The sequence below is a fragment of the Hordeum vulgare genome, chromosome 4H (assembly GCF_904849725.1).
Source record: "Hordeum vulgare subsp. vulgare chromosome 4H, MorexV3_pseudomolecules_assembly, whole genome shotgun sequence".
Lineage (NCBI taxonomy): Eukaryota > Viridiplantae > Streptophyta > Magnoliopsida > Poales > Poaceae > Hordeum > Hordeum vulgare.
This window is the reverse complement of record NC_058521.1, coordinates 518,684,852-518,756,940: the sequence shown is the minus strand read 5'-3', so window position 1 is coordinate 518,756,940 and position 72,089 is coordinate 518,684,852. Positions and strand designations below refer to the sequence as shown.

At 43.6% G+C, this 72,089-nt stretch overlaps 1 protein-coding gene and 1 long non-coding RNA gene across 2 annotated transcripts; one reads left to right on the top strand and one right to left on the bottom strand.

The window, feature by feature from the left end:
- The first annotated feature begins 35,541 nt into the window (after positions 1-35,541).
- On the top strand, positions 35,542-36,782 carry LOC123446750 (transcription factor bHLH18-like). Its single transcript, XM_045123295.1, has 4 exons — positions 35,542-35,586; positions 35,688-35,722; positions 35,819-36,286; positions 36,375-36,782. The coding sequence occupies exons 2-4, from the start codon at positions 35,690-35,692 to the stop codon at positions 36,780-36,782; spliced, it is 909 nt and encodes a 302-aa protein (XP_044979230.1). The 5' UTR covers positions 35,542-35,586; positions 35,688-35,689.
- Positions 36,783-42,872: 6,090 nt separating this feature from the next.
- On the bottom strand, positions 42,873-46,172 carry LOC123446748. The gene is made up of 2 exons (XR_006631436.1): positions 45,898-46,172; positions 42,873-43,154 (listed from the first exon to the last, which is right to left on the bottom strand). It is a non-coding gene; the product is annotated as an uncharacterized LOC123446748 (long non-coding RNA).
- Positions 46,173-72,089: the final 25,917 nt, after the last annotated feature.

The window sequence follows — 72,089 nt, the reverse complement described above, 5'->3', positions numbered from 1 at the left end:
ACCTTTACGCCACGTCGCCACACAAGCTCGCTCCACGTTCCGCCCGTTGCGTCTTCCTCGGTTACCCCCTCGAGCACAAGGGCTACCGATGCTACGACCTATCCTCCTGCAGAATTATCATCTCCCGTCACGTTGTTTTCGACGAGCAAGTTTTTCCATACGATAACACACCCACACCTTCGGTTGGTCCCTCCCCTGCCACAAACAATCCCGCCAGAATCTCTCCTGCGCACCCACCTACCTCGTACCCGGTTTTCCCGCCCCTGCCCGGTGCTACACCCCCATGCACGTCAATCACGGGTCGCCAGCCCGCCCTGGCCCCGCCTTCCCCTCGATCGCCTCCCCACGCGCGCCTACCCACCGAATCTCCCTCGCCTTCTGCGCTGACCCCACTCCCCTCGGATCGCCCCCATCCCACCGAATCTGCCGCCACCAACCAGCCAACCCCGCCCACGCGCCAGCCGTCCGCCCCTGTCGCCTCTACCAGCGGATCCCCCTCGGATCCCGGACATTCCTCTGCCGCCCCTGGCCCCACGCAATCTCCCTTGCATCCTGCGCCATCCACTCCTCGTGTGCCACGTCTACCTGCTAATGCCCAGCCGGTTCCACCGCCACAGAATTCCCACAAAATGTGCACTCGCGCTAAATCTGGTTTTTGCCAACCACGTCGCCTCTTTCTGTCCCACACGACCAGCACCATCTCGCCCATTCCTCCCACTTACCGCTCCGCCCTCAAGGACCCCCATTGGCAACACGCAATGTGTGAAGAATATGATGCTTTAATCAAAAACTCGACTTGGTCTTTGGTGCCGAAACCTGCAGGTGTCAACGTGGTTACTGGCAAGTGGATATTCCGTCATAAATTTAACACCGACGGCTCCTTGGCGCGCTACAAGGCACGATGGGTGGTCCGTGGCTTCACTCTAAAGGAAGGGGTCGACTACGACGAAACGTTCAGCCCGGTTGTCAAACCGGCCACCATTCGGGTTGTGCTCAGCATCGCCACCTCCAGCTCCTGGCCGATACACCAACTCGACGTGCAAAACGCCTTCCTCCACGGCGATCTCAAGGAAACGGTATATTGCACTCAACCTTCTGGTTTTGTCGACCCAGCCAAACCAGATCACGTCTGCCTTCTGCATAAGTCTCTCTATGGCTTAAAGCAGGCCCCGCGCACTTGGTTTCATCGCTTTCGGTCCTTCTTGCTCTCTCTTGGGTTTCACTCTTCCAAATGTGACTCCTCTCTTTTCATACTCACCCACGGCAGCTCCATCGCTTACCTATTGGTTTATGTCGATGATATCATCCTCACCGCCAGCACACCTCAGGCTCTCCACCATGTCATCAACTCCCTCAAACGGGAGTTCTCCATGACTGATCTCGGCGAGCTCCACCACTTTCTCGGCATTAACGTCACCCCCAACTCCTCCGGCCTCTTCCTCTGCCAACAACAGTACGCCCTCGAGATCCTTGAGTGTGCTAAGATGCTCAATTGCAAACCCGTCTCCACCCCTGTCGACTCACAATCCAAAGCCTCCGCCCATGCTGGTCAACTCCTCGACAACCCAACCCTCTACCGCAGCCTTGTCGGTGCCCTGCAATACCTAACTCTCACACACCCTGACATCTCTTATGCCGTTCAGCAAGCATGTCTCTTCATGCATGCGCCGCGCGATTCTCACACGCAACTCGTCAAACGAATCCTACGGTACATTCGCGGCACTACTCACTTCGGGTTGCAACTCTACAAATCATCATCGCATGATCTCCTCGCCTACAGACGCCGATTGGGCTGGCTGCCCGGACACACGTCGTTCCACTTCGGGGTTTTGCGTTTTCCTCGGACATAACTTGCTCTCTTGGTCCTCCAAACGGCAAAACACGATTTCTCGCTCCAGCGCCGAAGCGGAGTATCGCGGCGTTGCTAACTGTGTTGCCGAATCATGTTGGCTCCGCCAACTCCTACATGAGCTACACCGTCCTCCTACACGTTCCATGCTGGTCTATTGTGACAATGTGAGCGCGTCCTACATTGCCACAAACCCAGTGCAACATCAACGTACGAAGCACATTGAGATAGATCTTCATTTTGTGCGTGACCGTGTCAACCTTGGTGAAGTTCGCATCCTCCATGTCCCCTCAAGCTCCCAACATGCTGATGTCTTCACGAAAGGGCTTCCATCACAGCTATTCCAGGAGTTTCGTACCAGCCTAAACATTCATCCACATAGAGTTCCGGCTGAGGGGGGTGTTAACACATGATGTAACACCACGTGTTGTGACTACACTCCATGTATATAGCATCCACTACTCCCATGCCTTGACCTGCGTGCCACCTAGATAGGGCCATGTAACCTAACTCATGTGTATATAAGAGAGAGGTGAGGAAGGATCAATACACAAGAGATAATTCTCCTTCCTACTGGCAATCACGCATGCATGGCGTGAAAAGGAGCTTTATTTGCACGACTAGATGTGCCGTCAATGTTCAGAAACTAACGGGCATTATGATCTGCGTGTGCATGGTCAATTCTGCACACTCATCGGATAGTAACAAACACCCGACAAATGTAGAGCTCGGATCTATTGAGCATGCTCCAGGTATTTGACTGGTCACAAGACAACGAGCAGACGAGCAGCGCACGTACATTCCCGATGTGTTTTGCATTGCACAATGCACTTTACGTTCTCTTATGGCAAGAGGTTGGTCAAACCCAAATGCAGAAAGGTGAGAGCAGGAGGGGACGGTGGTCGATCGATGGCATAGTAGTACTAGGTGACCGAGTCCCGCAAGCTAGACCATGCATGCACCGGCAATGAGAGAAAAGAATCTCTCCTTGGATGAGGTAGCCAATGGAGCGACCGACCCGACCAATGGTGCAAGCAATAGTGGCCGTTTCAAACTAGTCCTTGGACCAGTCCACTCACCGGGAGGAGTAGACCGATCGAGATGGCAATGGCGAACCGGTGACAGGATGCGGACGCAAAAGCGCGAGGGTACGACGTAGTCTGCTCGCTTTTCCGTCGAGGTGTGGATCGGCCAACCACGTCGTTGCTGACCGGCCGCCGGGTTTGGGTGCGCGCGAGTCGGCCGGCCGACAGTGGCTCGACGTACGCGGCCCCGGACGACACTGCGACGGTTGCTCGGGCCGGGGGTCAAGACGTGCCGCACTGTTCTCCTCGGCTTAGACCATGCGTCCGAGGAGACATGCTCCGAAGGCGACCGCCCGTCGCCCGTTCTGATGTCACTGAAGAGACCCATCCAGATTTCGGAGATCGCGGCGATCGCCGGCGAGACAGCGCGACGCTGACAGAGATGCCGCTCGTGAGGCGGCGTTGGTATTTGACCGGGTCCAGGCGGGCGCGAGACGTACGGAGAAGAAGATCTCGCCAGGCGCATGCATGGTGCGCGGGCGTGCAACGTCGCGCGGCCGAGGGCGAGGCGGGGAGAACCGTGCGGGAACAGCACGGCAGCGCACCGCCCCGGCAAGCAACGCAACCAGCAGCATCTTGACCGATCCACCCAGCCGCGGCGGGGTTGGATGGGAGGGCGACTGCCCCTTGGTCAGTCATGCATGAGAGATGAGACCGACGCACGCACATGGCGCGAGCGCGGCGTCACATACGGCCCGGCGATGTTATGTTACCGGCCGTGGCTGTCACGCAGGCCGGACGCCGAAGCACGTTGGGGTTGGCGAGAAAGAGACAGAGAGAGAGGGAGAGAGAGCCGGGTCGCCGGCCGGCGGCGCCGTCGTTGCCTACGTCGCGCGGCGCGCACTCGATCCCGTGGTCATATCAGCCGAGCTGAGCTGTGCGCCGACTCTGGGCGCAACCGTACGTCGTCTCGTCCGGATCTTGTGTGTACACACACACGCGCTGACGCGCGCACCTCCGATGCACCACACTGACCCACTCATCTTCGAGACAGTGCTTGAACGCTCCCGGCTAGCTTTGGTGTCACACGACACGAGTGTGAACGTCTTATCGTGCGTTGGTCGTGTGGCTTGCGTCGTCTGGTCTTCCTTTGCAGGCTGCAGCACCCCTGAACCGACCGCATTACATGTACACATATCTTCTTCTTTTTTGAGACGGTACAGGTACAAATACACATATCTTTCACGTCACCAGTGATGACGATGACGACGTGTATCTATCACGTGTAAGCGTGCAGTTCGTTTGTACGGGCCGACGGCAGGGGTATGAACGAGACGCACTGGGAAACGAAGCAACCAGCTGGGATCTTTTTTGTACAACCATCGACGCACGCTGGTGGCGTCTTTGCTACGTACCTATTTCCTTAAGCGAAACGCACACGACCTAGAAACAGAAGGCAGATGACAATATCGAAATACGAGGGAGCGGTTTTTTTTTGTTTTTTTTCTTGTTAGCACGTCTTGGTTCCTTGGTCCATATCGAAATACGAGGGAGCGGCTTTTTTTCCTTTTTTGAGAAACTCATACGAGGGACCAGTTATACATCGCTTCTAGCAATTTGTACGTACTGTGGCATCTCCCGCTTTTACCACCAGCCAGCGCATAAATGCTTTGTTCTTTTCTCTTCAATTTTCTATTTACATTTTTTCATTTACCGTTTTCTTCTGGTTTGAATCTTTTTTTATTATTTTGTTTCTGTTTTATTCCCATTTAATTTTTATTTTTATTTTTCCCTTTCATTTTTTGAAGTGTTTATCACATATTTTAAAAATATTAATTATATATTTTAAAAACATTACACGTACATACAAAATGATCCTCATTTACAAGTAAAAATTACAACGCATAACAAAACAAGTATTCATCAAAACATGTATTTACATAACAAATAGTCAGGTACTTCAAAATTATTAACGTGTTTAAAAATGTTTAAGGTGTATATAGAAAAGGTACAATGAAAAAAATAGAAATCAAAACACATTTTTAAAATATATATTAAACAAATCATAAGCATACCAAAAATGTACACTATTTATGTTAAAAATAGACATGAAAACATAGGTTTCAAAAAATGTTAATCATGTATTTAATAAAGTTAAAGATGTATAAAAATATTTGCAATATATAAATAATTCAAAAAATATATTAGTACACATGTTAAAGATTTACTAGAAAATATTTAACATGTATACAGAAAGTATGCCATGTGTATACATGAAAGTGGACAAGTGCTGAAAAGCAAAAAAGGAAATGCGAAATAAAATTTAAAAAACAGAAGAACATTGAAATAATGATGAAAACCAATGAAATCTAGATAAACTATAAAAAGAAAAGAAAAAGCAGAAAATAAGTAAAACAAAACAAAACCAATAGAGAAAGAAATGAAGAAATATGTTGAAACCCAAGAGAAAAAAAATGAAAATATGGAAACAATAAAAAAAAACTTACAGAGAAACATAAAATACAATGAAAATAAGGAAAAGTAAAAAAAGTAAAAAAGAAATGGAAAACCAATGAAGATACATAAAACCATTGAATACCGAAGAAAATTGTAAGAAAGATAAGATAAAGACGGAAGAAAACATGCATGAAAGAAAGAAAGAAAAAACAAATGAAAATCATGAAACAAAGACAGAAAAGAAAGGAAAACAAAACAAATGAAAACTATACAATGCAAGCAATGTACAGAACGAAGAAATAAGCATCTAAACTATTGATCGAGCGATCAAAACCCAGCTAACAAACCGAATTACTCCCTCCGTTTCTAAATATAAGTCTTTTTAGAGGTTCAACTAATGGACTACATACAGATGTATATAGATATATTTTAGAGTATAGATTCATTCATTTTGCTTCGTATGTAGACATCTAGTAAAATATCTTAAAAGACTAATATTTAGGTACGGAGGGAGTAAGCGAGTAGCAAACATAAAAAAAAAAGCATTGAAAGAGGCTGGCCCCATAAGTACGAGAAGGGGAAAACCTTCACGTGAGCCCGGCGTACATTTCGCACTAAGCGACAAGAGCTTCGAAATCATTAATTGATGAGTATTTTTTTAAAGATCATTTTTATTATTTTAGATTGACATAAGTGACATACTGCATATATGTCACATGTCGTAACCTTTTTTTTTTTTTGTAAATTTGTATCTTAAAAATATTTTATTTCTTAAAGCGTGCGTTTAAATCTTGAACCGTTACATCGCTTTGCTGCTCACATCAAGATCTTCAAAACTAGACCACATGTTGATACGTTTTTGAAAAAAATCACGAAAAACCAGACGGAAAACCGTGTCTCTCGTGATAGAAAAAACAAAAAACACATATTTTCCATTTTTGAGAGGCATGGTCGTGCCTCTCGCGGAAGCAAAATCATGTCTCTCGTGATAAAATAGAAAATACATTTTTTCATTTCTGAAAGGCATAGTCGTGCCTCTCGCTAAGGAAAAACCGTGTCTCTCGCGGAAAAAAAACCGTGCAAGCCACGATAAAAAGAAAAAGAGAAAACTTGTTTTTTTCGTTTCAAGAGACATAGTCGTGCCTCTCTTAAAAGCAAAATTGAGCCCTCGCGAAAACAAAACCGTACCTCTCGTGATAAAAAAACAAAAAACATTTTCTGTTTTCATTTTTGAGAGGTACGGTCGTGCCTCTCACGAAGGCAAAATCGTGTCTTTCGTGAAAGCAAAACCGTCCCCCTCACAAAAAAAGTGAAAAAAAAAATTCTCTCGCAAAAATTAAAAAACACATTTTTTTTCATGCATTTTTCTCAAAAAGCTAGGAAAGACCTGTCGAAAACCGAAACACAGAAAGAAAACAGGAAAAAACCAAACTCAAAAACCAAAAACGCGTGCGAAAAAAAAATGAAGTGCCAAGTAACGGTGTGAGGGAGTGCTTTCTGGAAGATTTCCGAAGAAGTGGGGATTACCTATTTAGCGCTGCAGGCGCCCGTTTGTGTGCAATTTCACACCTCTTGCTGGGCCGGCCCGTCAATTTACAGTTTTAATCCGCAAAAACATCAGTCTTCCTGGGATTCGAACCATACACCTAGAGATTGACGGTTCGTTCGTAACACCACCCGACCACAGACAAAGATCTCGCGGAAATAAAACCGTGTCTCTCGCGGAAATAAAACCGTGTCTCTCGCGAAAATAAAACTGTGCAAGCCACGATAAAAAGAAAAAGAGAAAACTTGTTTTTTTCGTTTCAAGAGACATAGTCGTGCCTCTCTTAAAAGCAAAATTGAGCCCTCGCGAAAACAAAACCGTACCTCTCGTGATAAAAAAACAAAAAACATTTTCTGTTTTCATTTCTGAGAGGCACGGTCGTGCCTCTCATGAAGGCAAAATCGTGTCTCTCGTGAAAGCAAAACCGTCCCTCTCACAAAAAAAGTGAAAAAAAACGTTTTTTTTCTCTCGCAAAAATTAAAAAACACATTTTTTTCATGCATTTTTCTCAAAAAGCTAGGAAAGACCTGTCGAAAACCGAAACACAGAAAGAAAACAGGAAAAAACCAAACTCAAAAACCAAAAACGCGTGCGAAAAAAAATGAAGTGCCAAGTAACGATGTGAGGGAGTGCTTTCTGGAAGATTTCCGAAGAAGTGGGGATTACCTATTTAGCGCTGCAGGCGCCCGTTTGTGTGCAATTTCACACCTCTTGCTGGGCCGGCCCGTCAATTTACAGTTTTAATCCGCAAAAACATCAGTCTTCCTGGGATTCGAACCATACACCTAGAGATTGACGGTTCGTTCGTAACACCACCCGACCACAGACAAAGATCTCGCGGAAATAAAACCGTGTCTCTCGCGGAAATAAAACCGTGTCTCTCGCGAAAATAAAACTGTGCAAGCCACGATAAAAAGAAAAAGAGAAAGCTTGTTTTTTTCGTTTCAAGAGACATAGTCGTGCCTCTCTTAAAAGCAAAATTGAGCCCTCGCGAAAACAAAACCGTACCTCTCATGATAAAAAAACAAAAAACATTTTCTGTTTTCATTTCTGAGAGGTACGGTCGTGCCTCTCATGAAGGCAAAATCATGTCTCTCGTGAAAGCAAAACCGTCCCTCTCACAAAAAAAGTGAAAAAAAAACGTTTTTTTTCTCTCACAAAAAATTAAAAAACACATTTTTTTTCATGCATTTTTTTCAAAAAGCTAGGAAAGACCTGTCGAAAACCGAAACACAGAAAGAAAACAGGAAAAAACCAAACTCAAAAACCAAAAACGCGTGCGAAAAAAAAATGAAGTGCCAAGTAACGGTGTGAGGGAGTGCTTTCTGGAAGATTTCCGAAAAGTGGGGATTACCTATTTAGCGCTGCAGGCGCCCGTTTGTGTGCAATTTCACACCACTTGCTGGGCCGGCCCGTCAATTTACAGTTTTAATCCGCAAAAACATCAGTCTTCCTGGGATTCGAACCATACACCTAGAGATTGACGGTTCGTTCGTAACACCACCCATCCACAGACCAAGATCTGCTTTCTTTAGACTTTTTACACCTTTTATTTCTATTCTTCGTTTTCCTTTTTCCATCTTTGTTTTCTGTTGTTTTTCTTTTTCTTTTTTTCTTTACCCTTTACTATTTTATTCGAAATTCCTAATTGTTTTATTCAAATAGAGGAAGTTCTTTTCTAAATCCATGAATAGAACTTTTCAAAACCCGTGAACTTTTTTTCAAATTGAAGAACCTATCTATAAATGGAGGAACTTGTTTTAAAAAATTTATGAACTTTTCACATTTATTCGAACTTTTTATCAAAATCTATGAACTGTTTTTTTAAAAATGAACGTTTTCCAAATTTAAGAAGTTTTTTGAAAATGATGATTTTGTTTTCAAAATCGATGAACTTTTTTTGAAAATGATGAATTTGTTTACAAAATCGATGAACTTTTTTCAAATCGATGAACTTCTTAAAAATGATGAACTTTTTTCAACATCAATGAACTATTTTTGAAATCAAAGAAATGTTTTCAAAATCAATGCACATTTTTCAAATAGATGAACTTTTTTCGAAAATTGATGAACTTTTTTCTCAAAATCGATGAACTTGATTCAAAATCAATGAAACTTTTCAAAATAAATGATTTTTTAAGTCAATGAGCTTTTTTATAAATTGATGAACTTTTTTTCGAAGTTGTGTGCTTTTCTTAAAAAATAACATTTTTTTTTCTAAATTGATGAAACTATTCAAATCCTTGAGCTTTTTAAAAATAATTCAGGAAACTGTGTGATACAGTACACATGTTATAAATAGCGCCACAAGCTTTTCTTGTACTTTTGGCGCTTTTATAATTCAAGGAAGTAGTGTTGTTCTAGTGGTGATGCACACTCGTATGTAAAGACCTTGGCTCAAGTTTGAATTCTCGAAAAGGCCGCTTTTTTGCTGGTTTTTACGCTCTTACAGTGTCTCGAGCGGTCTCACCAAACGCGTAAATCAACCTTATTGGGCCAGGCCCAGTCGGGCAATGCGTGGGCGCCACTAAGCTGTAGCGGCGCTGAAGGCACGGCTTTGGAGTTCTCGAAGGAGTGCTCGCTAATTAGTTGCTCTCGGAGAGAGCTCCTATGTTCCACCCGCCTAAAGACTGGCGCTAATGGGCCGGCCCATTTCGAGCTATTGAACTGCAGGCACACAAAAAAAACTACAAAGTGTTTGCTCGAGAGACTCGAAATCACCACTTTATTCTCATATGCTTGTGGTACTAGCCAACCGAACCGGTGAGTTCAAGTGATATATTCACGGGCGATGACTTAAGTAGCAAACATTAACTGATTTTTTTTGAAAAATCGGCATTGAAGATTTTGTATTATTTGTTGAACATTCCCTTAGTATATGATGAACATTTTAAATTATACACGATAAATTAATATAAAATGAACATTTTCCAAAAATATATAAATGTATACATTGAACAACTTTTGAATATGGATTGAACAATTGTAATATATGTTGAAAACTTTTCAAATACAGATTGGACATTTGTAATATATGTTGAAAACTTTTCAAAAACAGATTGAACATTTGTGTAATATACCACTGAACAAATTTTAGAAAAACAGGAAATACTTCATATACATTAAACATTTTTCTAATATACAATTAACTTTTTATAATGCATGATGAACTTTTTTAATATACCGTTAATATTTCCTAAATATACGATGAACATTTTGACAACACACAATGAGTTTTGATTAATATAGGAAAAGGGAAACAGTAAAAATAAGAAAAAGTAAATCATAAAAATAAACAGGAATAAAATAATGGAAATATAAACAGAAACAGAAAGGGAAAAACGAAATTAAAAAAACAAAAAAAAACAATGGACAAAAAAAACCTGAAGCAGGAACGTGCAGCACCCGCTCGTGTGAACTGGGTCAGCCCACCAGCGCACGGTGCGAGCGGTTCCTCCTCGATGATTCGCTGCGCATTGGCGGGAAATAGGGATTGCCACGGGCGAACTCTATTTAGAGCATCTCCAACAGACGCGTTATACAAGCGCCGCGTCGTAAAAAAGACAGTTTTAACGCGTGCGTAACGCGGCTGGCAGCTCCAGTGGGCGCATGAAAATGGCGCGCGCGTCATTTCCAGTTCAGCGCGCTGGCCGAAACGCAATCTCGCGCCCCTTATTTGCTGCGCCGGCTCCCGCGCGCGCGACTCTCCCGCGCTCGCTCCTGCTCTCTCCCGCGCCCCCGCGCTCGCTCCTCCACTCTCGCGCCGCCCCCATCCGACCGCGCCGCCGCCGCCGCTCGCGCCCCCGGCGACCGTTCAACGCTTCCCCGGCCTATCCCCGCGCCGCCGTCGCCGCCCGCACGAGTGCGAGTGCGACGGAGGGCTGAAAGGGTAGCCCGTTTTGTTGCCTCCTATCATGTCATTCGGCGCCCCGCAACGCACAATGATCTTCAAAAGGATCTGATTGAAGAATGGTGGGCATGGCATGGACGACAAAGAGCATGATTTGATTGCATTATTTGTATTGTATTGTTCATGAACTATTGGTTGTGTTTATTGCATTATTTGTTGTACTGAACGATAAACTATTTGTTTGAGTTGTAATAACTATTTATTGTTGATTTATTTTGTTTGTTTAATCGTTTTTCTCCTATTTTTTAAAATGTATATGTGGTTTATACGTGCTGCTGCATTTTTGGGCACTGCTGAAACGACGCGCGCTGCATTATAGCGCGGCTGTTGGAGCCAGCGCTTATCGCCGTGCTAAATCAGCCGAAGCGCGCGCGGTAAATACATTTTTTAAACGCAGCACGAAGCGCGGCTGTTAGAGATGCTCTTAGCTTCTCACACGCCGGTTAATATCTATTTAGATTCAGTCGTTTCAACCAGCACTAAGAGAAGTTCGTCATTCTCTAGTGCCCACACGCATCTAACCACTGTGCATTCCAGCAACGGTTTTGTTAAAAATCAGTCGACTCAGACTTCACGTTAATTCTACATTAAGATTTATGTAAATTAGTTTTTTTTTACATACTATATTACTTGACTGAGATTTCGCGAAGTCTCAGTCGATTGAGACCTAGACTCTCCCTTCCAGCAAAGAGTGTCCCCAAGAATCCCCGTTCCCACAGATCGCACACGAACTTGACGTGACCATATTTTGATGGTGGACCAAATCAGCAGGCGGTATGGACTGTTGTGCAAGCCGCCAAAGGAAGATTTGAATTTTGGACGGCTCTTGAACCTTCCAAAGTTGACACCACGGTTGTTCTTCTCGTTTAGAAACCGAAGAATCGCCTCGCCCCTCCCTCATGCCAAGACTCTCACCGGAGCTTTGTGGTCACAAGCATCCGGTAGGCAGAACGGACGGAGAAAACACCCCTCGGGTCATGGTTCCATGCCCAAAAGTTCTCTATTTGTCTGGTGGATATCGGGATAGATAAGCTTGCGTCAGTACCAAATTGAATGAAGGTATTTCTTGCCAAGGCCCTATTACAGTCACTTGCGTTGTGCAGCATCAGCTCACTCACAAGCTGAGTTTTTTTTAGTACGACTAGTAATGGGTCTCATGTTATGCTCGTGGGGTAGCCATTTGTCCTGCCAGATGTGTGTTGTTGCTCTGTTACCTACTCTCCTAGCCTAGGCGCCGCCGCCCTTTCTTCCTTCCCTCATCGCCGTCGCCGGGTGACGCTGCCGGGTGAAACCCGCGTGGCAGACGGCGGCGGCGGGGGGACTCCCTCTCTCGGCTCCCCTTCCTCCGCGGGCGGCGGATCTAGGCGGTTGACGGCGGTGTCCTGTGGCGACCGGGGTCGGGCGCGAGAGGCCAGGCCTCGACGAGCGGTGGTGGGGAGCGGGGCGCTCGGCGGCGGCCCTCGGCAGGCGGTGGCGGGCGCTGGGCTAGCGACGGTGCTCCGACGTGTGCAGGCGGTGGTGGCCCGTGTGCGCGGTTGGCGGCTCCCTCTTTGACCCGGACGGCGCCGGGGGTGGCGGCGCCTGCGGCGGCGGTCCTCGCTGGATGCTGGTGGCCATGGTGTTGCTTGTCCTCGACCCCGATCTACTCCGATCTGCAGCGGTTCCGGCCCCTGATGGCTTCTTGTTGGTCTTGGGTGCTCGCCTTGCAGATCCGGTGGTTGGAAAGGTTCTGCGGGAGTCCCTTGGCCGGTGCGGCGGCCATTCCGAAGGCAGCGCCTTTGGGTGTTGTTCCCCTTGTTGGAGGCTTCGGAGAGGATCCCCTTGTTGGGGAACGTCGCATGGGAAACAAAAATTTTCCTACGCGCACGAAGACCTATCATGGTGATGTCCATCTACGAGAGGGGATGAGTGATCTACGTACCCTTGTAGATCGTACAGCAGAAGCGTTTAGAGAACGCGGTTGATGTAGTGGAATGTCCTCACGTCCCTCGATCCGCCCCGCGAACAATCCCGCGATCAGTCCCACGATCTAGTACCGAACGGACGGCACCTCCGCGTTCAGCACACGTACAGCTCGACGATGATCTCGGCCTTCTTGATCCAGCAAGAGAGACGGAGAGGTAGAAGAGTTCTCCGGCAGCGTGACGGCGCTTCGGAGGTTGGTGATGATCTTGTCTCAGCAGGGCTCCGCCCGAGCTCCGCAGAAACACGATCTAGAGGAAAAACTATGGAGGTATGTGGTCGGGCAGCCGTGAGAAAGTCGTCTCAAATCTGCCCTAAAAGCCCCATATATATAGGAGGAGGGAGGGGGACCTTGCCTTGGGGTCCAAGGGATCCCCAAGGGGTCGGCCGAGCCAGGGGGAGGACTCTCCCCCCCCAAACCGAGTCCTACTTGGTTTGGTGGGAGGGAGTCCTTCCCCCTTCCCACTTCTTCCTTTTTTTTCTCTTTCCTTTGATTTTTTCTTTCTTGGCGCATAGGGGATTGGTGGGCTGTCCCACCAGCCCACTAAGGGCTGGTGTGAACCCCCCAAATGCCTATGGGCTTCCCCGGAGTGGGTTGCCCCCCTCCGGTGAACTCCCGGAACCCATTCGTCATTCCCGGTACATTCCCGGTAACTCCGAAAACCTTCCGGTAATCAAATGAGGTCATCCTATATATCAATCTTCGTTTCCGGACTATTCCGGAAACCCTCGTGACGTCCGTGATCTCATACGGGACTCCGAACAACATTCGGTAACCAACCATATAACTCAAATACGCATAAAACAACGTCGAACCTTAAGTGTGCAGACCCTGCGGGTTCGAGAACTATGTAGACATGACCCGAGAGACTCCTCGGTCAATATACAATAGCGGGACCTGGATGCCCATATTGGATCCTACATATTCTACGAAGATCTTATCGTTTGAACCTTAGTGCCAAGGATTCGTATAATCTCGTATGTTATTCCCTTTGTCCTTTCGGTATGTTACTTGCCCGAGATTCGATCGTCAGTATCCGCATACCTATTTCAATCTCGTTTACCGGCAAGTCTCTTTACTCGTTCCGTAATACAAGATCCCGCAACTTACACTAAGTTACATTGCTTGCAAGGCTTATGTGTGATGTTGTATTACCGAGTGGGCCCCGAGATACCTCTCCGTCACACGGAGTGACAAATCCCAGTCTTGATCCATACCAACTCAACTAACACCTTCGGAGATACCTGTAGAGCATCTTTATAGTCACCCAGTTACGTTGCGACGTTTGATACACACAAAGCATTCCTCCGGTGTCAGCGAGTTATATGATCTCATGGTCATAGGAATAAATACTTGACACGCAGAAAACAGTAGCAACAAAATGACACGATCAACATGCTACGTCTATTAGTTTGGGTCTAGTCCATCACGTGATTCTCCCAATGACGTGATCCAGTTATCAAGCAACAACACCTTGTTCATAATCAGAAGACACTGACTATCATTGATCAACTGGCTAGCCAACTAGAGGCATGCTAGGGACGGTGTTTTGTCTATGTATCCACACATGTAAATGAGTCTTCATTCAATACAATTATAGCATGGATAATAAACTATTATCTTGATATAGGAATTATAATAATAACTATACATTTATTATTGCCTCTAGGGCATAATTCCAACAGTCTCCCACTTGCACTAGAGTCAATAATCTAGCCCTCACATCACCATGTGAATTACATTGTAATAAATCTAACACCCATACAGTTCTGGTGTCGATCATGTTTTGGCCGTGGAAGAGGCTTAGTCAGCGGGTCTGCTACATTCAGATCCGTGTGCACTTTGCATATATTTACGTCCTCCTCCTCGACGTAGTCGCGGATGAGGTTGAAGCGTCGTTTGATGTGTCTGGTCTTCTTGTGAAACCTTGGTTCCTTTGCTAAGGCAATGGCACCAGTGTTGTCACAGAACAAGGTTATTGGATCCAGTGCACTTGGCACCACTCCAAGATCCGTCATGAATTGCTTCATCCAGACACCCTCCTTAGCCGCCTCCGAGGCAGCCATGTATTCCGCTTCACATGTAGAATCTGCTACGACGCTTTGCTTGGAACTGCACCAGCTTACTGCACCCCCATTAAGAATAAATACGTATCCGGTTTGGGACTTAGAGTCGTCCGGATCTGTGTCAAAGCTTGCATCGACGTAACCTTTTACGGCGAGCTCTTCGTCACCTCCATACACGAGAAACATCTCCTTAGTCCTTTTCAGGTACTTTAGGATATTCTTGACCGCTGTCCAGTGATCCACTCCTGGATTACTCTGGAACCTGCCTGCCATACTTATGGCTAGGCTAACATCCGGTCTAGTGCACAACATCGCATACATGATAGAGCCTATGGCTGAAGCATAGGGGACGGAGCGCATATGCTCTCTATCTTCATCAGTTGCTGGGCACTGAGTCTTACTCAATCTCGTACCTTGTAACACTGGCAAGAACCCTTTCTTGGACTGTTCCATTTTGAACCTCTTCAAAACTTTATCAAGGTATGTGCTTTGTGAAAGTCCTATCAGGCGTTTTGATCTATCCCTATAGATCTTAATGCCTAGAATGTAAGCAGCTTCTCCTAGGTCCTTCATAGAGAAACTTTTATTCAAGTAACCTTTTATGCTCTCCAAAAGCTCTACGTTGTTTCCAATCAGTAATATGTCATCCACATATAATATCAGAAACGCCACAGAGCTCCCACTCACTTTCTTGTAAATACAAGATTCTCCAACCACTTGTATAAACCCAAATGCTTTGATCACCTCATCAAAGCGTTTGTTCCAACTCCGAGATGCTTGCACCAGTCCATAAATGGATCGCTGGAGTTTGCACACCTTGTTAGCATTTTTAGGATCGACAAAACCTTCGGGTTGCATCATATACAACTCTTCCTTAAGGAAACCGTTAAGGAACGCCGTTTTGACATCCATCTGCCAAATTTCATAATCGAAAAATGCAGCTATTGCTAACATGATTCTGACGGACTTAAGCATCGCTACGGGAGAGAAAGTCTCATCGTAGTCAATTCCTGGAACTTGTGAAAAACCCTTTGCCACAAGTCGAGCTTTATAAACGGTCACATTACCGTCAGCGTCCGTCTTCTTCTTAAAGATCCATTTGTTCTGAATAGCCTTGCGGCCCTCAGGCAGCATCTCCAAAGTCCATACTTTGTTCTCATACATGGATCCTATCTCGGATTTCATGGCTTCTAGCCATTTGTTGGAATCTGGGCCCACCATTGCTTCTTCATAATTTGCAGGTTCATTGTTGTCTAACAACATGATTGATAAGACAGGATTACCGTACCACTCTGGAGCAGCGTGTGATCTCGTCGACCTGCGTGGTTCAACAGAAACTTGAACTGGAGTTCCATGATCATCATCATTAACTTCCTCCTCAACCGGCGTTGCAATCACAGAGGTTTCCCCTTGCCCTGCGCCACCATCCAGAGGGATGAGAGGTTCGACAACCTCGTCAAGTTCTATCTTCCTCCCACTCAATTCTCTCGAGAGAAACTCCTTCTCGAGAAAAGTTCCGTTCTTAGCAACAAACACTTTGCCCTCGGATTTGAGATAGAAGGTGTACCCAACTGTCTCTTTTGGGTAACCTATGAAGACGCACTTTTCCGCTTTGGGTTCCAGCTTTTCAGGCTGAAGCTTTTTGACATAAGCATCACATCCCCAAACTTTAAGAAACGACAACTTTGGCCTTTTGCCATACCACAGTTCGTATGGTGTCGTCTCAACGGATTTCGATGGTGCCCTATTTAAAGTGAATGCAGCTGTTTCTAATGCATAACCCCAAAACGATAACGGCAAATCAGTAAGAGACATCATAGATCGCACCATTTCTAACAAAGTACGATTACGACGTTCGGACACACCATTACGCTGTGGTGTTCCAGGCGGTGTTAACTGCGAAATAATTCCACATTGTCTTAAGTGAGTACCAAACTCGAAACTCAGATATTCACCCCCACGATCAGACCGTAGGAACTTGATCTTCTTGTTACGATGATTTTCTACTTCACTCTGAAATTGCTTGAACTTTTCAAATGTTTCAGACTTGTGCTTCATTAAGTAGACATAACCATATCTACTCAAATCGTCAGTGAAGGTGAGAAAATAACGATATCCGCCGCGTGCCTCCACGCTCATCGGACCACACACATCGGTATGTATGATTTCCAATAAGTCACTTGCACGCTCCATTGTTCCGGAGAACGGAGTTTTAGTCATCTTGCCCATGAGGCATGGTTCGCACGTGTCAAGTGAATCAAAGTCAAGTGACTCCAAAAGTCCATTAGCATGGAGTTTCTTCATGCGCTTTACACCAATATGACCCAAGCGGCAGTGCCACAAAAATATGGCGCTATCATTGTTTACTCTAACTCTTTTGGTCTCAATGTTATGTATATGCGTATTGCTATCGAGATTCAATATGAACAATTCTCTCACATTCGGTGCATGACCATAAAAGATGTTACTCATAGAAATAGAACAACCATTATTCTCAGACTTAAAAGAGTAACCGTCTCGCAATAAACAAGATCCAGATATAATGTTCATGCTCAACGCAGGCACTAAATAACAATGATTTAAGTTCATCACTAATCCCGATGGTAGTTGAAGTGACACGGTGCCGACGGCGATTGCATCAACCTTGGAACCGTTTCCTACGCGCATCGTCACTTCGTCTTTCGCCAGCCTCCGTCTATTTCGCAGTTCCTGTTTCGAGTTGCAAATGTGAGCAACAGAACCGGTATCGAATACCCAGGCACTACTACGAGAGCTGGTTAAGTACACATCAATAACATGTATATCAAATATACCTGATTTTTCTTTGCCCGCCTTCTTATCTGCCAGATACTTGGGGCAATTGCGCTTCCAGTGACCCATACCCTTGCAATAGAAGCACTCTGTTTCAGGCTTAGGTCCAGCTTTGGGTTTCTTCGGTGGATTGGCAACAGGCTTGCCGCTCTTCTTCGAATTGCCCTTCTTGCCTTTGCCGTTTCTCTTGAAACTAGTGGTCTTGCTCACCATCAACACTTGATGTTCTTTACGGAGTTCAGACTCTGCGACTTTCAGCATCGCAAACAACTCGCCGGGAGACTTGTTCATCCCTTGCATGTTGTAGTTCAACACAAAGCTTTTATAGCTTGGCGGCAGTGATTGGAGGATCCTGTCAGTGATAGCTTCTTGCGGGAGTTCAATCCCCAGTTCAGCTAGACGGTTTGAGTACCCAGACATTTTGAGCACATGTTCACTGACAGACGAGTTTTCCTCCATCTTGCAAGCATAGAATTTATCGGAGGTCTCATACCTCTCGATCCGGGCGTTCTTCTGAAAGATGAACTTCAACTCCTGGAACATCTCAAATGCTCCATGACGCTCAAAGCGACGTTGAAGTCCCGGTTCTAAGCCATACAAGACTGCACATTGAACTATTGAGTAGTCCTCCTTACGCGCTAACCAAGCGTTCTTAACATCCTGATCAGCCGTAGCGGGTGGTTCATCTCCTAGCGCAGCATTAAGGACATAATCCTTCTTTCCAGCTTGTAAGATTAGCTTAAGATTACGAGCCCAGTATACAAAGTTGCTTCCATCATCTTTCAACTTAGCTTTCTCTAGGAACGTATTAAAATTGAGGATGACACTTGCGTGAGCCATGATCTACAACACAAATATATTCAAAGTGGACTTAGACTATGTTCAAGATAATTAGAGTTCAACTTAATCAAATTACATGCTAAACTCCCACTCAAAAAGTACATCTCTCTAGTCATTTGAGTGGTTCATGATCCACCTACACTATCCCAAGTCCGATCATCACGTGAGTCGGGAGTAGTTTCAGTGGTAAGCATCCCTATGCTAATCATATCATCTATATGATTCATGATCGACCTTTCGGTCTCATGTGTTCCGAGGCCATGTTTGCACATGCTAGGCTCGTCAAGCTTAACCCGAGTGTTCCGCGTGCGCAACTGTTTTGCACCCGTTGTATGTGAACTTGAGTCTATCACACCCGATCATCACGTGGTGTTTCGAAACGACGAACTGTAGCAACGGTGCACAGTCGGGGAGAACACAATTTCGTCTTGAAATTTTAGTGAGAGATCACCTCATAATGCTACCGTCGTTCTAAGCAAAATAAGGTGCATAAAAGGATTAATATCACATGCAATTCATAAGTGACATGATATGGCCATCATCACGTGCTTCTTGATCTCCATCACCAAAGCACCGGCACGATCTTCTTGTCACCGGCGCCACACCATGATCATCCATCAACGTGTTGCCATCGGGGTTGTCGTGCTACTTATGCTATTACTACTAAAGCTACATCCTAGCAAAATAGTAAACGCATCTGCAAGCACATATGTTAGTATAAAGACAACCCTATGGCTCCTGCCGGTTGCCGTACCATCGACGTGCAAGTCGATATTTCTATTACAACATGATCATCTCATACATCCAATATATCACATCACATCATTGGCCATATCACATCACAATCATACCCTGCAAAAACAAGTTAGACGTCCTCTAATTTTGTTGTTGCATGTTTTACGTGGTGACCAAGGGTATCTAGTAGGATCGCATCTTACTTACGCAAACACCACAACGGAGATGTATGAGTTGCTATTTAACCTCATCCAAGGACCTCCTCGGTCAAATCCGATTCAACTAAAGTTGGAGAAACCGTCACTTGCCAGTCATCTTTGAGCAAATGGGGTTACTCGTTACGATGAAACCAGTCTCTCGTAAGCGTACGAGTAATGTCGGTCCAAGCCGCTTCAATCCAACAATACCGCGGAATCAAGAAAAGACTAAGGAGGGCAGCAAAACGCACATCACCTCCCACAAAACTTTTTGTGTTCTACTCGAGAAGACATCTACGCATGAACCTAGCTCATGATGACACTGTTGGGGAACGTCGCATGGGAAACAAAAATTTTCCTACGCGCACGAAGACCTATCATGGTGATGTCCATCTACGAGAGGGGATAAGTGATCTACGTACCCTTGTAGATCGTACAGCAGAAGCGTTTAGAGAACGCGGTTGATGTAGTGGAACGTCCTCACGTCCCTCGATCCGCCCCGCGAACAATCCCGCGATCAGTCCCACGATCTAGTACCGAACGGACGGCACCTCCGCGTTCAGCACACGTACAGCTCGACGATGATCTCGGCCTTCTTGATCCAGCAAGAGAGACGGAGAGGTAGAAGAGTTCTCCGGCAGCGTGACGGCGCTCCGGAGGTTGGTGATGATCTTGTCTCAGCAGGGCTCCGCCCGAGCTCCGCAGAAACACGATCTAGAGGAAAAACTATGGAGGTATGTGGTCGGGCAGCCGTGAGAAAGTCGTCTCAAATCTGCCCTAAAAGCCCCATATATATAGGAGGAGGGAGGGGGACCTTGCCTTGGGGTCCAAGGGATCCCCAAGGGGTCGGCCGAGCCAGGGGGAGGACTCTCCCCCCCCAAACCGAGTCCTACTTGGTTTGGTGGGAGGGAGTCCTTCCCCCTTCCCACTTCTTCCTTTTTTTTCTCTTTCCTTTGATTTTTTCTTTCTTGGCGCATAGGGGATTGGTGGGCTGTCCCACCAGCCCACTAAGGGCTGGTGTGAACCCCCCAAATGCCTATGGGCTTCCCCGGAGTGGGTTGCCCCCCTCCGGTGAACTCCCGGAACCCATTCGTCATTCCCGGTACATTCCCGGTAACTCCGAAAACCTTCCGGTAATCAAATGAGGTCATCCTATATATCAATCTTCGTTTCCGGACTATTCCGGAAACCCTCGTGACGTCCGTGATCTCATACGGGACTCCGAACAACATTCGGTAACCAACCATATAACTCAAATACGCATAAAACAACGTCGAACCTTAAGTGTGCAGACCCTGCGGGTTCGAGAACTATGTAGACATGACCCGAGAGACTCCTCGGTCAATATACAATAGCGGGACCTGGATGCCCATATTGGATCCTACATATTCTACGAAGATCTTATCGTTTGAACCTTAGTGCCAAGGATTCGTATAATCTCGTATGTTATTCCCTTTGTCCTTTCGGTATGTTACTTGCCCGAGATTCGATCGTCAGTATCCGCATACCTATTTCAATCTCGTTTACCGGCAAGTCTCTTTACTCGTTCCGTAATACAAGATCCCGCAACTTACACTAAGTTACATTGCTTGCAAGGCTTATGTGTGATGTTGTATTACCGAGTGGGCCCCGAGATACCTCTCCGTCACACGGAGTGACAAATCCCAGTCTTGATCCATACCAACTCAACTAACACCTTCGGAGATACCTGTAGAGCATCTTTATAGTCACCCAGTTACGTTGCGACGTTTGATACACACAAAGCATTCCTCCGGTGTCAGCGAGTTATATGATCTCATGGTCATAGGAATAAATACTTGACACGCAGAAAACAGTAGCAACAAAATGACACGATCAACATGCTACGTCTATTAGTTTGGGTCTAGTCCATCACGTGATTCTCCCAATGACGTGATCCAGTTATCAAGCAACAACACCTTGTTCATAATCAGAAGACACTGACTATCATTGATCAACTGGCTAGCCAACTAGAGGCATGCTAGGGACGGTGTTTTGTCTATGTATCCACACATGTAAATGAGTCTTCATTCAATACAATTATAGCATGGATAATAAACTATTATCTTGATACAGGAATTATAATAATAACTATACATTTATTATTGCCTCTAGGGCATAATTCCAACACCCCTTCCTTCCACCCCTCCTAGGAGCTCAGGTGAAAACCTCAGATCCCCTTTTCCAAGCGACGACGACACCGCGATGGCGTTTTCCTTCTTGAAGGCGTTGCTCGGGGGTGGCTCAAGTGGCGGTGGAGGTGGCGGCGGTTCGATGTCGGCGCATTGCTGTTTGCGTCATCAGGCTCGGGATGCTCCGGGGGAAACCCTAGATCTGGGTCTTCCTGGATCAGACGATGATGGCGTTTTATCGCCTTCCCTCCTGGGGGCATTGTTTTGGAGCAAGTGCTGGCTGGAGGAATGGTGGAGCGGTGCTTCATCTCAAACATTGATGGCGGCGGATATCGACGGCATTGCGCTGTGGGGACTCGGCGACCGATGCGTGGAGATGGACTCACGCAGGAGGAGGTAGCTGTCTGACATCATGGTGACGTCGATGGCAGAGTGGCTACACAAGGTAGAAGCCTCAATATCTGCTCTGAAGACGGACCGGTGGAAGATGGCGGCGACAGCACACGAGTGCGTCAGATCGGTTTTGTGCCCTACACCCGGTATGTGGCATATGGCTCGACCGGCTCTGCTGGGCTCCCGGTTTTTGATGTTAGGATTAGGTAACTGGTCTGGGTATGTGGCCCAGCTAGCTCCCTTTATCATATGGATAGGAGTAGCGACAGTTGTTGCGAAGTTGGCGGATTCAGATATATTGTTGTAATACTTTATAAGGCCCTCGAGAATAATCAATAAAATGGCCGCATGCATCTCCTAGATGCAGAGGCCGGGGGACATCCTCCTTTTCTAAAAAAAACTACTCTCCTCATTAGGCCATGTTTTAGTATACCTTTTCCTTCGACAATAGCACGACATATATGAGACGGTGAGCTTCCAAGTTCAGCATGTAGGAAGTCTGACTCAGGGTAATACTTTGCTTTTAGGATTCTAGCACTCAGAGAGTTTGGGTCGTGCAATATGCGCCATGCGTGTCTCGCACACAGTGCAAGATTAAACAACTCAATATCTTAAAATCCGAGTCTCCCATGTACTTGGGTCTCGTCATTACTTCCCAAGACACCCAACTCACTTTCCTTTTCCCTTTCTTGCTTCCCCACCAAAACTTCCGGATAAAAGAATTGATATACAGACAAATACCTCTAGGAAGAATAAAGCAATACATTAAGTACACTCGAACTGCTTGAGCAAAACTTTAGTTTTGGACAAAATGCAAGTAGATGAGAACGAGTGAAGGGAGAAGTGGGACGAGGCCCAATAGGATTACTAGTGTGCGTCTAGTCGGTTTTCTCGTGCTGAAGGCACCATATGGAGCGACGTTTCCTATATAGCGCTACACGCGCCCGTTTGTATGCATTTCGCAAACTGGAGCATCTTGTTCTCGGCGGTGGGCTGGCCCATGTGCTTGTATTTTGTTTTGTTCAAAAGACCCTAGAATATGAATTTGCATGTTCCAAGACAACAACATTATAAAACACTTGATGTTTAGTTGTACGAGAGCGAGACAGGTGTGGAGCTCGATGGGGTTACTCGATGTTATTGATTCAGTGCTATGGATAGATAGATCGGGCTTGGTTGTTCTTGAGGAAATTCTGCGTCATCTCAATCCAAGTGTGCCCTTCCTGGGAAGCCTAGGGTTCAAAGAGACGATCGTGATTGGCTCTTGGTACATTTGGTGGCAAAGACGTGAAGCGGTGAAAGGCTGAAAGGACGTGGATGTCACCTAGAGGGGGTGAATAGGCGCTTTAAAATAATTACGGTTTAGGCTTGAACAAATGTGGAATAAAACTAATGGTTAATTTGTCAAGAACAAAACCTAAAACAAGTAGGCTCACCTATGTGCACCAACAACTTATACTAAGAAAGATAAACAACTAAGTGATAACAAGATATACAGCAAGAAACAATAGGGCTATCACAAAGTAAAGTGCATAAGTAAAAAAGCTCGGGTGAGAGATAACCAAGGCACGCGGAGACGACGATCTATCCCAAGTTCACACCCTTGCAGATGCTAATCGGCGTTTGGAGGAGTGTGGACGCATAATGCTCCCCAAGATGGCACTAAGGCCACCGTAATCTCCTCACGCCCTCGCACAATGCAAGATGTCGTGATACCACCGAACCCATACAAACAAGGTTGGGGCAATCTCCACAACTTAATTGGAGGCTCCCAACAACACCATGAAGCTTCGCCACAATGGCATATGGCTTCGAGGTGACCACAAATGCTCTCGACAATCTCCATAACTTAATTGGAGACCCTGCCGCTTTCCCGGAGCTTTACACCACAGTGATTGAGCTCCGAGGCACCACCAAGCTTCTAGGACGCTAAAGGATCCATGAAGAACAATCTCTAGGGTACCAAGTACTAAAGGGTAATAAGCTTCTCAAACTTCATTCCACGTATCACCGTGGAGAACTCAAACCTATGAACCAAATGCAGTGGCAAGGGCACATGGAGTGCCCAAGTCCTTCACTCCCAAATCCCACCACAACTAATGCTATGGTGGAAATGAGAGGAAGAACAAAGAAGAACACCAAGAACTCCAAGAACTAGATCCAAGGGGTTCCCTTCACTTAGAGAAGTGATTGGTGGAAATGTGGATCTAGATCTCCTCTCTCTTTTCCCTCAAAAAGGAGCAAGAATCATTGGAGAGAATGAGAGTTAGCAAGCTCGAAGAAAGTCAACAATGGGGGGAGAACACGAGCTCGATGGATAAGAACCATTGAGGAAGAAGACCCCCTTTATATAGTGGGGGAAAGAATCCAACTGTTACCCCCACTTACAGCCCGAGCAAAGCGGTACTACCGCTGCCCGGTGCGGTACTACCGCACGCACGATAGTGGTAGAGGGAGGAACTATTGCACGGGCAACGAGTGGTAGAACCGCCGGAGAGGTACTAGCGCATAGTAGTATCCAACTGCCACACGAGGTACACAAAAGTAAAAAAATACTTTTGTGTCTACCTCCGTTGAGGCTATGGCTGTGCAAAAATCCGGCACAGTAGTATCGGACACGGTTTTGCAGTACTACCACCCGAGGGCGGTAGTAAAAAACTATGTCCTCTCTTTACACAGCGGAAGTACCGCCCCAAGCGGTACTACCTCGTACCGAGCGGTACTACCGCGTGTTTAGAGAAAAACAGATCTCGTACTAAAACTGCCATAATTTTTGCATACGAGCTCCGAATCGAGCAAACTCAAGTTTGTTGGATTCACGACGACAAGAGCTATCCAAATAGACAATGATATAGAGATGTGAGACCTCTATGAATAAAGAACCGACAAAAACTTCCAACATCAAAAACATCATAGAAGATGCATGTGGACTCCGTTTTCGATGAACTCAAGCTTGTCATGACGATGACCATAAGCTCTAAAACTCACAAAGAGAAACACCAAACAAGAACCAAGAAATATGATGGAAGGATGCAAATGGTTTGATCTCTCAACGAATGATACGATCAAGATACTCACTTGAGAGCCCCCCTAGACGGTACGACAATCTATCCTAAAATAGAAAAACCTATCAAGGGCAAACCTATCCCTTGCACCTAGTCCTCTTGAGCTAGATGACGATGATCTTGGCTTCCTCAAGATGGACCACCTTTCTTGACTGCGTTGGTTTGATGAAGACTAGTTGATTGCTCCCCCATACTCACTATGGGTGAGCCACTCTTCAGAACTTCTTCACCAGTCCATTGCCACCAAATGGACGTCAAGCGTCAAGCATGATATCTTCATGATGCTCCACTTGAACTTGCACACGCAATCTTGATGACGATCACCACTTGATGTCATCCTTCATAGGTTGAATGATATCTTCCTCTTGACGCAAACCCATGGAAACAGACCTAACCCCACACAGAACTCTCATGAAGTCCATGGGTCAGTAAACAAAAGCGTTATGGACAATGCTTACCATACCATGGGATCACTTGATCCCTCTCGGTACATCTTGTACACTTTGTGTGTTGATCATCTTGATTTACTCTTTTCTTAGTCTTGAACAACCTTGTGTCTTTATGACCAATCTTTGGATAATACTTTGAATATCACCTTGGTCATCATATAAACTCCTTGAAACCAACAGATGGACTTCAAGAAGTGCCTACGGAAAAATACTTCAAATATAACTTAATGCAACCATTAGTCCATATGGATTGTCATCAATTACCAAAACCACATACGGAGAAATACGCCCTAACAAAGGCGTTTCTGTTCAAACTCCGGACCGATCTGCCTTTGCAATTTTGGGCCTGGCAATTAACTTTCAAGGTGCAGCGGGGCGGGAAACTCCACATGAAATCACATGGACAAAGCCGGCTTTCAATTCATACAAGCTCAATATTGATGCAACCTTCTTTCTGAATAGATCTGGTGCGACGACTGTTGTCCTTCTTGACCACCGTGGCGCTACGGTGGCAGGTGGGGGTTGGCCGTTTACTCATATCCTTGATTCAGCTACAACATAGGCTCTTGCATTATAGAAGGGTTTGGTTTTTATTCAGCAAATTGGGTGTTCCCCCGTGATGATTGAAACAGATTCCCTTGAACTTGTCCAAGCTTACAATGGGGTGGTAGAAGTGTGGAGTCATTTTTCAGCGATCCTTGTGGATTGCTTCATGATGGCACATAGCATTGGCTCGGTTTCTGTTCAACACTGCCGACGAGAAGCAAATATTTCGGCTCACAATCTAGCTAGGCATACATATGACTCTCATTCTGCATTTTTTTGGGATTTAGATCCACATGGTTTTATTAGATAAGATGTAATAAACGATGTATCTTTATTTGTTTGAAGCAGCAGGTTTGTTTTTCATGCACTCTTTTCCTTCCAGGGTACCTAAGGGGACTGGAAGGTTTTTAATGAGGCGACACGTTTGCTTAATAAAATGGATTTGTATTTTAAAAAACACCAAGCTAGCTACCCGCTTTGTGTATAAGTATTTTTTTCTACCTTTTATCCATTCTCGAGTTTCCTCGTTTCACGTTTTAATTTTTTTTATTATTTTTCTTATTTCTTGTTCCTTTTATTTTTATTTTATATCCTTTTCTTGCAAAATCGCCGATTTGTTTTTTGAAAATCATGAACTTTTTCAAACTTTCCGAATTTTCTTTCAAAATGATGAACTTTTTTCTACAACTTGATGAACTATTATCAAAATCAATATTTTTTCAGGGTTGTTGAACTTTTTATAAAACCCGGTGAACTTTTTTTTTCAAAATTAATGAACTTTTTTGAACATTTAATGAGCCTTAAAAAATTGATGAACTTTCTTCATTTTTGCTGAACTTGTTTCAAGTTCAATGAATCTTGTTTTTAAAGTGCACGAACTTTTTTCATTTTTGATAAACTTTATTCAAATCCTTTGAACTTACTTTAGTTTATGAACTTTTTAGAAAAAGCATGAACATTTTTTTAAAATCCATGAACATTTTTTAATTTGAGTTTTTTTTATTTTTTTGTTCTATTTTTCTAATGAAGCCAAAGGAATATATCCATTCAAAGCCTATTAGGCCTGTCATTTCTACTTAGGATGTGTTGGGTAAAAGAGAGAGCAAATAGTTAGCGAGCACTTCTTTGAAAGCCTCCCAACGATTACTCTCATGTGTCACCATTTGTCGCGTTTTTAGTCACCGTCACGTGTCACGTTCTGAGGTTTTTTTATTTTTTATTTTTATTTTTCCGCACGATTTTCTGTTTTTAGGTGAGTTTTGTTGCTGTTTTTTCGGTGTTCCGGTTTTTGACCAGTCTTCCTAAGCTGTTGAACAAAAAAATTTAACTTTATCTTTTTGCATGAAAAAACACAATTTCTTTTTTTCTGAAAAGCATGAGTTTTCTTGCATCACATGCATGGATTTGCTTCGCGAGAGGCACATCGGAAACAAAAAAATATGCTTTTTTGTTTTCTCTTCGCAAGAGGCACGGTTTTCCTTCTGCGAGAGACACGGATTTGTTTTCGCGAGAGACACGGGCGTGCCTGTTGGAAATATAAAAGAAGTGTTTTGTGTTTTTTTGCGAGTGACACGGTTTTGGTTCCATGAAGGGCACAAATTTTCCTTTGTAGCAGGCATGGCTGTGCGTGTGAGAAACGAAAAAACGAGTTTTCTATTTATTTTTTCTTTCGCAAGAGGCACGGTTATTGCTTTCACGAGAGACACAGGTTTGCTTCCGCAAGAGACACGACCGTGCCTCTCGGAAACGAAAAAAACATGTTTTCTTTTTTTCCCTTTCACGATAGACACGTTTTTTCGTCCTGTTTTTTCATGGAAAAATGGTTTGTGAAAATCTATCAACACGGGATCTATTTTTGAAGATCTCGATCGAGGAATCCAACAATAAAAACGGTTTGACATTTGAACGCACAATTTAGGAGATAACACGTTTTGAAAATACGGTCCTATAAAAAAAACTCTCAGGTTGTGACAAGTGACACACATACAGTGCACCATTTATCACAACCTGAAAAGGTGAGAGTGATTTTTGAAAAAAGTACTCCTCAATGATTTGGGGTAAAAGGCAAATGAAGCGAAACACTATTTGCCACTTAAAGGGCCAGCCCAGTTATAGCCGTTTTTGCAAGTAGGGTTCACGAGGGAATCTTTGTTAGTTTCAATGGACCAGCCCAAGTTTTACGTTTGTTTCCTCACTGGTATTGGCATATTTCTATAAGATTCTCTTTGGTTAATCGGGTTCGTTTTCTTTGTTTTTTCTACTTTTTACTATTTTTATCAGTATATTCTTTCATATCTTCTCTGGTATTTTACGTCCATTTTTTATTTTCCTACTTCAATCTTATTTTTCCTTTTTTAGTTTTAATAACTTGATTTTTTTTCAAATTCATAATCTTTTTGGAAATCGCTCACAATTAAAAATCCATGAGCCCTTTCAAATTTTTGAAAAATTTCTAAATCCCCAAACTTCTTTCCAATTTGTGGATGTTTTCCATATTTGGGAACTTGTTTTCAGTATTGCGAACTTTTTAAAATCTTTCAGAAAATAAAATCAAAACCGTGAATATTATATTAAGTCATGAGTTTTTCCAGATTTGTGAGATCTTTTTCAGATTTATGAACTTTTATTACAGGTATGTTTTATCAAATATTTGTATTTTGAATTTATCTCCTTTTTTAGTTCATGGTCATATTCCAAGTTCATGAAAATTTCATATCTATTTTTTTAATCAATGAATTGTTTCAAATTGGCGAACAATTTCAAAAGTCATGAACTGTTCAAATTTTTGAAGAATCTTTGGTTCAAGAACAATTCTGGTTATTCAATTTTTTCCCAATTCATTTGTGTGGATGTTTTTAAAATTTGGGAACTTTTTATTTTTTATTTTTTAAACCCTCGATTTGTTATTGTTGCTTGGAGTTTTAAATGATTTCTTGTTGTTGGTTTTATTTGTTATTTGAGTTTTAGTGATTTATTTGTTGTTTTATTTGAAACATATAGATTGTCCGGAGTGGAACACAAACTATTGTCACGAATGTGACCTCTCGAACCAGAACTAAGACAAGTTATATTTGGATCATACTTTACCTATTATTTTCCTATGCATGTAGTTCTTTATTACCATATTATATATGCATGTACAGGAATACTATTATATTAATATCTTCTCATCGATGAAGATTGTAGTAGTTGTAGTTTTGCTATGCCATGCTATGTTGATGAGTTGGTTCTCATATGCATTAAGAATATGTGAGGATTAAATAATAATTTGGGTAGTAACTTAAATAGAATTCACCTCTTGGCGGAAGTGGTATTGCTTGGTGTTGAGGGAAGGCATCATGGGATCTTGTACTTTTTCTAAGGCCATGCGCCCATGAGTGTGCACCCTAAGTGGAATGCCTCCTATGTTCAAAAAGATCACACAGGCTTAGTGACTAGTAGCTTTCATGCGCAATCACTAGCTATATGGGCTCTGGCTTAGTTGATTAGGTTGTGGGAGTCGCACCAAGGAAAAGCTAACAGATGTAGATATGAGTAGGTGTACCGGCTGCCAGTGGGTGCAAAGGACTACTTATGAAAGACCTTGTCTCAATCTTTGGGTTGAGTCTACTGGGTAAAGTGTGCAAAACTTTGTAGATATTAAAACTAATTGATTAGTCATGTCCCTAAGGAAAACTTGAGCAGCTATGTCATTATAGTTATCGAATACCTAAACTGATGTTACACTTAATAAAATTTGATAGCAAACTTAATAATGGTATTACGTTGGAGTTGGAGATGCCAATTCAACCATATGTATTATTTGTAGGAAACAATTTAAAATTTGACTATTAGGTAGCTATGAGGACAAAATTAGCTTTTTTTAAAATTAACCATTGAGCCTTTCTTTTATGTCTGTTTTAGCATTACTCAAGTGTAACTTGCAAATACATTGAATATATTGATCTATACAGTTGCAACGTCTCATGTTCCAGGATATTCACACGAAGAGTAAGGTACCATTAGGGTCGCAAGTCTTCACTCAGCATCTGAGTGGGCTATGATCGTTATTTTTTATGTAAATTTCTTGGTATTTGATTTAATAAAGGTATCTATGTGCTATGCAGATTGTTATAATATATATATTTTGGATCATACGTTGTAATAGATGATGCACTTGTTATTCTGATATTCATCTATAATCTGTGTGCTAGCGAATCGATCCAAGGACGAGCACAACAAGCACAAAGACTCAAACCCTTCGAGGTTTGGTCGTTACAGAGCTCACTAGCTTCCCCTTATATACTCGAAGGATGCCAAGGTTTTAGAGATATATCCAATCTAGGGTTGCTACTGCAATAGCTTGGAGGTTAAGTTGGTCGCACGGCATTTATCTTCTTCTCCAGGATCCTCTTCGTCGCTAGGCCTTGTGGGTCTTTTGGTAGGCTTTCTGCCAGGATCCCCTTGGTGAGACATCCCCGGTGTATGACACCATCAACATATCATGTTGTAGAGATCTTTTATGAAGAGTGATTGTACGTAGGGCATCATGCCTCCACTCGACATGTTTCCCCATGGTGTTGATGGAGCCTTATCAAGAACTGTTATCTTAGGATTTTCTTCCATTTCTGCCATTATGAACTTTGTTTGATAGTAAGACTTTATTTGACTAGCCTCTCCATAGAAGTTTGCAAGGCTAACTTACATTTTGGATCATGTGATGTAATGAAATGATGCATTTGTGTTTGTTATTACATATGTACTGTATATACTCATGATTCGGTCCAGGTGCTAGCATAGAACACATGGAGACCATAACTTGGAAAGGTTGGTCATTACATCCACCTTCCTCAACCCTAAATACTTGGGTTTTTGAGGGTTCATGAGAGAGTTGGGAGAGGGTTTCACCCAAGCATAGATCTACTCCTCCCTTTTTTGACCGACTCGTTCGTGATTTTGAGAAGGTTAAAAGCTTTCCCTTCGACCTTATTACTCCTGGAGGTTGGAGAATCCTAGGAGGTAGGAGTTCTCGGTGATTTTCCCCAAAAAATTTAAAGGTGTGGAGGGCGCCTCAAGGTCTACCACGAGTTCTTATGGTGATATGTCTAGGAGAAGAGGGTGAGACTTTGTGGTGTTAGTTTACCTTTTGGAATTTCAATGTCTCCAGCGGTGACTAGCTCCCCTCCAAGGGATTGTACATCGTTGTACATGTCTCGGTGTGTCTTTGGTTTTCCCTAGCCCTAACACATTTAATTATGTATTGCCTTGGTCCCTTGACTTTGCAAGCATCATATAGGATGGTTATCTTACATAGCATTGTTAGGCACACTTTCATATTCTGTGAAGCCTAAATTGCTAATAAAATAAGTAAAAAAAATACTTGACCTATTAACCCCAAGGTCTATTTCGATCCTTTCAACTCTTTCTTATATGGTATTATACCAAGACAAGGTACAACAAGAGATTACAATGATGGTGTGGATGATTATATTTATGGGCGACTTGTTAAGAACGTGGTGGGAGATCCAGATGGGGTGTCTATATCAACATATTTATTATTTCTAAATTACGTCCCCCATCTCCCATCATGGGTGTGTTTGTAGAAGTTGTCCATCGTCGATTGGTCTTGGCTCCTTATATAGTGGTAGAGAGGTTGAATGCTTGCGTCTATCCTATTCTTCTCTAAGTAGGATTGGCATGCCATGTTGGATACATGTTCCTTCTTTGAGAGATATGGGGTGGCTCGTTTTGCTAGGTTGTTCGTCTGGAGTGGGTCTTCCATTCCATTGAGATAAGGTCCATTACGACCTATCAAGGGTGGTACATGTGGCACAATGTGGAATCAAAACCCACTTGCCATTGACATATAGGAAGTGATTGAATGGAGCATGGTTAAGGCAAACCATGCTACACCATGTTTTCGATTGTGATGAAAATTATGTTACACCATGTTTTCGGTTGTGATGAAGATATTGCTCGCTGTTTTGTTCTCTCGAGTAGCGGTAACACAAACAAGAGAAGCAACCAAACGGATGAAAAAATGCACTACTATTTCGGTCCACCGCATGATTCTCCTGTTTCATAGGGATACCACAAGTAATGGACACCAAGAGCTAAGAGGAGGTCGCATGGTTTTAGGAGAGATTAGCGATTGCGAAGATGCCAATGGAGGAAATGACGCATGCAAAGACTCTGAGGCCCATATTGTAGCGCCCCACTCCGGTGGGACCCAATACTGCTCGACGGGAGAGTGTCATGTCCAAGTAGTCATCACTATGATGGAGATGTTGAGCGAGAAGGGAAAGATAGCGAGAGCATGAAGAAAAGGAATGGGACGGGATTGCTTTACGGTCAGGGGTGGCTGTAATTGGGTGTGTATAACATTGCAACTCAATTATACGATATTTATTTCAAGCCTAACTCAACAAAACATGACGAACAGTTATGTAACCAAATCTTTCCCTAATAATAAATCACGGAGTGCTTCTCCCATCCGTCGTCGGTCATTTTGCAGAAAAGCCCTCATAGTTTTAGGTAATCAACCCACATTCCAATTTTAAGTCACAACGAACCGTTTTCTGCATTTTTACATAAACCCCCTAATATTTGCATTAAATAACCCGCAGTCCATGTGAAATAGATTTTCTAAAACAATCATATCTTTTAAACCTTAACTTCAATTTCAACATATTATATATGAAATTTGATTAAAAAATGCGTAGAATCTGAATATGATGTATTTTCTATCTATTAACTATTTAAAAAATAATATATTTAAGGTGCAACCTAAATCAATGATGCATGATTCGTCATTTCTTCCACATGGGCCGGCATGCATCACTCAAATCATGCAAAAATAAATAAATGCATGGTGCAGGGAATCGAATCCGCGGTTCCGCTTTATTATATTGGTATAAGGGAACTAGCTAGCGTGTGATTTCATTGTGCCAAAAGTTAGTGTTCGCTCCTATTAACTAATAGTACCACATCGCTTCTTTACACGAAACTACATCAGCTTATATAAGTCTGCAAGTACAGAAGGAACAAGCCTGACAAGAAATAAGGAGATGCCCGAATAAAGATGAAACATGTTGCGCTATAACAGGAGAAAAGATGCAACTTTGTGGTAAGGAGATCCGCCTAACCACCCACGATGCATGTACCGCAGTATGCAAATGTATAGACTAAGAACATCTTTGTTTTGGCTGCAACTACATATTATCGAATTCTAAACCATCAATTGTAAACTATAAAAGCGTGTGATATTTTTTCTCCCGTTACAACGCACGGACCTTTTTGCTATACTGTCTAAAAACGTGACACAAGCATATCCTTCTGGTTTTTCCCATTATATATATGTTTTGCACTTTACTTTTATGTTTTAATTATTAATTAATGGATGAACCTTTTTTTTTTCTGACAAATGTATGCTCCTTAGATTTATTGCATATACCAAGAGTAAACTGGGACTTCATCTTGATACAGCTTATTACTTTACCAGATCATATTGACATGTTGATGACAGAAAAATTTCCAGTGGAACAAGTTGCATGATTTAGCAAATTGCAAGGGAAGTCCGTTTTGATTCCTTCGCCAGTGAGTAAAACTAATTGTAAACTCACAAGTCTTACTTTTATATATGTGTGATAACAGTATCGTTTTCCAAGATTCGTTTATGATATCCAGACAACTCGAAGGACCAGTCTTCTCGATTGTTTACATCCATTGGAGCAGGAAAAAAAAATGTGAGGACCATTTGGAGCCATTGGAGCCATTTGGTTTAGTTGTACATTTGATAAAATATTCAGATACGATCCGAATGCAATGTGCCAACAAGATGATCCTACGGGTCGTAGGTGCTTAGTTGGTAGCTCAAGTTGACGCAAGCATGAGTTCTCAAGCACGAATACCTCGTCAATTAAGCCGAAAAGGTCCTTAATCACTTGCATGTGGTTGCACTTTGTGTAGCTAATCCAAGTTGCCCAGTGGAGTAACTTGTTGATGCTGGCAATCCAGTGGTGCAATAGACCTGCTAGAAACGCCATGAAAAACGATGGAGTAGTACATACTAGTAGTGTTTTATGTTATACTGTCCATCAAGTTGGCCACGTTAGTCTATAAATGTAGTCAACTGAATGCCTAATTAGTGATTGAGCCATGTGGTTTCGGGAGATGAGCAACTTAGAATTACAAGAAGCCACTAAATCTAGGTAAACAAATTGCATCATAATGGCATAAGCAACCAAGTTGCTCCGGGCAGCAATGTTAGCCAGCCGAAAGGGGGCACCAAAGCTTAAGCTTGCTGTTTCTTTTAGAAGTAGTATTGTCAGATGTTTAATATCGAGTTATATATATAATAGGAGCATGATGACGTGATTCCTAATTACCACATGATTGTGGTTTCAAGAAGATCGGTTTGACCATGAAGATGATGCACCCTATAGGCTATACCAGTGAAAATGAGAATGACACCTGAATGAAAAATACACAGTTCATGGACCCTGGTGCCATTTACCAAAACTCCAAAATGTAAGCGTGCAGGTGAAACATTTTACATTTACAAGGTTAGGTACCCACTGTCCAACATCAATTTTATTGCCTCACCTGAGATGGCACCTGGGTCAGATTTGCTGGCTTTTGCATGTGGATCAGACCAAATATTCCAAGTTGCGCAAGCAAACACATGCTGTGTAATCTAGTGGCTTAACGCCTTAACCTCGTTGATAGGATCAAGGCAGTACAGGTGAGCCATCTGTCCTCTTCTCGGGCCCTCTTCAGGCTTGGACTTTCCAGCCAGTTGGTCAGGAACAGTTGTCTTCTATTTGCACTTTGATTTGAAGCTACTTTCTTGGGATTTGCTCCTGTAATCTAAAAAGCTTGCAGGTTCAGCATAAAGAAGGCAGCGCCATTATCGCGTGGATCTCCTAACCAATTGACAAAACGATACGACATTAGCATATATATCATTATCATATGCACACTAGTGGAGTTTCATAAACTGTACTTGCCCTCCAACACCAAATGAACAGGTCCCTCCAGAACTGTCGCCATCGCTTCAACCTACTGTGCACATCCTTCACAAAAGTGTCCCGATCACTCCAACAACAAATCAAATCACCCGATCATTCCACAAACAAACACGCACACGCACGCACTGATTCGGTAGAACTACCAATCCATGCAGCAATGTAACAATTGCTAAACTTATTTGCAGTTGTGGTGTACTTTCTAGTGATGAAACTGACCTCGTCAGGCAAGCATGCATGCACGCTTTCTATCCGACTGTCACTGTCGTCGAACCTACTGAATCTTCAGACAGGTCTTGTTTACAAACCAATTTCAGATAACAAATCCTCTGGGTGGAATTAAGATAGCAACAGATCTTGAGAGATCGGAGCTGTGATGTCAACACTAACGCGTACGGTGGAGCAGACCAAACGTGCAAGTACCTTGACCTTATCTGCGAGTGCATGGAGCACGTGAACGAGCGCCTTCTTCCCAACAGCACCGGCGGGAAGTTCACACCACTATATATGCCTGTTTCTGTTTGTACACACGACAGCAAAGTCAAGAAAGAAGAGCAGAGAAGAGAACAGAGGTTTCAGGTATGTCTTCACCACAAATTCTACTTCTCTATAAGCTTGGTGCTCCTCTGCGCTTTGTGAGGAGTATATGTTTAACTATCAAGCTCTTCTTGTGTGGGCAGTGATGGAGCAACCAAACCAATGGCTCACGCAGACGGTAAGCGCATTTGGTCCTAATTACCTGTGGCATCTGAAAGTTAACATGCTGTGAATTTGAGGTAGTATAAGCTCTTCTTGCAATGGCTGGTTTCAGGAACAGGAGGAGCTCGCGTACATGTACCAGCAAGAAGGGGTTCCCGTGCCCGGCATGGACCAGCAGTTCGCAGAGCCACCGCTACCTGGCCATCAAGAGCAGTACTACACGTCGCCGATGGCGACCCCGTCGTTCCATACATCTCGCAGCTCCAATTTCGCGAGCTTTGGAGGCTCGTCGTCATTGCCGAACCTGCCGTTCGGTTCGGCGACGGTGAAGAACGAACTGGGGCAGCCGCCATCGTCGAACTTCCTCTCCTTCGGCGCCGGCCAGGCTGGCACCCTGAACTTCTCCGGAGGCGCCTGGCAGCACGACGGCGTCGAAGGGACGATGCAGCTGCAGGCGCCGGAGAGGCGGAGCAGGGCGCCGGCGAACGCGCAAGAGCACGTCATCGCCGAGCGCAAGCGGCGGGAGAAGCTGCAGCAGCAGTTCGTGTCCTTGGCCACCATCGTCCCCGGCCTCAAGAAGGTGCGTGACAAGGAAACGTGGCTGCATTCATGCGGTCACCAACTACCCGCGGCACGATTAATTAGTTACCCTTCGCCATTGTTTTCAGACGGACAAGATCTCTCTGCTGGGGAGCACCATCGAGTACGTGAAGGAGCTGGAAGACAAGGTGAGGGCCCTGGAGGAGCAAGGCTCGCGGAGGTCGTCGGAGTCCACCACCGTCTTCGAGAGCAAGTGCCGCATATCCGCCGCCGACAACGACGCAGCAGGACCCAGCGGATCCGGGGACGCCGAGGAGTCGAGCCCGGCCGTCGAGGCCAGCATCCGGGGGCACACGGCGCTCCTGAAAATCTGCTGCAAGGAGAGGAGAGGGGTGCTGGTGATGGTCCTCTCCGAGCTCGAGAACCAGGGCCTCTCCATCATAAACACCAACGTCGTCCCGTTCACCGACTCCTGCCTCAACATCACCATCACGGCCAAGGCAAGGCATCTCTCCGTTGTGCAAATGCGGCTGTAACTTGCAAGAAAATAAGCTGCCGTTCTCACTATAATTCTAATGCATGATCAGAAGATTGACGTGTTCAGTTTTGTGCAGATCGAAGAGGGATTTTCGTCCGCGGCTGAGCTCGTGAGGAACCTGACCGTGGCACTCAGAAGTTTCAACTGAAAGCAGAATGGAATCGATTTGTACAGATCTTTAGGCATTTCCCCCTTCTACTTTAACAACATGAGCACGAATGCCGGCCTTCTTTAAAAAAACAGGAAGATGACCCCAGGCCTCTGCATGAATGCCGGCCTTCTAGGGAAAACCATTTTTAATTTCTGAGTGTGTTCACGGTGTCCATTTCTTCTAGTGTTGTGTGAAGTCTGTAACCGTTTATGTGACTAACCAGATCTCCGAGTACTCTAATTTCGTGTTCTAATCTATTCTATTGACTAAAATAATCCACATACGATGAATGTTCTAACCTGGATTCCCTGCGGAAACAAATGTTCTAATCTGAAAGAAAGAAAAACATAAATGAATGTCGACACTTCTAAATTCGTATATACCGCTCATAACGCGAGTTAAGACGAAATTGCTCTTGATCCTGACCTCACATGCTCTTCGGTGAACTGTAAAATTCAAAACATAGTAAAAAATTCAGAAAAAAACTGACTTTTTTTGTGATAAATATTGATGAATGTTTCAACTGGTTGTAAAATTTTGTGATGAAATGGCATTCCTGGAGGTATGGGCAGAAAAATCGATGTTTCAAAATGCTTCCAACAATAGTTTTTCCGGAGCGTTGTTTTTTTTCACACCTCCATGAATGCCATTTTGTCACAAAAATTTGCACAAAAGTGGAGAATTCATCAACGTTTATAAAAAATACTTTTTATAAAACTTTCTGTTCATCAGGATGCATTTGAGTGCGGACCAAAAACTACATGCCCGAGTTAAGCAAGCTCCACCTAAAGTGCTTCTGCTACTGTGCGGGGCCAATTGGTGGCACATGTTTCCTTTTTCCTTTTTTTTGCTTGTTCAATCTTTATTTTTCTTTAATTTTTTCCATGTTTTCTTTCTTCTAGTTTTTATTTATTTTGAAAAGTCTATTATAAAGTAAACGCACACATACACTAGATTGGATCGGAGTCGTGAAGTTTTAAGATTGATGAAGTCATACGCTTCACTATCGACAGGAACAACAATTCTTACAAAAACAATACTCTGCATTAATGAGACACCAATATGTTAAACCAAGGGTTTAATCTCTAGTGGTCCTAGGTACGAGCACCTTCCTAACCATCCACCCGCTAGTTGCTTCTTCTTTTTTCTAGGTTTCGTTTGTTTGTTTTGTTCTATTTTCCATTTTGAGGAATACGTGAATATTTATCAAAATTATCTGAATATCTTCTCTAATATGCATGAACAACAATTCTCAAATATGTGAAATTTTCAAAAACAAATTTATTTTCTCTTATATCATGATTTATTTTATTAATGATATGAATATTCTTTATTGATATGTATCTCTACTACGATTAAAGGGGATTGGTCGTTGTAAGTTCGTCACCACTCCTGCCCTCATTTGTTTGGTTTTTCCCTCGTGTATGCCACATCTCCCATGTTCTTCATTAACTCAATCAAATCAAACTTTATCAAAACATCAACTAAATTTGGGTTTCCCTACCCTGCTTAAATCAAAGCAAGTCAAATCTAACCAAAGACTTAACTAAATCAAAACTTTTATTCTCTTCCCCAAACCATACTCAAATCAAATCAAATATTACCAAAATTAAGAATATAATGGATGGAAGGTATATGCTACACATGATTGATGATGAACCAGTAGAATATGCATGCCCCCGTTACAACGCACGGGCAATTAGCTAGTGAATGTTTACATGTAAGTACTTGAACAATTTTACTTTCTACATACAATAATTTTACAATTATTTAGTTGAATTTAATTCTTATTCATAAAAAATAGTAAGTACAAATAGTTTTTTAGAAAAATAAAAACGGGAAAGCACCTCACCCGGACGGTTTCACACTCGACTTCCTTCGTGCTTGTTGGGACATCATCAAGCATGACATTTGCAAGGCGTTCAACAAGTTCCATGCAACAAATGGGAGAGGCTTCCACAAACTTAAGGAGGCTCTCTGTTGGGGATATGCCCCACGGGTTAACCCGGCATGTCCATAACCCGCCTGGGCTATAACTTGGGCAGGAGGCCCTAAACGTGAAGGCCAAAGGGGCGACTCACCAGGAGGTCGTCTCAAGGCTCATTACATGACAGGCTGGCTCATGTGGAGAAACATGAAGACTCTCCCTCATCCAAGTTAGTAAGAAGTAGAATAAGACACGGGTTGTATACAACCCGGACTCTATTGTAATCGTAGGTTCTTTGTCTGTATATATAAAGAGGAGCCCCTGAGGAGGAAAGGACAAGTAAGAAAGACTAGAAAGCTAGGTTAGCGATTCCGCACCCTTGTAATCAAGTTGATCATCAATAAACACCAAAGCAGGATGTAGGCTTTTACCTCCATCGGGGGGCCGAACCTGGGTAAACTCGCGTCTCTCGATTCTGACTAACCCCATTCAAGTTGCCACCTAGTTGTAATGGCCTGGCACCTAAGTCCTTTCACTAGGACATCTGCCGTAACAAAACTACGACACTCTCCTTACCTTGCTTCCCAAGCACACGGGCGCTGAGACACTTTCTGATTACCGTTCCATCAGCCTCATCCAGCTCATTGCGAAGCTATTCGCAAAGGTGTTCTCCCTACGGCTTGCGTCGAGGCTCGACGCCATGGTTTTGACTAATCAGGGTGCGTTCATCGTCGGACGGTGCATCCACGACAACTTCTTACTAGTCCAACAAACGGCATGACTCCTCCATAACCTCGAGGTGTCGTACATGCTTCTAAATCTCGACATTGTGCAGGCCTTCGACAGTGTTTAGTCATGATCAACGGACACCCCCCATTGGAAATGTATGTGGCCTGGGACAGGGTGATCTGATATCACTAATGCTCTTCACCATCATTATTGGCATCCTCAACTCGATGCTACTTCATGCCATTGACCTCGGCCTTTTACAATGCCTCACCACTAGGCATGCTGCCTCGAGCATATATCTCTATGTGGACCATGTTGTCATCTTCTATCGCACTAATCGCCGGGACATCTCGGTCGTCCGTGAGCTTCTATGTGTTTTGGGTGTGGCATTCGGCCTCCACGCAAACTTCAAAAAGTGCTCTGCCACGTCCATCGAGTGCACGGATGAGCATATTGCCACCATCGCGCTGAGTTGCATTGCCATGTGGCGCATTTCCCAGCGCAGTACCTTGGACTTCCTCTCTCCATCCATAAGCCTCGAGCACAAGCCTCTTGCCTATCATCCACAAGCTCGAGCGGAAGCTATCTACTTGGGGTGCCTCCATCCTATCAAAAGGAGATCGGCTAGCGCTTGTCCTACATGTCCTTTGCGCCATTCCGACACACTTCCTAATTTCCATGGCCTTCAAACAGTCAATCGTCAGAAAAGAAAACCGGATTATCCATGGATTCCTTTGGCATGTGAGCAAGGAGGCGAACGGTGGACAATGCCTAGTTAATTGGAAGACGGTTTGCCGCCCACTTTCCCTTGGTATGCTGGGAATCCAGGACTTGCAATGCACAGGCATTGCCATACGCACGCATTGGCTATGGTTCCAGCGCATGGACCCTTCTAGACCATGGAGCCACCTGCACATTCCGCATGACGAGGACGTTAGCGCCATCTTACGCGCTTCTACTTCTTGGTCTGCTGGCAATGGCGTTACTTGCAAATTTTAGAACGACCACTGAATCAATGGACAGTCGGTGGCTGAGATCGCGCCCCATATCAACGCGATGAATCCTAGATGACGCCGCTAAATCGCACCGTCCGGGAAGGTCTGTACCACCGATCTTGGGTGCAGGATATCCATGAAACCATCGGGCATGCTGCCATGGTGCAGTACGTTCAACACTGGCGAACTGTGTGCCACATTCAGCTCTCGGACTCCCTAGATATCATACGCTCACGCTGGACCACGACGGGTGACTAATCCGCTAGCTTGTGCTGCTAGGCACTATTCCTCGACGCTTGAGAGGACCCACACTAGAAGCTCACATGTAAATCTTGGGCACCACTTCGCATCAAGTTCTTCATCTGGCTCATGCTACAAGACCAATGTTGGACGGTTGAGTGCCTCGCTCGATATGGTTTGACCCAAGCCCACATGTGCCCTGTGTGACCAATAAGAAGAGATATTTCAATACATGTTGGCAGGTTTCTCCTTCTCCAGGCAAGTATGGCACGAGATTCTAGCTTGGGATGGATCTATCGTTGATATACCCAATAATAAGATGGACTTTCAAACCTGGTGGGCTATATCTCGTGCTCACGCACCCGCCGCCGCGCCCAATGGATTGGCCTCCCTCATCATCGTCGCCGCCTGGTACCTTTGAATGCACCGGAATGGTTATGTCTTCGATGGCGACCGACCATCGGTCTCAGACATCTGCTCTACCATCAAAGACGAAGTGCGCCTCTCGACTAGGGTCGGCACCACCGCAATCACCAGCATAATCCCAGAGAGTTAGAATGTGATGTACCGGGGATGAGGAACCCCCTTCTATTTGCTTGGCGATCACTTTCATGCCTACTTTTTGTACATGGCTTAGTGTGTCGTTGTAACCTCATGCTATAAAAAAATTCTATCAATAAAAACTCCTTTCCATATTTGCAGAAAAAATGGCATGAGCTATTGGTCGCCCAATGACCGTTAGATTGTGAATTCCTCAATGTGTCTCTGAAAACACAACTTCTCCCTAGATGATTTTGATAATTAATAACAACATATAGTTCATTGAACTAATGAGCCTATCAAGTATATTTCGGGAAAGTTCAATGAATGGATTGGCTAGGAATTGTGAGGAGGATCCCCAAGAAGGAAAGGAACATCATTGGCAAGAGCTTCAAGACTCTACATTTTGCTTTATGTGAGAAATCATATTTGAGTTCATAGAAAAGCCAATACTATTAAAAGGGGATGAGGTATCTATGACGATATGGTTGCTCAATGAGCTTAGAGATTTTCCACCAAAACCCCAAGAATTCTTCCACAAAACATTATGTTCAAATCCCAAATGATCAAATTCGGTGCCACCAATATTCCCCATTTCAGCCCCACCGAGTTTTCCTTAAGTCAGAACCCAAGCCAAATCCTAACAACTAGGTGCAACCGAGATTCGCTTTGGTATAAATGAAAAGTAGTGACCACCTTGGTGTTGCCCAATTGCTAACAATCAGAATTTCCGAGTTTTGCATATTGGTGCCACCGAGTCACTAGAACTGCCTAGGCCAACCGAATCGTTCTCGCCAAGATGCTTGGTATCAGTCTCACTGAGAACCCAAAAGTTAGGGTATTTTGCACTAGCCGGTACAACGGAGTTTTTACTTTGCTTCCACCGAGTTGGGCAATAATGTTTTAAAGGTTGGATTTTTGTAGATGGCTATATATACCCCTTCACCTCCCTCTCATTCGTAGAGAGAGCACTCAGAACAAGCAAACACTTCCACCATTCATTTTGTGAGAGAGAACCACCTACTCATGTGTTGAGATCAAGATTTTATACTCCAACTATATGAATCTTGATTTCTAGCCTCCCCAAGTTGCTTTCCACCCAATCAATCTCTTCTACCAAGCCAAATTCCATGAGAGAGTGACTTAGTATTGAGGAGACTATCTTTTGAAGCACTAGAGCAGGAGTTCATCATCCATATCACATACAATACCTTTTGGAGAGTGTTGTCTCCTAGATTGGTTAGGTGTCGCTTCGGAGCCTCGAAATTATGCGGAGTTGAACCAAGAAGTTTGTAAGGGCAAGGAGATTGCCTACTTCATAAAGATCTACCCCGAGTGAGGCTAGTCCTTCATGGATGTAAGCCATGGTGGAATGGACAAAGTTGCTTATCCATGGACCCCTTTGTGAAGCCCCCATTTTGATCGTATGCTAATCATACACACAAATGCGTACACCCAAGATTAAGGACTCACGGGAAGATATCACAACACAACACTAGACACAAATTAAAGTCATACAAGCTTCATATTACAAGCCAGGGGCCTCAAGGGCTCGAATACATAAGCTTGAATACACACAAGTCAGCGAAAGCAAATAATATCTATGTACAGACATAAGTAAACAAGTTTTGCCTTAAGAAAGCTAGCACAAACATAACATCGGATCAAAAAGGCAAGGCCTCGTGCCTAGAAGCCTCCTAACTATCCCTGGTCGTCAGCGACCTCCACGTAGTAGTAGGATCCGTCGGGGTAGTAGTAGTCGCTAGCAGACCAACTGGCTCCTGGGCTCTGTCATGTGGTCGCGTCAATTGTATTAAGAGGAAAAAAGGGGTAGCAAAGCAATGGTGAGTACTCATCCAAACTACTCGCAAGAATAACATGAGAACTATGTTAAGTATGCATTAGTTTCAAAGGAATGCGTCTATATCTTTGGACTGAACAACACAAATGCTAGAATAAAGAAGGAAGACCTAGTCGTGTCGAAGACTAGCATCTTCAGTGTCTTGCAACATTAGAAGAGTGTAAATCAGCATAAGCAAAATCTAGCAAGTTTATTAAGTAATGACCAGAGATCCTTCCTCGACTCCCTCCGAGAAAGCAATCTTGGAACCAACACTTCTAATTGTATTAGATCAAGATATAACCTTGAGCGTCTGTTACCATGGACATGACTATTCGAATAGATATACTTCCCTGCAGGGGTGCACAAACTTACCCAACACGATCGATCAACTCCGGCTAGACACTTTTTCCTGGGTAATGCCCGGCCTCGGCCGATCGACACGCCGTAGTCCTACCTAGGCTCTATAGAGAGGCCCCACACTGGTCTACATCGTAATCACAAAGGGGTCATGGGCCAATCTCCCTTCACAATCCTGCGTGTTACATGGATGAGCAATGTCAGTCCTGGCACCTATTTATACAAAGACAGTGCTCACGCGGGACCCCCGGGCGCGTGTCGTTCACTATGTCATATGATGAGCTTTCGGGTGAATGTATGACGCAGAGTGTCCATACTTATTCCGTGTAAAACATGCCAGAGGCCTTCTTAGATCACTTATCCAAACCCAATAATGTTTTGTTAACTGCGAAGACAATCAATGATCCACGATATGTGGTCCCGTCACCCCGTCTCAAGGACTTGTGGTAAGGGCCAAGAAAGCCCAGCCACGCCTCGTCACTATCACGCGGGTATCCACCTGCTCCACACATCTCATCATGTTCAAGTAGTAAAGTTAAAGTAAGTGTGTGTCTATAACCTCAAAAAAATCTGATGTATCACCATCGATGGATTTCAATCGATGTAACCGTCAAGGTGACCAGGGAGAAATCACCCACGATGGTTCGCGCTTGAGGGGTTGCATGACAATCGGAAGTGGTGAAAGAGGAATGACCCTCCATAATCCACCTCGGATTAACTACCCTACAAATTTAACATCAGGAGTACATTACGAGGTATCACCCTCAATACTCGATAGTAGCTCTACAGGGTCATACAAGTGAAGGGCGTGAGGTCATATGACGGGTATGGCTCGTCGACCAAGATGATCGAGTCTTCAAATCGTCGAGTCTTCGATGATGAAGCAGGGGAAACTCGGGCTAAGTGGGGTCATTGGGGATCACTAATGAACCTATACTAAGCATTTAATATGCAGTAGGGTACAACAACAATTTAACAAAAATAGGCTATGCATTAGAATAGAAGATACCTGCAACAGTAGCAAAATCTGATGCAAGCAGGAGGGAGAAAGAATGGGTGATGCCAGAATGATCAAGGGGGGTTTGCTTGCCTTGATGATCTACTGCAAAAGGCTGAACGTCAGCGATGTAGTCGTACCCGGTAGCAGCGTTAGTCTCGATGTCTACTCGAGAGAAGAGTGGGGAAGAAACAATGAATACAAGCAAGTAGAGCAACACGATGCATGACATGGCAAAATGGAGTGCTAGGGATGAGCTAACATAGTACTACACGTGACAAACGGTGCGGGAGAATATCTCACGATATTTTCCGGATCTTTGGCTATTACCGGATAGATGATCCTAACATAAAATCTCCATGTTCATCATGCTAGGAGCAAGTGACAAATGAACAGATAGTGTATTTATTCGTTGGATTTTTCTGATAAACTTTTATATATAAATTATTTTTATCTCACTTACAATTTAATTTATATGAGTTTTAAAAGTTTTATTGATATTCTGAAATTAACATATTTTTTTAATTTAGAAAAAAGAGTTATTGCGTCAGCATGAAATCATGGATGACATCAGCAGTTAACAGTCAGTTTGACTCGTCAAACTAACCAGTGAGTCCCACCTTTCATAGACAAAGGGTTAACCAGTGTTTAATTATAACTAAAACAGTTTATTAGCGGGGGCACGTGTCATAGGCTAACTGAACTCAAATTAATTAATTTAACTTAATTTTAGTAGAAAACTTAGACTAATGATCCTCGCCCCACAAGTCATTGCCCAGGGGGTGTGGCCCACTCGCAGTGTGTGCGGCTACCTAGTCAGCGAGTTGACCATGGTCAACTTGGTCAACTGGGGCCCCTGGCCCACAGGCAGCGACACTCGGGGGGAGGCCCCAGGTCAACCGTGTCGGCGGAGGCCACCAGAGTTGGATCTAACGAGCCAAGCGCCCGGCGGAGGGCTCGGGCATCGTCGGAATTACGCTACGGGGCATCATTTGACATGCGGTCAGTCGGGATCAACGACGGGAGAGAACCATGTCGATCTGTGGTGACGCCAGCACCTGAGGAGGGTGAAAACGATGCCGACGACGAGCTTTGCGGCGACCGGAGTTCGGGCAAGTGCGGCGAGGTGAAGCAGCGCGCCATCGAGCACATGGGAGGGCTAGCGAGGTCCTATGCGTTGTGGCAAAGCGGATGATCACGAGCACAGGACCAATTGCTCACTGGAGCCTCGCCAACGACAAGCTCGGGCGGAACCGAACCTCGGTAATGGCGGCAAGGGGGGCTACGGGGCCGGATTGAGCTCAGCAAGAAAGGAGAAAGAGGAAGGGGCTTACAACGCTCCTACATGTGATCAAGGCGGGCTCGGGGGAGGCTTGGAGCAGACGGGCGGAGGGCGGCGATTTTCGGTGCTCGAGAAAGAAGAGAATGACGTTGGCAACGATGTTGCGCTCTTCGGCCCGCGTTCTTCGGCGTAGTCGATGAAGTCGAGCATGGTGGAGCTCGTGGACACGGCCGGGAGGAGCAGGGAGGTCGGTGGCTACGTCTACGGCAGCGCCATGGTGATGAGGTGTTCAACCGAGCGCGGGAGGAAGAAAGCAAGCGAGGCAAATGGGGGAGATCTAGGGGTCTTCCGGGGGCATGGTGGCATTCTTATCCTCCCAGGGGCGCTGTAGCGATGCGGGGCGGCGAGCTGGCTCGGTGGGGACGGCGCACTCGCTCACTCGCTATCGTGAAGTGGAGGAGGGAGGTAGGAGACAAGGGGGGAGGCAGGCTGGGCTGGGCCAGCCACTGGGCTGACCTGTGCACTTAGGCCTTTTGCATTTCCTGCATTTTCTTATGTCAGTTTTTTTAATAAATGGTTCTGTTTTATTTAAAAACAACACCAATGTACTTTTGTAAAATATGGAGTTTGGCCCTTTATTACAAATGCAATATTAGGGATCGCCACAAAAAGATTTGGGGCCATTTGAAAAATGTTTGGGATTTACATAAATTAAAAATGGGATTTAATAACGGTTTGGCCTCTGCTAAATTGTTTTATAGGCACTAAAATACTTGATAAAAAGTTGGTTACAATTTTATAAATACTAGGTGAATATTTGTAACCCAAACATGATTTTTTTTTCTGGTTTGCCAAAATATTGAAACCACTTATCATTTGAATTTTGAATTTCAAAAGAAATTTGAAAAGAGATATGATTTCAAAATGATCAAACATTGTTTAGAAAAAATGGATTAGCTTTATATTGTGATCGTTGTAGCTTGATCACGTAGGTTACTGCAGGTGATAATCCACGGGGTGTTACAATTCTCGCTCACTAAAAGAAATTCTCGCCTCGAGAATTAAGAGGTAGGAGTAAGGGGAAAAAGTCTGGTTACGAAATTCTAACGAGTCTTATCGTTCTTGGTTGCTCTTCTTGAATAAGTTGATCCCCTTCGTCGATGTTTTCAATTATCTACTTCATGTTAACCTGATGGAGTTGTCATCCTTCCTTCGGGATCTTCATCGTCCTACGATTGCGAAAAGAGGGAAAGCTCTGGAAGAACGTATCTCCACAAAGTTGGGCACCTGACAATGAACTTGGGGAAGAACGTATCATTCCTCGAGTTGTAACTCAGGGAATTCATTGGGAGCAAAAGGCGATGGTACAAAAGTTTTAATGGGTAGGCAATCATTCGATGCCTAATCAAAAGGCGAAGGGGGGGGGTCAGAGAAATGAAAAAATAAATATTGCGTGTGATGCTAGGATAGATCATCCCTTGGACAGTGGCTCGGGGATTACATATGAAGCCTAGTGCAAAGGATACTTTGGAATCAAGATGTACATGAGAGTTAGGTTTCGATCCTTTGGAAGTGTGGGTTATGGGTCCACCATGTGGGCTAAGAGTAGGCAGAGCGGTGACATCTTGTACGGTCTTGGTAGCAAGACATGTCATAGGATAGCATGTCAGTTATGTTGGCAACAACGTCGGTATCAAGGGCGGGGGACAAATAGAACCATTTTCCTGCTCGTTGAAATGAAGCGGGCCAATAGGCAAAGTTCTCGTCCACCAGCGGCTACTGATATGTTATCCACAATAGTAATAGGGTCTTACTGACAGAGTTGTACACGAAGGTTTTTAGCTAAGCAGGAAATTACCACTGCTCAGATAATTTAGATTACAAGAAAGGTTAAACAGACCAATGGAAAGGAAAATGTGTTCACACACAAGTATTAGAGTATACCTTTCCCAAGGAAAATAGAGTATGGTATACATGATAGGTCACCAAGTAAATAACCATTTAGATAAAGGGGCAAGGAGAATCATGATGTTTACCCATACAATAATGTTTGGATAATTGATCAAGAACATTTTACGATTGTGCATCCAATGTTCCTGTTGACATTTGAAGTACCACATTCGTGCGTCCGGAGGGGTAGCATCGAGATGGTCATCAAGTAAATGTCGGACTTTGGGTGCACAAAGGATCCATGGAGAACAACTTATAAATAAGTCTTTCAATTTCCTCATGGAAGAATGGCTAACCTTACCAAGGAAGATGATATAACAATAGGTCCTCCGGCCAGGTGTGCTAGACAAGACATCACCTTACCGGGTTACATAAAGACCAAAATTATAATTCTTGAGAAATGTTCCAACCATCCTATCTGCCCAAGATTCAAAAATGATTGGTGTCAGGATACCTCAGACTCAGGATGCCTGAGAAGAAAAGGGGGCAACAAAAACTGACGAGATGATGATGCAAGATTCTCGGGCTATGAACTACGGAAGCAATCCTTGAAGTTGAGGTAGCACTTGATGAAGTAGAGCTAGGGGTGGCCTTGGGAACCCACTTAACCATGGCTTGAGGTTCTTATTCGAATAATTCAATCGCTTCTTGCAGCTTTCTTTGCCTTTGAGCTTGTGGTCTTGTGGTGGAAGATCATCTTGAGCTTGTGTTCCCTTAGAGAGAGTAGGATTATACTTATTCTTTTGGGGAACAAACTTCGTCTTGGTGTATTGATCTTCTTGTTGGAAATATGCCCTAGAGGCAATAATAAATTGGTTACTATTATATTTCCTTGTTCATGATAATCGTTTATTATCCACTCTAGAATTGTATTGATTGGAAACTCAAATACATGTGTGGATACATAGACAACACACTGTCCCTAGTGAACCTCTAGTTGACTAGCTCGTTGATCAAAGATGGTCAAGGTTTCCTGACCATGGGCAAGTGTTGTCACTTGATAACGGGATCACATCATTAGGAGAATGATGTAATGGAGAAGACCTAAACTATAAACGTAGCATACGATCATGTCAGTTTATTGCTATTATTTTCTGCATGTCAAGTATCTGTTCCTATGACCATGAGATCATGCAACTCCCTGACACCGGAGGAATACCTTGTGTGTATCAAACATCGCAACGTTACTGGGTGACTATAAAGGTGCTCTACAGGTATTTCCAAAGGTGTTTGTTGAGTTGGCATGGATCAAGACTCGGATTTGTCACTCCGTGTGACGGAGAGGTATCTCGGGGCCCACTCGGTAATACAACATCACATACAAGCATTGCAAGAAATGTGACTAAAGAGTTAGTCACGAGATCTTGTATTACGGAACGAGTAAAGAGACTTGCCGGTAACGAGATTGAAATAGGTATGGAGATACCGATGATCGAATCTTGGGCAAGTAACATACCGAAGGACAAAGGGAATGGTATACATGATTATATGAATCCTTGACATAGAGGTTCAACCGATAAGATCTTCGTAGAATATGTAGGATCCAAAATGGACATCCAGTTCCTGCTATTGGATATTGACCGGAGAGTGTCTCAGGTAATGTCTGCATAGTTCTCGAACCCGCAGGGTCTGCACACTTAAGGTTCGGTGACGTTTCGGTATAGTTGAGTTATAGGTGTTGGTGACCGAAGTTTTGTTTGGAGTCCTGGATGAGATCCCGGTCGTCACGAGGAGTTCCGGAATGGTCCGGAAACAAAGATTGATATATAGGAAGTTGGTATTTGGATTCCGAAAGGATTTCGAGCATTACCGACAGTGTACTCGGAGTGACGAATGGGTACCGGGGGTCCACCAGGTGGGTCCCCCACTCTCCAAGAGGGCCACGTGGACTTGATGGTGGCGCAACATCCCTTAATGGGCTGACTAGTCAACCAAAGAAATCCCATGAGATAAAAAGTGGAAAAACCAAAAGAGGTAGACAACTTGGGGAGGAGTCCTACTCCAAGTAGGATTGGAGGATGACTCCTCCTCTCCTAGTTCGGCCGAGCCAAGGGAAGGCTCCCTTGGTGGGCAAGGCTAGCCCCTCCTTCCTCCTATCTCTTATATTTACTAATTGGAGGCCCCTTTCAAGACTTCTAATTAATCCACATCATTAAAATTAAATACACCGTTGGATTGTAAAATTAACGTTTAAGATAAGAAAAAAAACTTTTGTAACGTAGATGGTTCCGGCCGTCCAAAAATATGGAATATAACACGACCAACTTTATGAAGAAAACATCCATGTGGTCCTTTAAAAAAATGATAAGACTTCCATAACAACACTACAGGATTCGGATCTGTGAAACTTTCTTTTTACATGCAGGATCCGTGAAACCCTTCTACCAATTAAAAGAGGAAATACATCGGTCATTAATGCATAGAGAAAACATCTCCCTCGCTCCTATACAGTTTTTTAGCAACCTGGGCTTTAAAAAGGTATCTATCCGTTCCTTTAAAGAAGAGGCAGCCTGCGTTTCAAACACATCTTATCCGTGAAACTCTTCTTCTTGCCAATTATAAGGGAAAAGATTACATCCCACCGGCTGATCCCGCGCGATCCATCCGTCGTGCGCTCATCCGTTGGATCTCGATCTGATGACGAACCGTTTCCTGAAACTGGATCATTGTTTTAGGAAACGGTCATGAAGCTGAGCTCCTCACTTTTCCACCCTGCGGCTCCGCCTCGGCTCCGGCGACCTCGCCCGCTGCCTGCTTGTTGCCGCTCAGCCTCGCCGAAGCTGCCGCCGTTGCCATGGCCTTCCCCGCCCTGCTCCCGGCCCCGTCGGCGAGCTCCCGCGACCACGGGGCAGCCGCCTCGCCTCACGCGGCCAGGCGCCAGCCGCCCGTCGCCCCACACCGCCGGAGTGCTGCGGCGTCCCAGCCCGCTTTCGGCTCCGCCGTAGCCCCTCGGCCACGCCGGCGAGCTCCCGCAACCAGGGGGCTAGACGCCTCGCCGCCCGTCGCCCCGCACCGCCGTAGCGCCGCCCCATCCCAGCCCGCTGCAAAAAATTCCTGAAACATGACCTTTATTGCAAAAAATTATTCCGCAACAGCACCTATGTTTGCAGAAAGACGAACAATTTTTTTTTCTGAAACAAGCAATTGTTTCTGAAACTCGACCGTTGTTTCAGGAATTAGTGGGTCCAAAGTTTATTTTTTGCAACAAAGCGATTGTTTCTGTAACTCGAACGCCATTTCAGGAATTAAGTCCAAGAGCGGATCGAACGGCTATGTGCGAGATCGATCGGCTGTCCAGGTGACGGATGTTTAGTAAATATTCACCGGTGGATGCGTAGCAACTCCCCAATTATAAATACGAAAAGCATATGTGTGTAAAAATGAGAGAACATCTCCATTGTCTCCTGCATATGGCCAGACCTTTCAAGCCTTCTCACTAATCAGTGACTGCTGATGTAAATCTATATCCACGTCATAAGAACTAACTACACCACTGATGTAAATGTATGACAGAAAAAAAAACTTACTACACCACTGATGTAAATGTATGACAGAAAAAAAAACTTGCCGAACATAGATGGTGTCGTTCAAATAATGGCATGTGACACCTCCAACGTTGTCAATAAAACATCCATCAATTCCTTAAAATAAAAAAATAGTGTTCTTTAAAAAATAAACTCTACCAGTAAAAAGGAAAAATACGAAATCCAGTTGATGACCCACAAAACTCCATGAATAAAATCTTTTATTGAAGATTTTAAAAAAGAAATAAAACAACTCGCTCGGAACCTGTACATGGCCCATGACTCCACCTCCCCTTTCAGTCCTACTCTCCTACATATAGTTGGTGTTGGTTATTTCTTTAAGCGATGGATGTCCCAAACTCCCCATCACCATCAAGTGTGCTCTCTCACCCACAAGGCCAACATCACACCACAAAGGAACCTGAAACCAAGTGTTGCGAGGTATGACACAAGATCGACTGCGACCCTAAGCGGCGATCGATCTTTGTCATGGTTAGTGTCCTAGCATCTCCCTCCATCCACCCCAGGCATCAAATTACACACACTTTTATCATATATAAAAGGCCAATTATCAAGTACAACCTCTACCACGTTCATATGGGTTTGATGTTCCGAGAAGACTACAATATAACCATGATAATAATGAATTAATGGTCAATGCAACCTAAGATGAGGTGTACAGATCATGGTCTAAAGTAGATTGTGTTGTTGTGCTAATTGGTAAACTCGTCATCGAAGAACCTACAGTGAATAGGAAGCACAACGATTTATCTTTGTAATGTCGTTCATCGCTGTTTCTCCAACTCCACATACAAGTAAAATATATCATGGAGTTTTTTTAATGTGTGATTAGTAATTTGGAGTGTCAATTAGTATTTTGCATATGCATAGTGCAATTTTTTAAAATATACACTATATTTTCTGGCTCGCATTCGATTTGTGAATTACAAAGATTCACATAATTCTTTTGAGATGCAGATTGCTAATACATATCTGCATATATAGTGCATATGCATGTCTTTATTTTGTCCTTAGAACAAAGAGAAAATTAGCTATTAATGCATCTTTAAATACATGTAAATTACGAAAGAAATAAGAAAATCTTAATGTATCAGGCACCATGAAGATCTCCTATTAACACATGATTATCTATGTGATATAGATATGTATAAACTATGGATAGAAAATGTTAAAAACTAGCATCCATATAAAACATAATACAAATTCTTAAAGAATTTCTTGCTTCAGAGACGAACTTAAAATTTGAATAATCAATGTAATGAGAATATACTACAAAATATTGTTCGCCATCACACAATGATAATATTGATAAGGTTGTCACACAATTGGAGGCAAATAATCAAATGAAAAAATAGTCCAAAGCAATGTAACACCGTTGAACCTTATGTCCAACAAAGATAATCATGCACGTCTAACAATAATAACCCATATTCAAATATTCATATTATTGTCTGGCATATCTTATTCGGAACAACTTTGTTGTATCTAACATAAAAAATACTAGCCCGTGCAAGTGCACGGGTTGACGACTAGTATATACTAGAGGTTTGAGGGTTTTTGAGACACAATTTCAGCCACGTGCAACCCTCTCCTCTAGTTTGTAGTTCTTCCTTTAGATCGGATTTTTGCGGTGCTTAGGCGAAGCCCTGCGGGAATAGATCACCACCATCAGCGGCGCGCCGTCACGTGTCGGAGAACTCATCTACGTCTTTGCCCCTCTTGTTGGATCAAGAAGGCGGGGATCGTCATCAAGGTGTACGTGTGCTGAACGCGGAGGTGTCATCTGTTCGGCACTAGATCAGGATGGATCGTGATGGGATCGCGGGACGGATCATGATGAGATCGCGGGACGGGCTGCGATTCGGATCGCGAAGATGTTCCGCTACATCAACCGCATTATATATGCTTACGCTTAGCGATCTAGAAGGGTATGTAGATTCACCCTCCCCTCTCGTAGATGATCATCACCATGGATAGGTGTTCTGTGTGCGTAGGAAATATTTTTGTTTCCCATGCGACGTTCCCTAAAACTTCTTCCCGTTCAACTCAAGTGGCATGGAAATTCCGTTCAGAACCGATACCTTGGTTCTTCCGGTGCCATCCTTGCTTGCGTACAATTATCTCGAATTACTTACTTCTGGCAAGACTCTTGTAGACACCTTTCTCTATAATTCCTTTCAATAAATTGTTTTCTTGGTCAATGTAACTTTTCTAAGAGAATCATTAGTGGAACCAATAGAACTACTAGATGCAACATCTTTAGATTTAACGTTTTTATTATTGCTACTAGATGAAAATCCGTTTTTCCTTTGTTACTAATTTGCTTAGATTTGACTTGTGGCACAAAAGTAGACAAGAGTAGATAAGAAGGACTCTTCTTTTGAAAATCGCCATTGATAGCTTTTAGAAACTCATGCTCTTGCTCTAAATTTAGCTTCTCGAAGCATAGCTTCTCATGAGTTCTTACAAACTCTCCATGATCTTATTCAGTAGATTCATGAGCTAACTTAAGAGTGTTTAGTTCTTTAGTTAAGCGCTCAATCTCCTTCTTATCATCATCACACGATTTATCTTGACTAGCATTATTATTATCAAGTTCATTTTGGCTAACATCACTAGTTTTCATGGTTCATGCTACCATCTAGCTATCTATTCTTACTCATCTCAAATTATATTCACGTTTCATCACAAAATTTGGGCAAGCTCTATTTGGACCCTCCGGGTGAGGAGCACTCGGAGACACCGATTCGACTAGGGATGACTTCTAAAACTTCCCAAGTGTTTTTGGTGAGACCAACACATACAAACTCAGCTCTAGTGAATGCACTAGGGTTTATCGGGTTTTCTATCTCGGTACCACCTATCGAGAATTCTCAGTGTCACCGAGATCTTTCGTCAACTAACAGTTATGCATCTTAGTGGAACGGATTCTTATGTTTTGGTGTGTGTGTGTGTATAGGGTCACGCTATTCATAACCCTGGGTGAGAAATAGTTATTCTTCACGCCCCCTATTTTACCATCAATGTACCGTATTTTTACGTTTCGTATTTTTTTTCTTACTTCATACCTAAAAAGAGAATGTAAGAAAATATTAAGTCGCCATAAAAAATATTGTATGCTATGTAAAGTTACGAACGTAAAAACATAGTGTAAAATACACATAAAATGGACTTTTTCTGGTCTTGTGCATATTTTTTTCTTATGCCAAATTTTACAAAACGGATCAATATGCAAGTAACAATTTGTATACAAAACAAAGTTCATTTATGAAACAATCGTAAGATTACCTCGGTTAAGAATAACTCATTCTACACCTTGGGTGATGAATAGTATTACTATATGTATATATATATGTATGTATGTATGTATGTATACATACACACACACACACACACACACACATATATATATAATGTATCCGCATGTTAGACTTTGAAAATTTCTTCAAACACTCCGACTCCCGCACCCCACTGCTGTCACCACCCCTATCTTCGGACAATCTCCGTCGTCTCCACCGCGCCCGCACCGCCGGAATCCACTTCCGTCAATGGCATTCGTCTCCTTCGTTGTCACCGTAGAGAGGATTCGACAAGTTAGGGTAATCCTCAATCCCTATGATCTTCTTCGTCTAATTCAAATGCATTAGGATTTTTTATCGTCTCGCCATAGCTTGCACGATTCTATCCACTCAAAGAACTCCATAGATTAGTTCAAACGAAAAAATAGGGTTGGTCTCCGCAATAAGTAATCTCGGAGTCACCAAGTTTAAACATCTCGGTGCCATAGATGTGGTTTCGGACATAGCACAAGGGCTTCTCAGTGAAACCGAAAAATTCCTATCGGTGTCACCGAAATGGGATCTAGGACTTCTGTGAGCAACTTCGGAGAGACCGAATCACACCTCAGTGAAACTGAACATGTGTGAGCAAGTTTTTGTTGTTGCCTCGGAATTTCCAAAATGTGAAACTCGATGGAACCGAATTGTGTATTGTGTACTAACATTTTGAGTTCAAGTCTTTTCAAAAGTTTCTCAATTTTGTGATGCTCATCTACTCTATTGCTCCATATATAATTCACAGGGTCAGAGATCATCATGTCAGGATCAGATGACAGTCATAACTAGAACAGAGATCCAAGTGTTGACTTGGATGTAGGCACTAGTCTTGAGGGCAGTTTTGATGATCCATGAACCCCTAGCTCACATGGCTTGCCAAGGAAGCTACGAGGCATAGGAAGCATAGAAATTTAGATTAGGAGGATGAGAAATTTGTCCCAGATGAAGTCACTTTAAAGAAACAACCTCAAAGGAAAGAGAGAGTGGTTTCCAGAAAAGTTTTAGAGTCTGTTTTTGCCAAGAAAGGAATGTCTCTATCTTTAGAGAACCCTCGTGGATCAGGGAGAACCAAGTCTATGTCTAAGAATCCGGGAAAGAAGAGGGAAAGGACCAAAACAATCTATGTGACTAGAAGACCTATTTCTATGCTCATTGATCAAGATGAAGAGGCACAAGAGGAGGAACTGTTGGGGAACGTTGCATAGGAAACAAAAAAATTCCTACGCACACGAAGACCTATCATGGTGATGTTCATCTACGAGAGGGAGATCGGATACACATACCCTTGTAGATCGCTAAGCGAGAAGCGTTAATAAATGCGGTTGATGTAGTGGAACTGCATCGTGATTCAAATCACCATCGTCCCACAATCCGTCCCGATCTAGCACCGAATGAACGACACCTCCGCGTTCAGCACACGTACAGCTCGATGACGATCTTCGCCTCCTTGATCCAGCAAGAGAGACGGGGAAGTAGATGAGTTCTCCGGCAGCGTCACGACACACCAGTGATGCTGATGATCTTATTCCTGCACGGCTCCGCCCGAGCTCGGCAGAAATCTGATCTAGAGGGAGAACTACGAAGTAGAGGTTTAGGGTTGCACGTGGCAAAGTTGTGTCTCAAAAAGCCCTAAACCTCTAGTATATATAGGAGGAGCCAAGGGGTGGGGCTTGCCTCCTACTCCAAGTAGGAGGCTGTTGGCCGAGAGGGAGGAGGAACTCTATTCCAATTCGGTTTGGAAGGAGGAGTCCCTTCCTTCCTTCCTTCCCACCTCCTCCTTTTTTTTCTTTCTCCTTTGATTTTTTCCACTTGGCCGAAAGTCCTATTGGGCTGGCCTCACTAGCCCACTAAGGGCTGGTGCGCCACCCATGGGCCTATTAGGTTCTCTCCCGGGTGGGTGGTGCTACTGCAACAAAAGACCTTCCAACGGCGCCAAAAACAAGCGTGCTGACGGGAGACTATTCTTGTCTTGATACTCCTCAGCAACGGCACCGGGAATCCTTCTGCTACGGCTACGCCTTTAGGGACTTCCTTGGCAAATATGCAAAGGATTCCCTCGTGGCCTTGGAGCCTTGCGTTGGTGTTCTCTCGAAGCGGAAAGGGTGATGTAGCACAGCGGTGGTAAGTATTTCCCTTAGTTTTGAGAACCAAGGTATCGATCCACTGAAGGATTATCACAAGTACCTGCACAAACACAAAGAGCTTGCACCCAACGCTATGCAGGGGTTGTCAATCCCTTATAGATTGTTTGCCAAGTGAGAACTGAAAGCAAAAAGAAACAAAGCAAAGTAAAAGCAAAAGTGGAAACGATAGGTGTGAATAGACCCGGGGGCGTAGTGTTCACTAGTGGCTTCTCTCATGAAAGCAAGTAGACGGTGGGTGAACGAATTACTGTCGAGCAATTGATAGAATCGCGCAAAGTCGTGACGTTATCTATGGCAACGATTATATCTATAGGCATCACATCCAAAACAAGTAGACCGATACTTTCTGCATCTACTACTATTACTCCACACGTCGACCGCTATTCAGCATGCATCTAGTGTATAAAGTTCATGAGAACAGAGTAACGCCTTAAGCAAGATGACATGATGTAGATGGACAATCTCATATCTACGATAAAAGGCCATCTTGTTACCCTTGATGGCAACAACACGATGCATGCCTTGCTGCCCCTTCTGTCACTGGGAAAGGTCACCACACGGTATGAACCCAAAACCAAGCACTTCTCCCAATGCAAGAATCATAGATCTAGTTGGCCAAACAAAACCCAAGACTCGGAGAGACTTACAAGGATATCAAATCATGCATATAAGAAATCAGCAAAGACTCAAATATATATCATAGATAATCTGATCACAAATCCACAATTCATCGGATCTCGACAAACACACCGCCAAAGAGGATTACATCGAATAGATCTCCATGAAGATCATGGAGAACTTTGTATTGAAGATCCAAGAGAGAGAAGAAGCCATGTAGCTACTAACTACGGACCCGTAGGTCTGAAGTGAACTACTCACGAGTCATTGGAGGGGCGATGATGTTGATGTAGAAGCCCTCCAACTCCAAAGTCCCCTCCGGCAGTGCACCGGGAAGGGTCTCCAGATGAGATCTCGCGGAAACGGAAGCTTGCGGCGGCGGAAAAGTGTTTTCATGGATTCCCCTATTTTTTCCGTATTTTTGGGAATATATAGGTGAAGGAGCTAGGTCAGGGGGGCGCCAGGGAGGCCACAAGCCTGGTAGCCGCCGCCCCCCCTGTGGCTCCCCTGCCTTGGCCCTCAAGTCCCCTGATCTTCTTCCGTTCTGGAAAAAATTATTTCAGGGATTTTATTCCGTTTGGACTCCGTTCCAAAATCAGATCTGAAAAGAGTCAAAAACACAGAAAAAACAGGAACTGGCACTTGGCATTGAATTAATAAGTTAGTCCCAAAAAAGATATAAAAGGTACACAAAACATCCAAAGTTGACAAGATAACAACATGAAACCATCAAAAATTATAGATACGTTTGAGACGTATCAAGCATCCCCAAGCTTAACTCCTGCTCGTCCTCGAGTAGGGAAGTGATAAAGAATGAACTTTTGATGCTTTCATGCTACCTAGCATAGATGTCCTTTGTAACTCCTCTTATGTGACGTGAATGTTCAGATCCATTAGATTCAAAACAATAGTTTGCTATTGACGTGGAAACAATAATACTTCAAGCAAACTAGCAAGGTAATCATGAACTTTCAAAATAACAAGGCCAAAAGAAAGTTATCCCTACAAAATCATATAGTTTGGCTATGCTCTATCATCATTGCACAACGAATTTAAATCATGCACAACCCCGGTATTGGCCAGGTAATTGTTTTCACACCTTTACTTTCTCAAACATTTTCAACTCTCATGCAATACATGAGCGTGAGCCATGGTTTTAGCACTATAAGTGGTGTGGAGTGTGGTGGAGGCTGCAAGACAAACAGGGAAAATATGGTCACATTAACTAGGCATATCGATGAGTTGTGGAGATGCTCATCAATAGATATCAATGTGAATGAGTAGGGATTGCCATACAAATGATGCACTAGAGCTAAGAGTATGTGAAAGCTCTTATAGAAAACTAGTGGGTGTGCATCCAACTTGCTTGCTCACGAAGACCTAAGGCAAATTTGAGGAAGCCTATCATTGGAATATACAAGCCAAGTTATATAATGAAAATTTCCCACTAGATATATGGTGGTGACAAAACGAGAGACTCTCAATCATGAAGATCATGGTGCTTAATAAGCACAAGTGTGGAAGGATAGTAGCATTGTCCCTTCTATCTTTTTCTCTCATTTTTTTGGTGGGCTCTTTGGCCTCTTTTTTTTATTATTTTGGTGGGCATCTTTGGCCTCTTTTTGTATATGGGCTTCGCTGGCCTCTTTTATTTCTTCACATGAGACAATGCTCCATCAATGATGATCATCACACTTACAACTCAAAACTTAGAGCGACGATGACTCTATATGGAATGCCTTCGGTAGTGTATCGTGACAATGATCTAGCATGGCATAGACATTAATGGAAACATCATGCTAGCTATCTTACGATCATGCAATGGCAATGTAGAAGTGGTGGCACATGTCATGGTGGTAGTTGCATGGCAATATATCTCAGAATGACTTTGAAAAAGCCATAGTAGGTAGGTATGGTGGCTGTTTTGAGGGAGGCTAATGGTGGGTTTTGTGCACCGGCGAAAGTTGCACGACACTAAGAATATGGTGATGGTGGAAGGTGAAAGTGCATCTAAACCATGGACTCAACATTAGTCATGAAGAACTCATATACTTGTTGCAAAAGTTTTAGTAGTAATCGAAACAAAGCATTCAACACATACTCCTAGGGGAAGCGTTGGTAGGTATAAACCATCGCGCGATCCCGACCGCCACACAAAGGATGACAATCAATAGACTAATCATGCTCAGACTTCATCACATAGCGGTTCACCATACGTACATGCTACGGGAATCACTAACTTCAACACAAGTATTTCTAGATCCACAACACCTTACTAGCATAACTTCAATATTACCACAACCACAACTCAAAACTAAGTGAGATGAATCAAACTTCTCTAACTATTCAATGCACATGAAGGTGGAAGTTTTCATATCCCTTTGGATAACTACCCCTTTTGAGACTACTTTCAAAGCATAGATCAACTACCAAGCCACGCACCGCCGTGCTCTAAAAGATATAAGTGAAGCACATAGAGAAAAATCGTTTAGCTCAAAAGATATAAGTGAAGCACATGTGAGCTGAATTGTCTACTAAAGGATATAAGTGAAGCTCGACAAAATCACGGTGAGTGCATGTATCTCTCTATAGGTGTGCAGCAAGGATGATTGTGACACACCAAAAATAAAAGACTCCTACGATACAAGACGCTCCAAGCAAAACACATAACATGTGGTGAATAAAAATAAAGCCCCAAGTAACTTTATCGATGGATTGAAGACGAAAGAGGGGATGCCTTCCCGGGGCATCCCCAAGCTTAGGCTTTTACGGCATCCTTGAATCATCTTGGGGTGCCTTGGGCATCACCAAGCTTGAGCTCTTGCCACTCTTTATCTCCTTGTCCATAAGAACTTCAGCCAAAACTTGAAAACTTCACAACACGAAACTTAAACAGAAACTCGTGATAACATTAGTATAAGAAAGCAAGCCACCACTTCCTTAGGTACTGTAGCAAACTTAAATTATACTGATGTTGATGTTGGGTTACTGTATTTTCAATATTCCATGGCTAATACCCCCCGATACTATCCATAGTTTCATCGAAATAAGCAACCAACTCAACAAAAACAGAATATGTTAACAGCAGACCAGTCTGTAGAAATCTGTATACTTCGTATACTTATGGTACTTCAAAAATTCTGAAAAATTACGTCAGTCTGAAGAATTTGCGTAGCAACCAGCAGCAAAAAGAATCAACTTAAAATCTCTTATAGAAAAAAAAATCTTTTCGTGAGCAGAAAGTTCGTGTCTTTTCCAGCATGACCAAACGATCATCCCCAAGACTAATCATAACGGTTTTGCTTGGCACAAACGCAAAAAGAAACACAAAAAACACAATAATAACATAATTATGAAAGTGTGTAAAACGCAAAACAGAAATAAAAAGATAAATTCATTGGGTTGCCTCCCAACAAGCGCTATTGTTTAACGCCCTTAGCTAGGCATTGATAATTCAATGATGCTCACACAAAAGACAAGAATTGAAGCACAACGAGAGCATCATAAAGCATGTGAAAATCACATATAAGTCTAACATACTTCCTATGCATAGGTATTTTATAGGAAAACAAATTGGCAAGACAACCAATAGTTACCAAATGCAAGGAAGAAGAAAGAGACAAGAGCAATCTCAACATATCGAGAGGTGACTTAGTGATATGAAAGTTTCTACCACCATATTTTCCTCTCTCATAATAATTACATATGGGATCATATTCGAATTCAACAATGTAACTATCACATAGGATATTATTTTCATGATCAACATGCATGCAAAGTTGGCGCTCTTCAAAAATAGTGGGATTATCATCAACTAAAGTCATGACTTCTCCAAACTCACTTTCAATATTATTGCAAAAATCATATTCATCTTGAGGTTTAAACAAATTTTCAAGATCATATGAAAGATCATCACCCCAATCATGATTATTGCAATAATTAGTGGTCATAGCAAAACTAGCATCCCCAAGCTTAGGGTTTTGCATAATTTTAGCATGATTGTCACTAATAGAATTTATAGTGAAACCATTGCAATCATGCTTTTCAACCAAGGAGCCCTCGTGAATCACTTCACAAATTTCTTCCTCACAATTTTCAGATTCACGCATCTCAAGCAAAACTCCATAGAGAAAGTCAAGTGCACTCAACTCACCAGCAATTGGTTCCACATAAGTGGATCTCTTAAAGAGATTAGCAAGTGGGTGAGGATCCATATCAATAGATTTTCAGCAAGCGAAGATGCAAGCATATTGAAGGCACATAGCACTCAAGCAAAGGAAAGGCAAGCGAGAGAAAAGGGTGAACGAAAAAGGCAAACGAAAAAGGCAAAAAGGCAAATGAAAACGGCAAATGTGAAGTGGGGGAGAGGAAAACGAGAGGCAACTGGCAAAAAAAGGTAAATGCAAGAGATGAGTTTGTGACACCTACTTGGATAGATCTCTCCTTCCCCGGCAACGGCGCCAGAAATACTTCTACTACTGCAACAAAAGACCTTCCAACGGCGCCAGAAACAAGCGTGCTGACGGGAGACTATTCTTGTCTTGATACTCCTTAGCAACGACACCAGGAATCCTTCTGCTACGGCTACGCCTTTAGGGACTTCCTTGGCAAATATGAAAAGGATTCCCCCGTGGCCTTGGAGCCTTGCGTTGGTGTTCCCTCGAAGCGGAAAGGGTGATGTAGCACAGCGTGTTAAGTATTTCCCTCAGTTTTGAGAACCAAGGTATCGATCCAGTGAAGGATTATCACAAGTACCTGCACAAACACAAAGAGCTTGCACACAACGCTATGAAGGGGTTGTCAATCCCTTATAGATTGTTTGCCAAGTGAGAACTGAAAGCAAAAAAGAAACAAAGCAAACTAAAAGCAAAAGTGGAAACGATAGGTGTGAATAGACCCGGGGGCCGTAGTGTTCACTAGTGGCTTCTCTCATGAAACAAGTAGACGGTGGGTGAACAAATTATTGTCGAGCAATTGATAGAACCGCGCAAAGTCGTGACGTTATCTATGGCAATGATTATATCTATAGGCATCACGTCCAAAACAAGTAGACCGATACTTTCTGCATCTACTACTATTACTCCACACGTCGACCGCTATCCAGCATGCATCTAGTGTATTAAGTTCATGAGAACAGAGTAACGCCTTAAGCAAGATGACATGATGTAGATGGACAATCTCATATCTATGATAAAAGCCCATCTTTTTACCCTTGATGGCAACAACATGATGCGTGCCTTGCTGCCCCTTCTGTCACTTGAAAAGGTCACCACACGGTATGAACCCAAAACCAAGCACTTCTCCCAATGCAAGAATCACAGATATAGTTGGCTAAACAAAACCCAAGACTCGGAGAGACTTACAAGGATATCAAATCATGCATATAAGAAATCAGCAAAGACTCAATTATATATAATAGATAATCTGGTCACAAATCCACAATTCATCGGATCTCGACAAACACACCGCCAAAGAGGATTACATCGGATAGATCTCCATGAAGAACTTTGTATTGAAGATCCAAGAGAGAGAAGAAGCCATCTAGCTACTAACTACGGACCCGTAGGTCTGAAGTGAACTACTCACGAGTCATTGGAGGGGCGATGATGTTGATGTAGAAGCCCTCCAACTCCAAAGTCCCCTCCGGCAGTGCACCGGGAAGGGTCTCCAGATGAGATCTCGCGGAAACGAAAGCTTGCGGCGGCGGAAAAGTGTTTACGTGGATTCCCCTATTTTTTCTGTATTTTTGGGAAGATATAGGAGAAGGAGCTAGGTCAGGGGGCGCCAGGGAGGCCACAAGCCTGGTAGCCGCCCCCCTGATGGCGGCTACAGGGCTTGTGGGCCCCGTGTGGCTCCCCTGCCTTGGCCCTCAAGTCCCATGATCTTCTTCCGTTCTGGAAAAAATTATTTCGGGGATTTTATTCCGTTTGGACTCCGTTCCAAAATCAGATTTGAAAAGAGTAAAAAACACAAAAAAACAGGAACTTGGACTTGGCACTGAATTAATAAGTTAGTCCCAAAAAAGATATAAAAGGTACACAAAACATCCAAAGTTGACAAGATAACGGCATGAAACCATCAAAAATTATAGATACGTTTGAGACGTATGAGGTGGCCCCTCCCGGAGCAAAAACCCGGAACCCATTCGTCACTCCCGGTACAATGCCGGTAATGCCCGAAATCTTTCCGGAAGCCAAATGTGTGACACCCCGGTAGTTAAGCTACAGTAACCGCACCCTAATGATGCTAGGTCATCATATTTAACTGAGCTAGGCTTCACTTAATAAAAATCAACGCAGTTATCATATTTAATTTAAAGACAAACAAATTAAATTTTCAGATGTAAAAAAAAATGTTTGAGTTGTAGCACATAATAATGGTTAATGTATTTTCTAAACTCGAATACAGAAAAATATATATATAAAGAAATAAGCAAACGGGAAAAATAAAACTGAAAATGAAATACAAAAAAAAAGAAACAACAAAAAAAAGGAAAAGAAGACCAAACCCCCCCGGTCCAACTTGGCGTGGTGGCCCAGCTCGCCACTACCCACCGGCCCACCCGCAGCTAACCCTAGCCGCCCCCGCTTGTGTTGGAAATATGCCCTAGAGGCAATAATAAATTAGTTATTATTATATTTCTTTGTTCATGATAATCATTTATTATCCATGCTATAATTGTATTGATTGGAAACACAGTGCATGTGTGGATACATAGACAAAACACTGTCCCTAGTAAGCCTCTAGTTGACTAGCTCGTTGATCAAAGATGGTCAAGGTTTCCTGACCATAGGCAAGTGTTGTCACTTGATAACGGGATCACATCATTAGGAGAATCATGTGATGGGCTAGACCCAAAATAATAGACGTAGCATGTTGATCGTGTCATTTTGTTGCTACTGTTTTCTGTGTGTCAAGTATTTGTTCCTATGACCATAAAATCATATAACTCACTGACACCGGAGGAATGCTTTGTGTGTATCAAACGTCGCAACGTAACTGGGAGACTATAAAGATGCTCTACAGGTATCTCCGAAGGTGTTCGTTGAGTTAGTATGGATCAAGACTGGGATTTGTCACTCCGTATGACGGAGAGGTATCTCGGGGCCCACTCGGTAATACAACATCACACACAAGCCTTGCAAGCAATGTGACTTAGTGTAAGTTGCGGGATCTTGTATTACGGAACGAGTAAAGAGACTTGCCGGTAAACGAGATTGAAATAGGTATGCGGATACTGACGATCGAATCTCAGGCAAGTAACATACCGAAGGACAAAGGGAATGACATACGGGATTATATGAATCCTTGGCACTGAGGTTCAAACGATAAGATCTTCGTAGAATATGTAGGATCCAATATGGGCATCCAGGTCCCACTATTGGATATTGACCGAGGAGTCTCTCGGGTCATGTCTACATAGTTCTCGAACCCACAGGGTCTGCACACTTAAGGTTCGACGTTGTTTTATGCGTATTTGAGTTATATGGTTGGTTACCGAATGTTGTTCGGAGTCCCGGATGAGATCACGGACGTCACGAGGGTTTCCGGAATGGTCCGGAAACGAAGATTGATATATAGGATGACCTCATTTGGTTACCGGAAGGTTTTCGTGCATTACCGGAAAAGTTTCGGGCTCATCGGTAGTGTACTGGGAGTGCCGGGGACCATCAGGAGGGGTGTCATGCCCCAAGGGGTCTCATGGGCTATGGGAAGAGATAAACCAGCCCCTAGTGGGCTGGAATAAGTTCCCACTAAGGCCCATAAGGTTTGAGAAGGAAAAAACACAAGGTGGAAAGAGTTTCCAAGTGGGAAGGTGGAATCCTACTCCAAGTAGGATTGGAGTAGGACTCCTCCACCTCCAATTTCGGCCAAACCTTTAGGTTTTGAGGCTGCCTCCTCCCCTCCCTCCCTCCTATATATAGTGGGGGTTTTAGGGCTGATTTGAGACAACTTTTGCCACGGTAGCCCGACCACATACCTCCACGGTTTTACCTCTAGATCGCGTTTCTCTGGAGCTCGGGCGGAGCCCTGCTGAGATTAGATCACCACCAACCTCCGGAGCGTCGTCATGCTGCCGGAGAACTCATCTACCTCTCCGTCTCTCTTGCTGGATCAAGAAGGCCGAGATCATCGTCGAGCTGTACGTGTGCTGAACGCGGAGGTGCCGTCTGTTCGGCACTAAATCGTGGGACGGATCGCGGGACGGTTCGTGGGACGGTTCGCGGGGCGGATCGAGGGACGTGAGGACGTTCCACTACATCAACCGCGTTCACTAAAGCTTCTGCTGTGCGATCTACAAGGGTACGTAGATCAGAAATCCCCTCTCGTAGATGGACATCACCATGATAGGTCTTCGTGCGCGTAGGAAATTTTTTGTTTCCCATGCGACGTTCCCCAACAGTGGCATCATGAGCTAGGTTCATGCGTAGATGTAATCTCGAGTAGAACACAAAAGTTTTTGTGGGCGGTGATCTGCGTCTTGCTACCCTCCTTAGTCTTTTATTGATTCCGCGATATTGTTGGATCGAAGCGGCTCGGACCGACATTACTCGTACGCTTACGAGAGACTGGTTTCATCGCTACGAGTAACTCCGTTGCTCAAAGAGGACTGGCGGGTGTCGGTTTCTCCAACTTTAGTTGAATCGGAATTGACCGAGGAGGTCCTTGGATGAGGTTAAATAGCAATTCATATATCTCCGTTGTGGTGTTTGCATAAGTAAGATGCGATCCTACTAGATACCCATGGTCACCACGTAAAACATGCAACAACAATTAGAGGACGTCTAACTTGTTTTTGCAGGGTATGCTTGTGATGTGATATGGCCAACGATGTGATGTGATATATTGGATGTATGAGATGATCATGTTGTAATAGTTAATATCGACTTGCACGTCGATGGTACGGCAACCGGCAGGAGCCATAGGGTTGTCTTTAAACTAACATTTGTGCTTGTAGATGCGTTTAATATATTGCCAGGACGTAGCTTTAGTAGTAATAGCATGAGTAGCACGACAACCCCGATGGCGACACGTTGATGGAGATCATGATGATGGAGATCATAGTGTGACGCCGGTGACAAGAAGATCGTGCCGCTGCTTTGGTGATGGAGATCAAGAAGCACATGATGATGGCCATATCATGTCACTCATGAATTGCATGTGATGTTAATCCTTTATGCACCTTATCTTGCTTAGAGCGACGGTAGCATTATGAGGTGATCTCTCACTAAAATTTCAAGACGAAATTGTGTTCTCCCCGACTGTGCACCGTTGCGACAGTTCTTCGTTTCGAGACACCACATGATGATCGGGTGTGATAGACTCAACGTTAACATACAACGGGTGCAAAACAGTTGCACACGCGGAACACTCGGGTTAAGCTTGACGAGCCTAGCATGTGCAGACATGGCCTCGGAACACATGAGACCGAAAGGTCGAGCATGAATCATATAGTTGATATGATTAGCGTAGAGATGCTTACCACTGAAACTATTCTCGACTCACGTGATGATCGGACTTGAGATACTGGATTTGGATCATGTACCACTCAAATGACTAGAGAGATGTACTTTTTGAGTGGGAGTTCTTAAGTAATATGATTAATTGAACTAATTGTCATGAACATAGTCTAATGGTCTTTGCGAATTACGATGTAGCTTGCGCTATAGCTCTACTGTTTTTATATGTTCCTAGAGAAAATTTAGTTGAAAGTTGATAGTAGCAAACTTTGCAGACTGAGTCTGTAAAACCGAGGATTGTCCTCGTTGCTGCGCAGAAGGCTTATGTCCTTAATGCACCACTCGGTGTGTTGCACCTCGAGCGTCGTCTGTAGATGTTGTGAACATCGGACATACACGTTTCTGATGACTACACGATAGTTCAGTGCAAAATTCTTAATGGCTTAGAAGCAAGGCGCCGAAGACGTTTTGAAAACATCACGGAACATAAGAGATGTTCTAAAGAGATGAAATTGTGATTTCATGCTTGCGCCCTTGTTAAGAGGTATGAGACCTCCGACAAGATTCTTTGTCCACGAAGTAAAGGAGAAAATCTCAATCATTGAGCGTGTGCTCAGATTATCTGAGTACGACAATCGCTTGAATCAAGTGGGAGTTGATCTTCCAGATAAGATAGTGATGGTTCTCCAAAGTCACTGCCACCAAGCTGTGAGAGCTTCGTGATGAACTATAACATATCAAGGATAGATACAATGATCCTTGAGCGATTCGCGATGTTTGACACTACGAAAGTAGAAATCAAGAAGGAGCATCAATAGTTGATGGTTAGTAAAACCACTAAATTTCAATAAAGGCAAGGGCTAGAAGGGATACTTCGTGAAACGGCAAAGCAGTTGCTGCACTAATGAAGAGACCCCAGATTAAACCCAAGCCCGGGACTAAGTGCTTATGTTATGAGGGGAACGGGCACTGAGGCGGAGCAACTCTAGATACTTGGTAGATAAGAAGGCTGGCAAAAGTCGAAAGAAGTATATTTGATATACATGATGTTGATGTGTACTTTACTAGTACTCCTAGTAGCACGAGGGTATTGGATACCGGTTCGGTTGCTAAGTGATTAGTAACACGAAATGAAAGCTACGGCATAAATGGAGACTAGCTAAAGGCGAGGTGACGATACGTGTTGGAAGTGTTTCCAAGGTTGATATGATCAAACGTCGCACACTCCCTCTACCATCAGGATTGGTGTTAAACCTAAATAATTGTTTTTGGTGCTTGCGTTAAGCATGAACATGATTGGATCGTGTTTATTGCAATACGATTATTCATTTAAAGAGAATAATGGTTACTCTATTTGCTTGAATAATCACCTTCAATGGTTTATTGAATATCGATCGTAGTGTTACACATGTTCATGATATTGGTGCCAAAAGATACGAGGTAATGATGATAGTACCACTTACTTGTGGCATTGCGCTTGAGTCATGTTGGTATAAATTGCATGAAGAGGCTCCATGCTGATGGATCTTTACACTCACTTGATTTTGAATCACTAGTGACATACAAATCATACCACATGAGCAAGGCCTTGTTTTCATTGAGATGAAACAAGATAGTAACTTGTTGGAAGTGATACATTTTGATGAATGCAGTCCAATGGGTGCTGAGGCACGCAGTGGATATCATTATGTTCTTACTTCAATGACGATTTGAGTAGATACAAGAGTATTTACTTAATGAATCACAAGTCTGAAATATTGAAAAGTTCAATTCTGTTTCAGGAGTGAAGTTCGTCGTAACAAGAGGATAAACTGTCTACGATATGATCATAGAAATGAATATCTGAGTTACGAGTTTTGGTACGCAGTTAAGACAATGTGGAAATTGTTCCGCAGTTCATGCCACCTGGAACATCATAGTGTGATGATGTGTCTGAACGTCATACCACGCACTATTTGGTATGGTGCATGCTATGATGTCTCTTATCGAATTACCACTATCGTTTATGGGTTATGCATTAGAGACAACCGCATTCACTTTAAATAGGGCACCGCGTATTTCCGTTGAGATGACATAGTATAGACTGAGGTTTAGAGAAATCTAAACTGTCGTTTCTTGAAAGTTTGGGGCTTCGACACTTGTGTGAAAAAGTTTCAGTCGAATAAGCTCAAACCCAAAGCGGATAAATGCATCTTCATAGGATATCCAAAACAGTTGGGTACATCTCCTATCTCAGATCCGAAAGAAAAGTGTTTGTTTCTAGAAACGGATCCTTTCTCGACGAAAGGTTTCTCTCGAAAGAATTGAGTGGGAGGGTGGTAGAACTTGATGAGGTTATTGAACCATCACTTCAACCAGTGTGTAGCATGGCGCGGGAAGTTGTTCCCGTGGCGCCTACACCAATTGAAGTGAAAGCTGATGATGGTGATCATCGAGCATCGGATCAAGTAACTACAAGCCTCGTAGGTTGACAAGGTCGCGTACTACTGCAGAGTAGTACGGTAACCCTGTCTTGGAGGTCATGTTGTTGAGCAGCAGTGAACCTACGAGTTATGGAGAAAGCAATGGTGGGCCCGGATTCCGACAAATGGCTGGAAGCCATGAAATCCGAGAGAGGATCCATGTATGAAAACAAAGTGTAGACTTTGGAAGAACTACTTGATGGTCATAGGACTATTGAAAAAAGATGGATCTTTAAAAGGAAGACAAACGATGATGGTGATAAGTCACTATTAAGAAAAGCTCGACTTGTCGCAAAGATGTTTCCGACAAGATCAAACAGTTGACTATGATGAGACTTTCGCACTCGTAGCGATGCTAAAAGTCTGTTAGAATTATGTTAGTAGTTGATGCATTATTTATGAAATATTGCACAAAGGATGTCAAAACATTGTTTCCTCGACGGTTTCCTTGAGCAAACATTGTATGTGATACAACCAGGAGGTTTTGTCGATCCTAAAGATACTAGCAAGTATGCAAGCTCCATCGATCCTTTAATGGACTGGTGCAAGCATCTCGGAGTTGGAATATACACTTTGATGAGATGATCAAAGATTTTGGGTTTGTACAAGGTTTATGAGAAACTTGTATTTCCAAAGAAGTGAGTGGGAGCACTATAGAATTTCTGATAAGTATATGTGGTTGACATATTGTGGATCAGAAGTAATGTAGAATTTCTGTAAAGCATACAAGGTTGTTTGAAAGGAGTTTTCAAAGGAATACCTGGATTACGCTACTTGAACGTTGAGCATCAAAGATCTATGGAGATAGATCGAAAGCGCTTGATAGAAGTTTCAACAAGATGCATGCCTTGACAAGTTTTTGAAGGAGTTCAAAATAGATCAGCAAAGAAGGAGTTCTTGGTTGCGTTGTAAGGTGTGAATTTGAGTAAGACTCAACACCTGACCCCGGCAGAATAAAGAGAATAGACGAAGGTCGTCTACTATGCCTTGGCCGTAGAATTTGAAGTATGCCATGCTGGGTACCGCTCCTGATGTGTGCCTTGACTCAAAGTCTGTTGAGAGGTACAGAGAGTGATCCATGATTGAATCACTAGCAGCGGTCAAAATTTATCCTTAGTAACTGATGGACTAAGGAATTTTTCTCGATTATGGAGGTGGTTAAAAAGTTCGTCGTAAAGGGTTACGTCGATGCAAGCTTTGACACTAATCTGAATAACTATGAGTAGTGAAACGGATTCGTATAGTAGAGTAGATATTTGGAGTATTTCCGAATAGCACATAGTAGCAGCCTCTATAAGATGACATAAAGATTTGTAAAGAACACACGGATCTGAAAGTTTCAGAACCGTTGACTAAAACCTCTCTCACGAGCAAGACGTGATCAGACCCCATAACTATATGGGTGTTGGATTCGTTGGAATCACATGGTGATGTGAACAAGATTATTGACTCTAGTGCAAGTGGGAGACTGTTGGAAATATCACCTAGAGGCAATAATAAATTAGTTATTATTATATTTCTTTGTTCATGATAATCGTTTATTATCCATGCTATAATTGTATTGATTGGAAACACAGTGCATGTGTGGATACATAGACAAAACACTGTCCCTAGTAAGCCTCTAGTTGACTAGCTCGTTGATCAAAGATGGTCAAGGTTTCCTGACCATAGGCAAGTGTTGTCACTTGATAACGGGATCACACCATTAGGAGAATCATGTGATGGGCTAGACCCAAAATAATAGACGTAGCATGTTGATCGTGTCATTCTGTTGCTACTGTTTTCTGCGTGTCAAGTATTTGTTCCTATGACCATGAGATCATATAACTCGCTGACACCGGAGGAATGCTTTGTGTGTATCAAACGTCGCAACATAACTGGGAGACTATAAAGATGCTCTACAGGTATCTCCGAAGGTGTTCGTTGAGTTAGTATGGATCAATACTGGGATTTGTCACTCCGTATGACGGAGAGGTATCTCGGGGCCCACTCGGTAATACAACATCACACACAAGCCTTGCAAGCAATGTGACTTAGTGTAAGTTGCGGGATCTTGTATTACGGAACGAGTAAAGAGACTTGCCGGTAAACGAGATTGAAATAGGTATGCGGATACTGACGATCGAATCTCACGCAAGTAACATACCAAAGGACAAAGGGAATGACATACGGGATTATATGAATCCTTGGCACCGAGGTTCAAACGATAATATCTTCGTAGAATATGTAGGATCCAATATGGGCATCCAGGTCCCGCTATTGGATATTGACCGAGGAGTCTCTCGGGTCATGTCTACATAGTTCTCGAACCCGCAGGGTCTGCACACTTAAGGTTCGACGTTGTTTTATGCGTATTTGAGTTATATGGTTGGTTACCGAATGTTGTTCGGAGTCCTGGATGAGATCACGGACGTCACGAGGGTTTTTGGAATGGTACGGAAACGAAGATTGATATATAGGATGACCTCATTTGGTTACCGGAAGGTTTTCGTGCATTACCGGAAAAGTTTCGGGCTCATCGGTAGTGTACTGGGAGTGCCGGGGACCATCAGGAGGGGTGTCACGCCCCAAGGGGTCTCATGGGCTATGGGAAGAGATAAACCAGCCCCTAGTGGGCTGGAATAAGTTCCCACTAAGGCCCATAAGGTTTGAGAAGGAAAAAACACAAGGTGGAAAGAGTTTCCAAGTGGGAAGGTGGAATCCTACTCCAAGTAGGATTGGAGTAGGAC

Bases quoted from the DNA above. Each gene is read 5' to 3' on its own strand.
- LOC123446750 (XM_045123295.1), top strand. From the start codon at position 35,690: ATGGAGCAACCAAACCAATGGCTCACGCAGACG. The intron at 35,723-35,818 runs GTAAGCGCATTT...GGCTGGTTTCAG, and splicing joins ACCAATGGCTCACGCAGACG to GAACAGGAGGAGCTCGCGTA. The intron at 36,287-36,374 runs GTGCGTGACAAG...CATTGTTTTCAG, and splicing joins TCGTCCCCGGCCTCAAGAAG to ACGGACAAGATCTCTCTGCT.